General features: G+C 40.4%; 2 protein-coding genes across 2 annotated transcripts; both read left to right on the top strand.

The window, feature by feature from the left end:
- The first annotated feature begins 29,900 nt into the window (after window positions 1–29,900).
- LOC144470714 (neural cell adhesion molecule 2) lies at window positions 29,901–45,043 on the top strand. Its single transcript, XM_078182183.1, has 8 exons — window positions 29,901–30,255; window positions 34,157–34,465; window positions 35,144–35,295; window positions 35,402–35,549; window positions 36,143–36,436; window positions 36,959–37,348; window positions 39,493–39,813; window positions 44,452–45,043. The coding sequence occupies exons 1-8, from the start codon at window positions 29,901–29,903 to the stop codon at window positions 44,991–44,993; spliced, it is 2,511 nt and encodes an 836-aa protein (XP_078038309.1). The 3' UTR covers window positions 44,994–45,043.
- Window positions 45,044–57,892: 12,849 nt separating this feature from the next.
- LOC144470705 (uncharacterized) lies at window positions 57,893–62,228 on the top strand. Its single transcript, XM_078182171.1, has 2 exons — window positions 57,893–57,953; window positions 61,936–62,228. Exons 1-2 carry the CDS (start codon window positions 57,893–57,895, stop codon window positions 62,226–62,228), a joined length of 354 nt encoding a protein of 117 aa, XP_078038297.1.
- Window positions 62,229–72,089: the final 9,861 nt, after the last annotated feature.

Below are 72,089 nucleotides of genomic sequence, written 5' to 3'. Positions count from 1 at the left end.
AATACAATTTTGTGGTCCATATGTTGTTCGATGGTTCGAAGCAGAAATCGCGACGGGCAAGGCAAAGCCACGAGTTAAGGGCGAAACCACGGGTTAAGTGCAAATCCACGGGTTAAGAGCAAAGCCGAGGGTTAAGGGCGAAGCCTCGGGCTAAGGGCAAAGCTACGCTGAAGCGTTTTAGCGAAGTGGGGGCGTGAGAAAAGAAACAGCAAAGTGTTTACGTTCTCATACTATCCTTTCTCTCTCACTCGCACGCATTGCCCTTGTATAATATACTGATTTTTTGATACTCATTCCGTTTCACTTAATCTCGACGTAACCTACAGTCAATCTCCATCATCGTTTTCAACAAAGTAACGTGTCGTTACTGGTAGGGATCCCCTAAGGAAGGAACACCGTTGCCTTTGAAATTGCGGCCCTAGAGCCTTTCGATCGATGCTTGCCTTGGGCTGAATATCGCTGTCCGTACAGGCAGAATGTTGAACAGCTCTAATTAGAATATAATAGTGTGCGAGACTTGAGATCATTTTTTCTTGATGAATATTCAAAGATATGTTAAAAGAGAAAGTACTACCAAGAGCTTTAACATGGTTATGTGTGGTCAGTAATGCTTAGCATGCAGATACATATGCTCAGATTAATATAATAAATATTATATACAATATATAAACGAGAGTTTTTTAATTTGTATTATCATTGTAAAAAATATTAAAATTATAAGAAAGTAGTCATTATCTAGTATACCAGTTCTACTATCATCTAAAAATATCTAAATCCTTTGGACCAATTTTAAAAATATTATCGCGTTTTAAAAAGCATAAAAATATTAATTTGGACTCTTACTGTATATTTTATCCAACCTAAATTACTATATACAATATATAATCAGTGTATAAAATCAATTATAGACTCAGATAAAATAGTTAAAAAGCGAGATTTTAATTTCTATTGCCATTGCAAATAATAATAAAATTTTAAGAAAGTAATCATTCTATCATCTAAAAATATCCAAATATATGGGCCAGCCTTAAAAATGTTACCGCGTTAAATAAAAACGTCCACATATTAATTCAGAGCCACTGTATACCTGACCCAACTTAAATCACAGTACGTCAGACATAATAAAAAAAAGGATAAAATCTATCTTGTCAGAAAACGACCCGACAACATCTGTTAAGCTCTCGCCACAATGTTTCTAATATCCAGTGTTTATACAGTCCTGATCTTCCGCATTCGATAAGGATTTTATTCGCCGCGAAATTTCGCATAAAGATCGAATCGAGGCAAACAAACGGATCTGTAAATCATCGCCGAAACTAGGTTCGCACGGGCACGGATCTATCCCGTGGTTCCTTTAGGTCAGCTGTATTTCAAGATCTCGGTTTCCGCGGCGCGGATTTCCTTTATCTCGGACACGGTCTCCGCCTTGCTTTCGTGCTTTACTTTCAAGTTCATATCACTCTGTCATCGTGGAATCGGTGTAAACCCGTGGATACGTTCCGCGGCATAACTTCCCCCGGCGGATCGTGATTACCGCGCGGATGGAACGTGATTAGGGCGCGCGCCTAAAAAACCCGGCGCTCGTCCATGCACCGATCCCCGCCGATTGCAATCTTGTTTGGCGATATCCGAAAGTTAGTGAATCTTGGCGTAAAAACCGGCCGATAACGTTCCTCGACAGTTCTCGATAAAGCTTTTTTTTTCGGGGTGGGCGGGGGTCGGCTATGGGAACGGAAAGGTAAGAAGATTGTATCGGGATATAGCCGCTGATCGGACCGAATGATTATTCCTCCGTAGCGATTGCCCCGAGAAAGAGGGAACAGCCGATAAACTCACTTTTATTACTCGGACCCGGAGCCACTTTATCTTTGTAGAGCACGAACGGCTACCGTTCGCAATGGAATGGTATGTGTCCAATTAACTAGTGCTTTGTTTACGGTCCGCGTCATCGCTCTATTTTATTTTCAAATCTGCCGGCGTTGGTGGAACTTTGAATGGAGCTTTGTTACAGAACGTACATGCCAACTTTTGTTTCCGCTACGGTGATCCACGCGCACAAAACATTCGTAGCATAATCTTGCAGAAATATCTTCTACCAGGTTAATATTGGCTCTTTAAAATAGTCCCTTTTGAGAATACAATGAGTATGAGAATACAAGTAATATATACATAATAATATATTTTTCACATATATCGAAAAAAATTACGATATCCAACTTGTTCACTTGGTCTCGTCACTGCCTGACACTGTATATTTATTATCAAATATTTATATTATTTGACAAACAATTTTCCAAGAACAACGTTCTACTAAACGTTGTCCCACATTTCGCCTCCAATAAATTAATAGATTGTGAAATATCTAGTTCCGGCATTTAGTGGGAGGCGATTTAATTTTATCGTTCGCGCGCAGCGTGATAAATTAAACTAATAAATTCCGATGGGAAATAGGAACAAACAATGTTATTAATATATACGGTCTTGCTGGCGGCCACTCGTTCCATCGAATTAAAGCTCGCAAGGTTGCCGATGAAATCAGCGCGACGGAGTGTTACAGCTGTTTCCTGTAGCGAGTGCTTGTTAAACAACTCGTTAACTTGTACCCGCGGACGCCACAGTAGGATGTAAGTACCGATTCGGATTTACACTTCATTTGTACGCTACACACGAGCCGGTATCGCGAACCCGTTGCAGAAACTTGTTTAGCGAACACGAGAAGAGAGGCGGTGGACCGACGGACGGCATCGCTGAATTTCCTATAGTCTTACCGGTCGCTTAGTCCGGCTGCGGTCGCAAGTTGACCTATATATTGTTCGAAACAATGCCCGGTAATCAGGAATTTCAATATTAAAAACTTTTATTAGCTACGGCAAACCGTTCTTTAAAGAACCGAGATTCGATTAAATATCTAAGAAAAATCTGCAGTCGTAGTAGCCTTGAAAAGAACGGAAATGCGATTGTTAATATATATATATATATAAGGGGTTAAATAAAGTCTTTTGTAACGTTCAGCAATCCCTTGGAATGAAAGAGAATGAAATTTAATAATTGCTTTGGGGGAAACGGGAAACTCCCTTGAAAATTTTTCTATAGAAATTGTTCAGCTTTATGGAAGCCCGTGGTTGCATAATTTTCTGAACAATTTTATTCTTACTCCGTTCATTATCCTCTGACCCGGTAAAAGATTGTGCAGTTTCTCCAAGAAATAATTATATTAAATTATTACGCGCGGAGATTCTTATTTCACGTGTACTTAAGGGAAAATGTGTACGCGTGAATTTCTTGTGCACAGGCGCTTCGGTACGTGTTACATGAAGAACACGTGTATTCGAGTATTACATCGCGTTTATTTAAGTGAACGCGTAGCATTCCTCGTTTATTTAGTTACACGCAACGTATACTGTATTTACTGGAAAATAAACTCGCATCGCGAGACAATAAGTTACGCGAGAGAGTGGGGTTGGCGACGCCATGCATGTGTAGTTCCCACGCGACAAGAAGTCAGCTTTTCGTTTACATTGCACCCCCCTCTTATTAGTTACCTCGCCGCCGCAGCTGGTGAGAGGGGGAATGTAAACAGAAAGGTGTCTTCTTGCCGCGCGAGGACTATACGGGTGACGAAATAAGCGCGAATTAATACGGGTGTATTAATGCAGGTGAATTAACACAGAGGAATTAATACACGTCTATTTAAGCATATATATTATATATATGTTATAATATTTATTATTATATGTGATATAATTCACAGGCATTGTGTGCTTATTATGACATACATGGAAGTAGGAGTCTGTAAAAATATGATCTCTAATTACGAGACTTTTAACATAGATTTGCATTGTAAAATTAAATGAAATATCGATCCTATATATTTTATCAAATATGGCGAGCGAATAACTAAAATTCCGTGGTTCAATGTTTTATGTCTGAAAGAATGGTTTTTATAGTTAAAGCTATACGAAATTAGTTTTTATTAAATAATAAATTACTTTTTATAGCTATACGAAAATAGTTCGAAATAATAAAAGTGTAATGCTTAAAGAAAATAGTACTTAATACTTATTAATAACAGTTGTAATAAATCTATAGCTCTAATAAATCTAAATCGAAGTCTCATAAACTTAATAATAAAAAGATAATAAGATCTCAATTTTTCAATGGATTGAAGGCAACTCTTTCGACCGAAGATAAAAATTTGCGGAACCGACGACTTCAAAGATCTCGAATAACGGGGCAATTCACGCAACAGTAGCAATCCAGCGGCGAGATCGCACAAGTGCAATAACTTCATTCCCTATGATTTTTACAAAAAACTTTGACGGACACCGCATACCGCATCGTTTAACGAAAGCCGCGCACACCACGGCGAAGGATTCCGGCTATTCGTCACACAGTCACAATTGCTTCCACTATTCGTCAAAAATAATGGATATCGAACGGGAAGTTCTATCGCTGTTTTGATTCGCTACAAGCGTTTTTTGTGGATAAGCCCTTCGAAAAACGATGTCGAGATCAAAGTAGCACACAGTTGCCGTAGATGGCAATCAATGTATTGCGGTAAACCGTTTGTCAGGCGTACACTCGATGAGAGTCATTCATAAACGATTTACGTATCGATTGAATAAAAAGAGGGAAACAAGCGTTAATCGATCGTGCAAGAAAGTGTCGAAAAATTTCGGACACGTATAAGAGCAATTCGAAACGCGAAAATAGTAGATTTCAACCAGTTTTATACTTCACCTTTTTCAGTTGACAAAATTTACAAATTTACATCGTGAAGTTTTTCTTGAAAATATAGAATCTATGAAACGCTGCATTAGAGCTAGAAAAACTAATGATCACTTTATTTTATTTCATTAATATGTTTATTAAGTTAATAAGAGTGCATGTCACATATTTATAATAACGTCAAGCAGAAATAACAAGCAGCGAGGTCACGAGAAAAATTTAATAACATCCTATCATTATACCAAATTTAACGAAGTCACCAAAAGTAGAAATAGACTTTGATCTACTTTCGTCGCATTCGATCCAGAAAAATTGTATCTCGCACGAAGATCCGCAGTCTAACCATCGAGTTTTCCAAATGTAATATATTCCGTTCGGCTAAGACACGATCCGCAGGATTCCGGAGAAGTTCACCGTGTAGGCCATATCGAGAGCAATGCGCGGAACGTAAGCCGGAATATAACTACCTTGTATGTTAATAATCGTCGTCGCAGGACCTTAATCGAGGAGTTCTACTGGAAATTATTTATACATTCCACGCGATTCTGAACGCGATGTCTTTTGTTCTTGTTCGCGTGTCCCATTGTCGTTGGTTGTTATTACGACAAAATTCCGCGAGGTTTCTTGCGGTAATGACCATAGGACATTAGTTTGTCGAGCAACACACGCTTTCTTCTGCCGCGAACCGGCTAATAAGGGAAGGGACACCGCTGCTGCGCGCTGTTTCTTATTCGCGGTGAAAAAAACGCGACGGGGTTCAAAATTGTTTAAGTTACCCACGCACGCTTCGCGGAATTTATTGTTCACTGTCGGGCATCTTGCATTGTTAGTGAAACTTACCTAACATTTGTTTCAATTTTTTCTTCGATGTTGAGGTTATGTCAGCATTATTATTCGCGTAGTTTCAGCGGTGAAAATTTGGTCGTTTGTCATTTTAAAACTATATTTAATATTGGATTTAGACCAGATTTTAGACCAGTTGGCTCGCCTAATATTTTGACATAATTTTTTACGAAAATGTTCTGGTCAAACAGAAAATTGTAAGAATTTAACTTATTATTTTAATTTAACTTAAAATTTTAAAATATTTCATGAGTATTAGAGTTACCCTTACTATCCTTATTACTCTCACCCTACCCACATTTTCATCCAAACGATGCACCCGAGAATATAACGAGTCAATTTTGTTCGCGCACAAAGGTCCGCAGTCGACAAATGAACGCATCGTTTATACATTCGCAGAGAAATCGTAATCGTCCTTGTAATTCGCGATACGGTGTTCAGCGGGGATCGCGCCGTTAAGCGGTTTATCGCTGAACCGCGGTCTCGTTTCCATGTCCGATCGAAGGGCGGGGATTGGCAGGGGAACAGGGGGGGGGGGGGGGGGCGGCAGCCGTGACCCGATAAAGCTGATTTTAAGTCGCCGCACGGAGATAACTCCTCACTTTTCCTGGCCGACCCCTACCACCACCCCGTTTCTCTCGTTCTCTCGTTCACCTCCTCCTTATCCAGCGGCCACGATCGGGGGCTTCTGGTCTTGTTCCATTCCGCGGGCGTTAGGGGCTCCGCGGCGACCTTTGCTAGCGAGGCGTCGGCGACGCGAGACAGAGAAGGGCGGGCCCCGGGACGACGACTCAATGCGGGACTGATTGGTCCGCGCGATTGTCCGTTCCGCGCGATTGTCTCCCGGGCACGACTGCCAAAGAAATCCGGTAAAGGGGAACGTCAAAGGCCGCGGGCGGAGAAAAAAAAGGAGTCGCGGCCGATGGAGCCCGGGCCAGGGGATGCCGATGAGAGGGGCCGAGGGGGTTGATCCTTTCTTCCGGTTTTTCCTTCGGGGCTGGGACGGCTGCGATCGTCTCCGGCGAGCACGGACCTCGACGCCTGCTGGCGACTCTTCGCGCGTTCTACCGCAGTCAACCCTCGGCAAAAATGCTGTCGATATCAATCGCGTGACACGGTTCGACGACGGGTCGGCTGAATTTACCGGCTACTCGAAATAGTTACCACGGCGGTAGCAAGTTTCGATCGAAAACCACCGCAGCGAGAATTAACATGCCTGATTCGATCTTTGATGTCCGGACACTTTTGACAGGCTTTTCCGTTTTATCGGCGATGGAAATGTTTATTTCGTTTGTAAGAAGCTTGCGCGAGCGATTTATAAAATTTCTTGTTTAACCCCCATCTTGGCACCATCTTTCTAACTTGAGTTCTATCATTGATACTAGTGTTAATGTAATAATAATTATTATCACTAGCTCAACAGTTGTTATAATTCTTGTCAACAGTTGTAATCACTCCGTTCATTGCTATTTTTTATTACTATATTTTTACAGCATTTGCTATATTTTATGAACTACGTTATTTAAGAAATATCTCAAAAAAATTAACACGAAATCGTAACGTAAAAATATTCGTTACAGAATTAACGTTACACCGCGATGAATATCATAAATACTTTTTCCCGTCCGTTTTAATTAACAAATTCTACCTTTCCGCGTATCCCGCGGTACAAATGAAGCGTGTTTGTTTAATTCGAAGCGTTCGCTTAAAGTGCTTAAAATTAAATATATCGCGATACGGCGTAACTCGGAGATAAATTAAACATAAATCATGAACGAAGGATATACGAAACGTCTACGTAGCCTGTGTTAAAATATTTCTCCTGTCCCGAGCACGGAATTTGGAACAGCGTTTAAACGTCTCGAGTTACAAAATGCTAATAATTCGCGGAACTTGCGGCGGTGAAATTTGAATAATACCGACACGCTGGAAAGACGGACAACGGGCTTCACCTGTCAATGATAATTTTCGGTTCTTTGTGGCACGGCGAAGTAGGAACGAACGGAACGTAGATCTCGTTGGAATGAAATCGAAGGATGAAATAGGGCAACGATATTAACTAAAAGGGAGTTTGGATTGAAAAGGAAAAGAGAATTTCTTTCTTCGTTTTATCCTTTAGATCCGGATTCATTTTGCTGGTCACCCACGTAGTCATTGACTTCCTATAACGTTTGGACTTTTATACGTTTCTCGGCTTTCAATGTTCGGGGAAGAAGCATTGCTGGCATCAATCGTGAGGAACGAGCGTGATTTTCTTCGATAAAACGACTCCGCCGGGCCACGGAACCGTGAGATCCTCGAAACAATGATGCACCGTGCCCTTCTTTGTCGGGCCCAGTCACCATGGAGGAGATATCTCAAAGGAGATTACGTTTCAAATTTTTTGAAATTCTTTCTGTGTCACGGCATTAGGGGCAGTTTTCTTTCCGGATCCAATAGCGACTTTTACCTTCTCCCAGATTTAAATGGATAAATGTTACAGGCACCGTGGCCTCAAGACATTTTTAGTTTTAACGCGTACAGTGTTCCTTTTTTATTTATTTATTAAATCTGGTAATCACCTTACAGATTTATTAGCATTACGCACAGCAGTGTTCATGAAAACAATCTATAAGCAATATTAACAAAATATAAAAATAACGTAATTGTGTGATACATAATTATAAGTTATAAAATAAATAAAAATTATTATGTTATTATATTATGCATTTTGAGATATCTGCGATGTTTAATCAATGCTGGAATTTATTTTTTGCAGCTATGGAATTCTTAATAAAATTTCCATAGGTTCCATGTTACACATTTTTAAGATTTCTATTGCAAATGAAACTGAATAGTTTCTCTTAATGTAGTCCCCATTTCTGTTCTACTTCATTCTCTTCCCTTCAATCGTGCATACGTAATTACCTTTTACTCTTAATGCCTTTCTAAGTAACATCGTCGCTTACCACGTTCACGCATTTGATTGATTACTTTCTGCGGGGGTAGGCCTATGATTTCGAGCTTTCAGCCGGTAATGCACGTGTAACTAAAAATTTTAAAGTGCCAGGTTAAGTCTCTGTTCAAAATCTTTATATCAAACACTATTACTGATACGAACATGTCGAAGCTTTAGCAAAAATAATATTGAAAATTTTATAAACCTGTAATATATATAATATAGTGAACCTGGAAAAAACCGGTTTTATGTGTAAAAAGTGCCGAACGGCGGGAACGAAAATTTTCGTTGGAAGCTGCGCCGTTTCTGCTGGAAATTAAATCTCAAAATTTGTCACCCTCGTATAACAGGATCCGGCCAGTTTCTTCTGTTATTAATTCCTTTCATTTTTACCGCGCTTACTTTTAATTCGGTTCATTTCGATTTTACCGACGCGAATGTTATAAAACGTTGCTCGTCTGGGCAGTGTCATCTTAATTAACCTCGTTCGTTTTTAACAAAAATGCACCTTGGTATATTTGTGATAGGTGAACCGATATGGAAAAAGAGAACGGAAAATAGTAAGCTCTCATTGGTGCCACGGTGTTCAAGTTATTAATAATTTCTCGGCAACCTAATCGCGACCTTGTGTATCATTCCGGGTTCACGGTAAGCTACTCTTTCATTCTTCAGAAACCCTTTCATCTTTCCCTGTCACATTTGTTGACCTCTACGACAATGCCGCCGCTTTATTATGCTTCTCTCCGTCCTCTTTATTTGCCCTTCTCAAGAATTACTTTTGGGTTACCTCTTTCGTTCTTTTCTACCGGTGTATTGGGAGCTCCTTCATATTACATTACGTTCTTACTCTGTGCTACGTGCACACTGTTACATTCTTTTCCATTTGTCCTTTGTCTTCCGTTTCAGAACTTCCATGTTCACTGAAAAAAACTTGAATAACCCGCGAGGGTTCCTTTTTCTCCTTTCGTCGCACGCTAATATTTCCATCCAAGCGTGTAAGAGTGTTTTTTCACTGCTTCAACATCATTAAATAAATTTTTTAGTTATTGCAGCTCTTTTGCTGTTTTCGGTACATTGACGAAATTTTATTTGAGGAGAGCAGCGATCTAAATATATATTAAAATGTTTTCAAAAATGAATAATAAAGGAAGTAAAAAATATATAAAACTATATATATTAAAAACATATATTTATGTGTCTATATATAAATATATGTAAATATATAAATTATAAACCTGCTGATATTTGATGAAAGAAGCAATCTCCTATACATTGCTCAATTATCCAGAATAATTAATTGAATAGTATTCATGTGAACTTCGATTTTAATAGATGATATTATAAATCTCAAAAATATATATTAAAATATATAAAGAAATGAATAATAAACTAAGTAAAAAATATATAAAACTATACATATATTAAAAACATATGTTTACACATAAATTTATATAAATATATAAATTACAAACCTCCCTACAAATACCAAACATTTTTAGCACCAAAATTGAAGAACAATGTTCGCAGACCAAAGACAAAACCGATCTTTCGTTCTCGACTCGACGAGTCGCATTCGCGCGGTTTATTTTGTAAACGCGGGTAGCAATTACGAAGTATTAAATCTCGCCATTAGCGGCGCACGAATTAAACAGATTTCACTGGCGACACAAGGACACGCGAACGCGGTTACGCGGATGATGAGAGAGCTTCCCGGCGGAAGCTTCTTGAATGATAACTCGGGAACTTCCGAGAGCATTGGCTCGTTAGCAATAAATAATATTTCAAAGAGAAGATCCACCGTCGCGCGGAGTATGTATGCGCAGCTGTCCAAGAATCTCGGGGTTTATGTTAGCTTATTGGTCACTTCAGCGAGCCTCCGCGACTCGACGATCATTGCGACTCGTCGGGTAAACCGGCGGCCGGGATCGCAACACTCGAATTAAACTGTTCCGAACACTTCGGCCCAAGTCCGCCTGCTATTACGTCCGCTGGAGAAAGCTTTCCAGGTACTAGAATTTCCTCGAACCCCCAAGTATGTCAGCGCGGGTTCGCGCAATCCAGGTAAGTTGTAAGGTATGCGCATAAATTGATTCTAATAACGGCGAGATTGATCAGCGTGCTCGCTTCGAGGGACACGCGAAATGAAATATTTTTCTTTTCTATTGTATAGTGGTATTAATAGACTTCGATGGATGTGAAAATATTTTTTCCAGATTTGTCGTTTCGACATTAAAACTGATATAAAAATTCTCTATATCTGTTAAAAAAAAGAATTTTGAGAGCTCGAAAATAGTACAAAAAATGCATAAATGGCGCAGTCTAGTAATTTGCTTGCATAGATGTACAATCAGATGATGCACTTACAATAAAAATAAAATAAATAAAAATAAAAAATAAATACCAATCAGTGAAAGTACCAAAAAATATAACGAGTACTATTACGTTGTTACTAACATCTTAAAATTGTTAAATAAATTTATTTTGATGTACATAGGTCATAGTAAAATTCTAGCAAAAGCAGAGTAATTATCAATTGATTTATCGAGGTGTTAATTGCCAGTTGTTAATTGCCAATAAACGAGCGAGCGTTTTTCTGGCGGCAATTACGGCATTAGAGTGCTTCCACGGAGCACGAAGCAGCCACGGCGCCTAGTATTTCCCTCCCGCCCTTAGTCAGCAACCAGGGCGCTACGCCTTTGGTGTCATCTGTTATCTAGTTCTATGAACGGGCGCATATTACAGTAGTATACTCGAGTATTGGCGCTCCTTAGGTCGGAGGAAGCATATGCGCAGATAAACATGGTCTCGCGTATCGTAAGTACCATGGCTAGTGCATTAGGTAAAGGGGGGCTTAACTACGCGCAACATGTAATACCGCGAAATGAGAGGACTGCCGGGCTTAAATTGATAATTTGAGCCCTTTATATCATTTCTCATAGTCGCGGCCGGGGGAACGCGACGCTTTATTCTCGGCGCATTCGACGCAGCCGTTAACTTCTGTGTAATTTCGTCGAAACAGTGGCTGCCGGAATTCTTGGCGACGGTCGATCGTATCAGCCGAGACATGAATACGCGTTTTCGAAGAATTGAGGGAATTTGCGACTGAGAGATATAATAGAAGTTCGAGTGTACCGCCGCGGGACGCTGTGAGTTGTTTGCGCTGAACGGTGGTTTAATATCGTTCATTTTTTCTTCCAATCGACATGGTGTCTACTCGGTACAGTAGTTATAAATATAGATAATTAATAATAATTACTGTTAGTAATAATTACTAATAAAATAAATTAAAGATATAAATATATAAAAGTCTGCGTTTGCACTGTGTATTTATTAATCTAAAGGATTAAAGCATCCTTAATTTATTTCAGAAAAATTGTCGTCCTTTCTATACTTATATTTCTGCTTTTGTACTCCTAGACCTAGTTTCTCCTCAACAATTGTATCCGATTATAAAACAGAGTGAAAAATTAGTTAATAGTGAGTTAAAAAGTAGTTAAAAAGTGGTTAATTTCCTAATTTCGTATTATTAGAAGTTTTAAAATTTTTGTGAAAATTAAACACATCTTTTTCAGATTTGTCAAAAATTGACCATATAAAAGAAAGTCTTCCTATTGTATAATACTTTAAATGAAAAATTACACTTACAATAGATTGGATACACGGACACGATTTACAGTAAAATAAAGGATAAAATAAAATAATCATATATTGACAGGCAGGTGGTTTATATTAAATTCAAATAATTAAAATATAGTATAAGTAGTATAGTATAATATATATAATATAAATATATATAGTATAGTATGATAAGTAAAATAATTTTTACAAATATTTTTCCCTTTTCTCGTTTTCAAATTACTATCTTCTAAACAATACAACGTTGTAAATCGAATCATTGGTATTTAAATTTATTTGAATAGGACACATCTATATCTTCACACTTGCTGTTCAATGTATGCGCATAGTAATTTGATAAGTAAACGCAATTCTCAAGGAGTGAAAAAGCTTCCAAAGGCGAAAATATACATTCTCCCGTCTAACCTGTTAATAAAACGCAGGAACGGAAACGTAACAATCCAAGTCGACGCTTTTGTTACTAGATGTTACTAGATGCAGTCGCTACAGCTGTTTCCACGCACTGAAATAGTTGCTTCGAGCGCCGGAACAAGGAGATCGGCGCCACCGATCAGATTATTAATGCACGTCGAACAGCCCATCGGAATGAATGAGCAATGAAAATCCTTCGCGCAACTAACAGCAAGTGTTCGCGTGAAGTTTCATTACGCACCCTCTACGTATAAATTTCAAATTCACATGCTGTACAAGAGTAAATTCCCGTGCATGTTCGATGTAATGTATTCCGAACACGGTTCTACTTTTCTTTTTTTTACGAGGCGAATGTAAAATGCGTCTTTAAGATCACACGGTTTAATTTACAAGACTAGACTCTCTGTCTGTGTGTACGTGCGTGTGTGTGTCGCAAGTCTCGCGAAATCGCATTCTTAGAGGCAGTTCGTTTAGCATAACTTACGAGAAACGCGGCATTCAATTTTACGCCTTTGAATACAGCATGCAACGGTACTTCTGCGCGCGAGTTGTACGTACGAATAATGCTCGAGACTGTTGGAAAAAGTTTGTTGTCTCCGCATCGTTCAGGTTTGCTGCAATAAATTATTGAAAATCGTAACGCACACTTGCGTAATCCAATGAAGATGTTAGAATTAATTTATTGTACAATCGCGACGCTACAGAAATGCTAAGTAAAGAGCGTTAATAACAGCGACAAAAATCTCGATAATTGATCTTGGGAATTATTTTTTATCGATTTGTGATTCTGAAATCTTAAAGAATTAATTTTTGTTCGCAATAGTGCGAAAATTTTACTCAATTTAACGTTTAGCGCTTCGGCTCCTCTTCTTTATGGCAAGGGTAGTAATATTAAATTAATTCGACTACTGACAATATTTTCTCGTAATATATTTCGATGAAGCCTTTTTAGTTGTATTGTTCTCCGAACAGGCATCGCGACCATAATTAGGGCTCTCGGGTAAAGCGGGCCACTCTGTGTAAGTATCCGAATCAAATAAGGTCCACGAGTGCCGTCCAACCCTTACGCGCGCCTCTTACTCTGAAGTAGTACGTGTTACGAGCGTTCCTCGCCTTTTGGTCACGCATTGTTTACCCTGTAACTACCCCTCTCTTCGTCGGCCCTCGACGCAGCCGTGTTCGTCTCTTGTGTCGACAGCGACGGAATAGACGTGGCCGAAGATAACGCTGGAACGTTACAGACGGTGGAACAACGATCGTCTCGCAGTTACGCATCGTTCGCGCTGTCGCGTCGGAGTGACGCGTACACACGGCGAACTCTTCTTCTTTGCCGTGGACATTGTCAACTTTGCGAAAACTCGTCGACCGGCGAAAGAGTTTCAAATGTTGTTAGCGAAAAATTGTTGCTCGAATTAATTCCATTATCGAGTTTCTCGTCCAATGCAGCTCAAGATGTGTGTCATGGAGACAAATATATTTTTTTAAACTCTGCGAAGAAGAATTAGGGTAAAATTATATATTTTATTAATTTAGAATAATTATTATTCGCCTATGATTTATTGGATATTTTATGTACATAGAAAGACAGATAGATATTAATAAGTGGATTTTTCTTAAGCGGATATTACAAGTAAATTATTATTAAGTATTGTAAGTAGATTATTAATAAAGTCATTATTTTAGTTTTTTAAGAAATGAAAGAATATATACATAATTCAGTGACACGTATCAATAATATACTTTCTCGTCGTTCGAGGCGCATGGCAAGCTAATTTCACACCCAAACGCGTACATTATTTACAGATAAAGCGTTCGAATCATTTAATTGAAAATTGTTCTCCCCGTTGCCCACCGAAATTAATTAAACAGAACTTGTTAAATTTTAATGCTATAGTTGCACTATCCAGCGCAGCATTACGGCGAAATTTTACGTTGCCATCAACTAATTGGATTTTACAAAGTATTCCGAACTGTTATAACTGTAACCTTGATCCTTTGTTGCCAGCCCCGCTGGTTTTAACATGTGGTTGAAAGTGCTAGGTATGTAATTAACCCTGAAGGTACTTTAAAGCACCATTTTCATTAAAACGCCGCTATGAACCAGCGCGTTCGAATTTTCCTTGGCTCAATTTAGTAATTTCATTCATCAAATTATATATTAAATACAATAATAAACGATTAAAGTGACAGTATTGTAATACATTAAGAAAAAAAAATGATACAAGAACAATATATGCACATATATTGCTATACTAAGCTATACTAGTATAGCTTACACCAATAAAAGTACATATCAAGAAAAATGGTAATTTATTTGTGAAAAAATTCGTTCGCGAAAAATTCCACCGTACCCAAGAGATTATTTGCTATTATAAATCCGTAGGGCGCACGAATTATTTCTTACCCGAACGAAAGCGCAATCCAGCGAGGCCACCCGAGCCAAGGACCTCCGAAGCGTTCGAATAATTCGCGAACCGGGCAATATCTCGCGGCGATTGCCGCCGGCCGATCCCGCGTTTATTTCGGGGGCCTCGAAATTTTCTCCGTAACATTTTACGGAGGACGCGGCCGAGATTTTTACAAGTTGAAGCCCCGGCCCGGCGAGTAAAAAGATCGCGTTCGCTCGTCGCAGAAAATCCTAAATAGCGAAACATCAACGGTAACAACGCGACGGGCTCCCTCGTATTTTTCTCCCATCAACGTTTTATGCATGTTTATACTTTCCCAGGGGCCAGGTGGCTGGGGAGGGGACGCGAGCCGAAGGAAGGACAAGCGGAATGCGGGGGGAAAGGTCGGCTGAAATTCCCGAGTCCGTAAGAGGGTAATATGAAATTGTGTACGAGCGATACCCTATAAAGTCGCATAAGTCTTTCGATCCGAAGCTGGCTACTACCCGTAGCCGGCTACCGCCATCGGCCGGCTACGGTATGCAGGATGCGTGGCGCGCCGGGGGTGTATCGTGTAACGCGAGAAAGAACTTGCGCACTTGATGTACCGTAAAATCCAATTGCGAGTCGCAATGGGCGAAACCGGAGGAACGACACGTGGGGGGGCATTAGCCACGAAACGTGCCGGCGTCGAGCGAAATATGTCATACGGCGAGAGAGAAAGAGAGAGAGAGAGAGAGCCACCCCTCCCGACCATTTTCTCCAGTTTTTACAATCCCTTCCGCGCGCAGCCTCCTTCACTCCTTCCTCCTTTTCCCGGCGCCGAAAAATTTCTCTCGGCGAAGGGCCGCGTTCGGCGCGCCGGTTTTTCGGTATCGACTGGCCCTTCATATTTTTCCTTGGCGAGTAACTCTTAAATTTCAAGGATCGGGAACGAGAGGTCCATTCCGCTGTTATTCGATATTCCTTTTTCGTTTAAACATCGCGTTTTACGCCTCGCCCTCCCTCCCCACCACGGTTGATGGTGTGCGAGCGGTGTTATGACCGAAATTGGCGCGCGAAACTGTCCGCCTGAAATATGTAGGGTGCGCGAGAAAGCTGAGGGAACCGGATCGTTAAAATTCAGTTGTTCCGTTGTTTTCTTTTTATACTCGAGGCGTTTTCGATGCTTAAATTGAGAATAACGTCTGGAGCTTTGTCGCCGATGCGAGACGCTAGGTGTTTGTAAATTTCGCTGCGACCTAAATATTGGCGCCAGTGCGCGGCTGCTCGATTTTAATCTGTCGCCTATAATACGCTGGATGATTGCGCCGTGACCCGCGTTGATATTTAATTGCACTCGACTCGGAGGCGACATCGAAACTTGCTGTGTCACTCTTCGAAACAATTTTAATGTCATCGAATTTTTTTGTAGAAAATGGAGTGTAACTGTTGCCGGAGTTATAAAATTCAGTGTCGTTTGCATAAAATAAGTCGTTTGAAATGGAAACTACTATAGAAAGAAAGTATTTTAGATTTCAAGTTAAGATAGCTTCGAGTGTGAAGGGTTAAATATTTCAAAGAATTTGATAAGTAAAAGACAAACACTGAAAAGTGAGCTAGCTGACAAGTACAGTTGAAGCAATAAATAAATGAAACAGAAGAATAAAAGATCTGTTTTATAGTTCAACGAATAGAGTAAAAAAGGTTGCCTATAATATATGACAAAAATAGTGTAATAACAATTGAAAATATAAAAAGTAGAATAACATCGATTCTAGATCTAAGAGCTAGCTGTTAAGTATAGTTGAAGCAATAAATAATTGAAACAGACAAATAAAAGATCTGTTTTATAGTTGAACGATTGTAGTAAAAAAGGTTGCCTATAAAGTATGTCTAAAATATAGGAACAATTAAATACCAAAAAGGGAGAATAACATTTCGATAAAAGGATAATAACATTTAACGATTCTAGATCTAAGAATTATAATAAAATCAATCCTAAATTCAAAAATTAGATTAAAATCGGAATTAATACGGTACATGACAGAGTAAATGAATTGGGTCGATGATTGGTCAGACATCCGGAGTGAGGACTGCCTATGATCAGACGAGTAGAATCGATGCGCTCGCTAATCAGACAGATAGTATAGGCGCTGTTAACGGTCGGACAAGTAGTATAATGACGTTGAATGGACAGCTAAGTGGAACTGAGTCGATATCTAGCAGACATATGGAATAGGACGAGATTATGGGCACACAAGGGGAATAGTGAGGACGTGCGGTCGTGCGATGGAATAGTCCTGATCTACCGCGGACAAGTAGAACATCAATTTAACCTTCCATAATACACTCGCAACAAATGCCAGTAATGATCTTTTTTATATTTTACAATTATAATATTGAAAGAACTTTAAGAATCAAAAATCCTGAGTTACTGTCGAACATCATACGTCGCATCCGTCGCGGTCGCGTATCTCCTAGAATTGCTACTGTGTAAGACGTTTGTGAACAAAGAAACACGACAAAATATCTTCATACGAATTCAATCTTTTCCGACGCAGTCAAGACGTTTGCAAAAATCTCGAGCCAACGGCGTTCCCTTTTTCGTCAATTGATCCCGGCGAACTGAAATTTGCACAAAGGGTTCACGTCGACCGTGTTCTCGCGCGGAGCAACAAACGACCGCCGCAGACAACATCAGTTTCTCAAACAACCGCGGAGCATAATGCTATTTTCGTTTGCATGGTTTCTTCGGGGGAAACCGGGTTCGCCCTTCGAAAAAGAATACCGGTCTACTTATATTTCCGAGCGAGGAAAGCACGGCGGTGGCTCGAACCGCGCGGACCGATCAATTCCGCGAGGTCATTCCTTCGGTTTGCACAGACCTTATCGAGCACAGGTCTCGAAAGCCTCGATCGGGCTGCAGCGGCGGATGCACGAGGCAAAAATCGGATCTCGAGCGACCAGCCATCCGTTTCGCCTCTACCAAGTTGTTACGCGTCTTCGCGCGATCCAAGATATCGCCGCCCCGTGTTTGTCGAGTCCACGGTTTCGCGGCGGTTTGATCTTGTTTTTCATGGCGTCGGTGGCACAGGATCATTACCGGGCTCGCACGGATGGCGTTGTTTACACAAACAGGTTTCCGCGTAACAGGCGTCGTCGCCGATTTGGACGGACGGGTGATAACAATCGCGAAATGCGCTCTTGTTACCACCCCTCGACTCTCCACCATTCTACGTTTTCTTTTCTACGGAGACACAGCAGCGTAGATCAGGAAAAAAATTACTAGTTGTATTTATAGGCAATTATATCTAAAAATTCTGAAAATGGAATTGTTAATTTCTATTTTATTTCAGTTAATATCATCGCTAATAAAAATGAAACATAATAATATAATAATAATAGAATAATAATAATAAAGTAATAATAGTGATGATAATAATAAAGTATATTAATATAGCAATAGTAACATAATAAAATTAATTTTATATATCATTATTTGCAACGACCAACTTGATGAACGAAGTGTGGCAATCCAGAATGAACAAATAACTTTCTATTTCATTCGACATTTATAATTTTCCCATTTCTTCTTACCCTTCGACATCAAATACGTTTTCGCTCGACCAAGATTTCGGTATAAACATTTTCGCGGCGAGCGTAATTGGTTTTGCATGATGGTAATCGCGGGGCAAATTGCTACCGCTGACCGCAGCCCATTCAATTTACGAGTGATTCACGCAAGTACATCATGCCGTGATAACTGCTCGTTATCGGACCGGCGGATCCCGGTTGTTTTTGCCACGGACCACTTCGAGACCCCGTATCTTCGAACGTGATTCGATAATGCTTGTCACGATGCAGCTTCGCCTGACAGTTTTATGGAGCCGCGACAGCATGCTGCGCGCGAAGTGCTGCCTTGAATACGGATACTCATAATCCCGCGACGCTTCAATGCCGCGCGGCACCCCTTCCCTCCACCCTCCCCCGCGCATCAGAACTTAAGGGATAACGGTCCGGGGATGTTTGGAGAAATCGATTTTTTTTGTTCGCATTCTATGAAGCCCGTGTGTTAGGCACGCGGCTGATGCGAGTTACGCAGCCTCTTGTGCGATATCGTGTCCATAAAATTGAAAAGACGAGAGCGCTTCTACCGCGGGCTTAGGGAAATTTGATTCCGAGCGGAGATAACGGAGCGAAATTTCGAAAAATGAAGCATTCGCGGCTGGTGTTTATTTCTGTTTTATAGGTGACTTAACCCTTTGCACTCGAAGCTATTTTAACGGTAAAAAATAATTTTTCTGACACTGAGCATTTTTTTATATGACAAAATGTAATTTATGCATGTGAAAGTGAATCTTGTAACTCATGCAACGACGCTTTTAATAATTTTTAAAATTCAATTTTTCTTAGTGTAAAAATTATTTTGGAACGTGCTGAAAGGATTTTAGTAGGTGACTCGGAGTCACCACTCGAGTGCGAAGGGTTAATTTTCTGTGGAACATTTTTGCATGTGACTTTCGATTAACTTGATTGAATCTAAAAAAGCTGTGGAAAAGTAGAAAATGCAAGGAACGATTTTATTTTTCCAGGTGACAATTAACTAGTTTATACAAATAATCACGTTACGGTGGTATCCCTTTGAAACAGTTTTTTTTTTTTATCGAAAGGTAACTTTACTCCATTTACTCGATACACTTTTTGCGTAGGCGCAGCGAATATCGATTACGCGTTACTTAATCAATTTCCATCGTTAATGTAATATAAAATACCCGATTCCTCACCTCTGTTCGTGATAGGGTGGTCGCAATTTCCGGCGCCGTACGCATACGACAGTTTATGCACTTAGGTTCTCTAACTCCGCCAGTTGCTATACTGAAATCACTTCCGTCTTAATAAGTTCGGTGCTCTGTATTTGACGGTTCCCAGATGGAAATCATGCGATGCAAATGAAGCGCGAGATTAATGGCTTTCATTATCGCGTTTAATCGAGGGAAAAATAAAAGAACGAGACCGAGAAACACGCGCAAACTATTTCGTACCGTGATATAGATAATTTCATAGTATCATCAATTTTTTCATTAAAGATTTTTACGCTAATTTGTTACAGAAGACAATTGTTAATTCTAATTATCGTTTTCCATTTCTATTTTCCAACATAAAAATGGAAATATTAAAAATGGTTGATTAAGGAAAATTGAAAAATTTCTGAGTTAATACAAATTTCTGTAGACTCTTTTTTAATTATTTTCACAGCTTATATGCGTTTTTTAGATACTCTGCTGTTACTTTATTTACTGTTTACCTCAACCTAATTTTTCTTTAATTTTTTTAGTAGCCATTCTTTTGTATTTTCATTTTAAAAACGATATAACTTCTTTGTCTCATTATTTTAAATTTTATTATATTTCCTGTACTGTATATATGTATATATTTTTACTAATTCTTTAATTTTCAAACTAATTCTTTCTAATAATATTTTTGCATTGTATCATCATACATATATTTCTATTTCTATTGTTCAAAATCTCTTTCACACCACTTCGTTTCATAATAAAGTGTTTTCTACCCATGCACACGAACAAGTTAACTCGGGAAACGATAACAATGTATTTAACAGCCGGCAGAGTGTGAGTACGGAAAGTCCACCGTCCGGACAGAATATAGAGCGCGCGGCGATTGGTACGAAACCCTCCAAGCAGCCCCGGTTATCAAATTAATTCACGTGTCTAATAAGATCGCCGGTTTCGAAGTGTCTGCCGTACCGTGCTGTCTCGATTTCGATTCCGGCTGGTACAAGCCGGCTGTTTAAATCCGTGTGCGTGGGGCCCCCCCGTGTGTGTACAAGGAAGCGGAGTAATGCGTTGCATTACCGATCCGCGACATGAGCTTGCGTTTGCTTTGAATAATTACTCCGGGATCGGCGTGTTCTCCCAGATACGTGTTCCATCCCTGAGAACGGGGGGGGGAGGTCTACACAACTCCCTTAAGTAAACGCTGATACCCGGCCGAATACGCATGTCAAATGTGTAAACGTGCCTTAGCGTTGTTTGCGTGAGCATCTGGCACGCCAATAACTCAATGCGCGGAGTCACCAATTTGCTAGGCTTATCCCACGGATTTAATCGGGTAATAGAACTTCCGTGTCCCATTACCACTTTTGCACACGTATCGCTGTCTACTCCCCTGGATCATCGTTTATCTGCCTTCGAGTGTCTGTCGTTTGAATTATCGATTATCGATGCGTTCGGCTTACAGGGGGTATCGAAGACCGTTCATTATCCGGGCTAATTGTAAAAGGGGCGGTGTACATGTGATCGGAACCGGTTCATTCTTTCGCGAGCTTTAGCCTGGTCGCGTTGTGCAGCCCGTCCCGAAGGTCGACGGTTGATTTTTATGGCCGGTAATTAATTAAAATACAGCATCTGCAATTGTAGCATTCAATTATATTGTAAGACGTGACGTGCCAAATTTACCTCCTGTACTCTTGAAGGTCAGTCGAATATTTTTGGAAATTTATTCGATTACATTATTGGAGAACTTCTCAGAATTTTTTATATCGTTGATTTTTATTTCTACTCGTCAGAAGATCGTAGATGAATTAAACAGAATTCTAACTCGTTAGAAACCATAGAAGAATTAAATAGAATTTCTGCTCCTTAAAAGACCGTAGATGAATTAAATAGAATTCTAATTTTAATAACGCTGAAACTTAAAGATAATCATAGTCTCTAATTAAATCCTACCGCAATTTTATATTTACCGATTTTACAAAATTATTTCATACGCTTCACGAAATTATTTTACAAAATCGTAGCGATTTTCCGATGCGAGATACCGAAATTGTTATCTCTGATTAGTGGAGCAACGGGACGCAATAGACGCAACGCGCAACAGCATATAGATAGCACGATTTTCGAACCCCGAAAGCGTTAGCATAATAGATGATGTGAATAATGAATGTCGAAATAATGAAAGCTGCATCGCACTATTAGGTGTCATTGTTGGTAACAGGTGTCCGATTTGATGAACAGTTATTTCGGCTGAGGATTAGATTTGATCCAACAATTAATGGATACTATGTCTTTCACGTGTTATACGCTATTATAGTTCGCGTGCCCTCGAATCGATTTCCTAAAAGCGGCTCGTTGATGAAATATAAAATTGTTTTCCCGTCCGATGATCGTAAATAGCTTTGTAAATTAATTAACAGCTTTTCATCGCGTGCCGAATCTTTCGGTGAAGGGATGTTAGATTTCATACTTTATCCTGTTCGCGTGAACTTAGAGTGATATAATGCGTTTTAAGTGTATTTTGATTTTTAGTTATGTTTTATTTTTAGAACGTTTTGCATTGAATATAGAAACGCTGAAATTATTTTGTCACAAGACTTATTCATTAATTATATATTATGCTTCGACGTGCTTCAAGTTCGATGACTTTTTACAGGAAAAAAAGGCCGAACGGTGTCGCGCACACGTAATATTTCAATGTTGTTCGTGCCGCGTGACGTTCCGTGCTCGGTACGCAAAAACAATAAAACTCCTCGGCAAAATTTCACGGAAATGCATACGGTGAAATTCGCGAGAGTTTCCTCCCGTTTTTACTGTAACATATATAAATATTACGAGCTCCGCGTGCACAGGAGGCCGCGCGGGCGCGCGCGCGCGCGCGTCCCAAAAGTTTCGAAAGCTTTTCGCAACATGTCGAGAGAGCCGGCCAATAAATAATAAATTGATAAACGTCCCAGAACCAGGAAGATGAAGCGAATCGTAAATTGGCTCGTAAATACCGCGCCCCCCGTCGTAAATGAGTTTTTCTTTTACGGCGCATCTTTTCGATTGCACGTAATGCTTTCCGTTTAAATTCGCATCAAAGAGCGCCCGCGATACACGGGCCCTAAAAACCCTCTATCGCTTGTAAATTTGATGGGCAAGTTTCGAGGCACGTTCGCCGGCGCGGCGCTGATATTTCAGCTCGGCGGCTGCCGGGGTAATCGCGACATTCTTCGGAGGGGGTTACGATTTCGCGAGCTACTTCAACTTTCTTGATCTCGGCGCGCGGCGTTCGAATATTTTCTCGGTTCGACGTTAACTCGCGCGCGCGCGCGCACGTGAACCGTCGTTAATAAGTCGTAAGAACCACGATCGATAGAACAGACTAGTACCATGATATATAAATATGAATTGTTCGTGCTCCGATTTTGTATGTTTTGCGATTAATTGATCGAGAACGCGATCTTCAGGAATCGCTTCTGAAACAATTAGTGGAATTCTTTTTTAAACGAGTACCATATTTGAATATATATGCTTCGGGATACTTGGGACAATTTTTTGCAGCTTCTCCAGTGTCCTCGATAAACGGCGATCCAGCGGAAGATTTTAATTGGTCAGGTTTTCGACTTTATTTGCTTCGTCTTGTTACGCACTGTGTATTTTACCAAAGGGACACGATCTTGCTAAGATCAACAGATTGCGATACTATTATCTCATCGCTGGACTGCGCAATTTCACATTCTATCGTTGCTTAATTTTTAGCAAAACTATCGTTATCGTGTAGATTATTACAGAAATTAGCTGAGAAGAAAATTGGTTTTTATTTCGACCATCTAACCGGCTCGCAATTTATTGTTTCAGCGAAACGATACGCGTCCTCTTTAACGGCGACCATTTAACACATATTACGAACTTTCGACGATCTTAGAATTGATGGAACCGTTAATGTCTTTGCACTATTCGTAAGCCCCATTCGCAACAGCAATTAGCTTATCGTCAGATCTCGCGATGACTGAGATTTATGGTCTCGTTTTTTCGCTGGTTAGCGCTCGGCCGTACAAAGCAATCAAAGCGTCGGCCTCGTGTTTTATAACGCGAATTGCATTCATCGGGATCTAATACGCGCGGCTAAATTCAATTACTTTAATTAGCCTCGTTAAAAAGCATCGTGTTTGATCTTGAAAATCGCGAGGCAAAGATTGTCGGGCCGGTTACTTTGACCGACCCGACGAGTTTAACGTTAAAAGAAGGGCTCTTGTGTAATGGAGTAGCAGAAAGTGCATCAAAGATTTGTGCATCGTGTCCACAGACACCGCGCACGTTCGCGGGAAATGCCCTAATTTACAGTTAGGTTTTCCATGTCCTCATCTATTTGCGTTTCTTTCCAGGAAACGTTCCCAAAGAGAATCCAAGCTTAGGTACACCCCGGTAATTTTTCAACAGCTCAAGAAGATTTTCCGACCGGCGCATATTTTATTAGGGTAGCGGAGACGGTTACTGTGGAGCTACCAATTGCTGTACCTTCGGTTTGCTTTAAGCCGGAATTAACTTTATATTTATCGAACGAGGCGTGTTAAATATTTTCACTGCTTTACTTTGGTTATTTTCTAATAAAAAGATTCAACACGTCTTATTAACGGATATATTTACTTTAGTTTAATATGTCCTGTTAATCGTGCCCCACGGTAACCGGCTCCACCATTCAAATTTTATTTTCCATAGATACGAATTTACGTTAGATTAATTTTATTTTTAGACATTAGATTCATTTTATTCCTAGACATTATTTTTATTTTTGTTCATTGCAAATTTTATTTCATTCATTGTTTCTTTATTGAATATTAGGATATATTATAGTTACGAATTAAAGCGCCATGGGATTAAAAAATATTGTATTGACAATTAGATATCTTTATTGCTTTCTTTTTCTCACAAAACTATTTTCTTACATTTATTTTCGGATTTTACATTGTGGGTGAAATTTTAGTGCTGTGTCTTGATTTTTGCGCTGTGTATTAATTTTTTAAAATATCCGTGGCTTAGTACATTACGTGACATATCTATGGCGCCAGAGAGTTAGAAATCCGAAGAAAGATTAAGAAAGCACAGGGATCTATTTGAAGTCAAAACATGCGCAGAGACCAGCTCGGTCGCAGCCGCTGTGCTATTTTTGCGGTGTAGCCTCAAGTATTGCAGATAGTCGATTTCAGGTATGTGTGCAACGTAACGTGTAAGGTGTGTTCAATGAACTGTGACAGTGAATTTTCTGTTAGGATAGACATTCGAGTGATGTTTTCCGAAGTGTGCCGAACGGTTACGCCCCGGGGAAATTGTGTCAATAACTTGAACTTTATTTTTGCAAAATATTAACGTTACTTCGATGTTGTTGCTAAACAATAAATTTTAATGTTAACAATACAATTCCAATATTACTAGTAAACGGAGTCAATACCAAAGACTCGAAATACTTGATTTAAATTAAGCGATTATTAATATTATTAATCGACAAATTAAATATTCGAAAAGACATTAAATACTGTTCCATGTTTCCTATTACAAGTCTTAATATCGTTACAGCTGTTAGACGCATGTATTTAATTATAAAAATTATTTCTTTTAATTTTGAAGTTATTACGTAGCGGAATGAAATATTTAAATAAAATCGGTGACGAAATAAAGTTAATTCAGTACACAGCGTTCCCGCAGTTGTAACACTACCTTCTCGAACTGCGGCAACGTGTTAGTTAATTAATCGGATCAGTTAAACTGCCACCGGTCGCATCCTGTAAGTACTTAACAAACCTCCGAGCGCCCCCCCCCCCCCCCCCCCCCCCCCCCCCCCCAAACCCTTAAAACCCCCCCCCCCCCCCCCCCCCCCCCCCCGCCCCTCTTCATGAATACTGAAAAGAAGCGGGCTCGTTAATTCACCGCTCGATTGGTACGGGACACCGACACACCCGGGGCGGCCCTCTAAAAATTAATAGACCGGCATTTTTAAATGTAAACATCCGCGGATCGACTTTCATTTGTTATGGCAAATAAATGTGCCCCGGTCAGGGTTTCTGCGGCGCGTTCGCGACACACGTCCGGGCGAAATCGCATTTCCGAGTAGCGTACGTAGCGCGAACGCTAAATCGATAACGCAAAACGATGCTGTCAACGTAATTCTGTTTCGGTCGAATTTTTCGATTCTACGCCGACAGCCCGCCCTCCGAAACGGGATTACAAATTCAATTGGACCTGTTATTTGTCGTAACAGCGACGCCCCGTGCAAACCATAAAAGGTGTATTAAAATCCAATAATTCCCATCTGAAGCCTTCGCAAACCGTGTTACCGCGTCCCGCGCTCTTTCCGTTTTCCCGCGTCCCGCCCGAAAATCGTTTCTGCACCGTCGAAATCGCGACGAATCTCCGGACACTCGGATAGATCGATAGACCGGGACGGCAATCGCGATGCCGACTGGTTGCAAGCATCGCTTTCATACGATTCACCACAACGTTTAAGAACGGCTTGTGTCACGGCAATTTCACGACGAGCGAGGCGATAAAATTGCACCGCAATCGTCCTTCGGCTTGCAAACAAGAATTAACAATTTGGGTAAATTTTTATAGTTGAAGATTTTTAACAATTATGAGATAGCGGCGCAAGACTTGAAAAATCGTATCCCCTATTCCCAAATTGTCCAATTTTGTTCAACGAAGGACAATTGTGGAGAAAAATATTTTTCTTCTGACCAAAATATTTTTAGAAAATTAAATTACAATAGCAAACGATATACAATGCATATTACTTATGGTTGGAAATTTTTATGAAATACACTGTTCATTCTGAGAAGCATGATTAAATTTCATTTTCAAGATACCCAACTTTAAAACAGATCTAGTTTTATAACTCCAATCGTCTCTTAAAGATGAAAATGGTTCGTAGTCACTAATTTTCGACTATATTTAGCGCGCGAATATTTCCGAGAGTCTCAGTCCCTTTAATTTCCAATAGTTCGAGGTTCCTCCGCGTCTAAGGCCGTGGTAGGAGAAGGGTAACGAGGCTAGAGCGACGGCGTGAAGAGGGGGTGGTCAGGCGGCAGGAGGATTGATGAGGTGGCTATGAAAGCCAATAAAATCGCGACGTCGCGGTAACCTCAGGACCAAGGTCATAAATCGACAAGTAGACCGATTAATTGGCTCCGTGGTGGTGTGTACGTCTACGTTTGACCGGCGCGATCGGGTTCCGTGGAGCTCACCCCCACGGCCCGAGAGCACACGAACTTTTGTTCACGGCGCGGCGGCGGCGGCGGCGGTGGCCCGTGGCCCCGCTCGCACTCCCCCACGATTCAGTGCGGGCTGACCGGGCTCTGGCCAATTTGCAGTAACTCGGCTTTCGGTCAGTGACTGACTAAAACTGGAAATTTGTGGTCCCAGCAAGAAAATATACGTGATCCGGTAGCTGCGGTGCCCCGAACCTCAGATTCAACCAACTCCGGCGTACGTCCGGTTGCTAGTAGAATTAGGAAGGAAATCTATGTCGTCATCCCTCCCCACCTCTCTCTTTCTCCAACTCTCCCTCTCTCTCTCTCCATTTCTCTTTCTCTGTCTCCATTTCCCTCGTTCTCTCACCCCTTTCTTTGTCCCTCTACATCAATCTCTATCTCTCTTCCTCCAAATCCATCTCGCTCCCGCCGCACATCCCGGTAACCGTGGCAGAGCACCGCATGTTGCGAATACCGAAAGTGCTTCGAAGCGAGATTCTTCTGTCAATGAAATTTATTGGATTGACCCGTAACTTTGCGCGGATTTTTACGCGAGAGTGAAACGCAATTTATTTTCGACGGAAAGAAAGTTTATTTTGCAATATTACGTTGGCGCGTATGAAATTGCCGTTCGGAGGGGCAGACGAGTGTGCAGAAAAATTTATTTCGTTTTGTTTTATATAGACTGCGGACTTTTACGCGTTTCCATCAGAGATGAGTAGGTGGGGTGGAAATACGGTGACGGAGGTACGCCGTAGGAATTTGGAAATACGATTACATTTTCTTCCATTTCCTTTTTTCTTTTTTTCTTTTTTACCTGTTCGGGTTATCGACGCGTTGGTTATCCGCGATTGACGTCATTCTTTGACTGGGTATTCGGAATGGTATTTTGTGAAAAGAGTTGCTGACTGCGTTACGAAAATATTAGGTGCATCAGAACCTGTCAACGTTAGGTTTACCTTCGTGTCAAAGTTATATTATTTTAAGTTTCAGTGAGCATGCACATGTTGCAAATTATATTTATAAATTGCTATCACAGTGGCAAGAAGATACAATTAATGATTGATATCATACTGTATAATTAACCACTGCGTCGATATATTTTGAAGATAAATTTTGTTACGTGTTTTATTGATTATATTCGTTGTAGTTCTTTTGATAATTATTCCAGAATTATTCTAAAACGTGTGAAATTTATGAATATGTCACCATAAGCATTTTGACATAAATCGTAAGAGAAGTATTTTTATTGTAAGATGTAAAATCGCCATTTCGCAGCTACAGGTTAAATATAACTAAGTCCATAATAATTATATAATTTTCTTTCATTTCAACGTCGGACAAAAATTTTCATTAGACTCAATAAAATGCAACCTTGTTATAAATTGAGCCGAACTGTCTCAGTCGAAATGAAACAATAAAGGCCCACATAAAACAATAAAAATCTCCAACGTGATAGCTTCCAGGACCATGCGTAAAACTGACTTTAATAAAAAATAGCAAAAATCGTGGGACTCGCAGACAGTTTCTTAATCGGAAACATGATGACTAACCTCGTCCTAATTTCACCTGTAATAAATCATGCCCTCTTTTGAACAAAGTCCCCCAACGTCCACGACAAAAATGATCGATTCGGCATTGCGTGACCCTATCGCATTCCCATCGAGAACCAAGAAATTATTACTCCGCACAGAATGGACACTTTCATATCCGCCGACATAATTAATTCAACAGTTTGAGAACGTTACTTATCACGCGAGCCTAATTGTTTATCGATGTGTAACACTGATATCGTAACATCACATGCGAAAAGAAACGTTCACTACAGAAAGAAGAATAAATTAAACAAAACGTTCTTACAAATTATTCTTCTACCTTCTAATTAGTACTCGTCATGCAACAAATATAAAGAATAACAAGCTACGCTTCGTCAAGTGTTTCTACGTAGAGCGCAGCAAACGATGTGAAAATAATCCTTCAAGCTTCCGAAGAATTTAGTACGAGATCGGTTCGCGTGCTGCGCGTAGCACGCTCTGTGCAGAAAATATTTGAGAATACATTGCTTGCTTTTCGCGTATCGTCCGCGCGTAGAGGATCGAAATAAATGTGTTCCTCGACGCCGCGCGCGCGCTCGCAACTTGCGTTATCCGAAACACAAAGCGTTCGGCGTGTAACAATTGAACCAATTACTCGACTATTCCCTGTGTAGCGTCGGCCCAGTCATGCGTGCGGATCACGCGCAATCGACTGCGTTTAAAATCAAAATGCAGTAGAACAAAGAAATGTAACCTATTGACCGCCATGTTTCGATAGCGCACTATCGTTCACGGAAGACTGTTATGCAAACAGTCGCCGGAATATATATACATATATATATTTGGTCGGTGTAAAAGCAATTTTGCCGGGCTCGAAACATCGACTTTAAAACGGCACCGTTCGCTATCGCCGCTGTGCAAACAACAGCATACCGCCCTTCACATAAAGCAGAACCCTTCGATTCATCAATTATGTAGCCGCCGTGTTATTAGAACGCTCCGTTACTCGAACAAGTGAACACATTCGGTACACGAACGGTTGTACTAGTCTTCACCGCGTCGACTACCGGCATCAGCGTTCACGCTTATCTGCATTGTTGAATTGCTTTGTTGAACGCGACGTGTCGCTTTCATTATTAAAACAGTTCAGCAAAATAGACATTATGTTCTATGCGGTGACTTTAAATAGTAGCATGCTTCGTTTCGCTGTCTCTGTATAAAATCTACGGAGATAGCGAACGCGATGGCAACGAACCTGTTCACACAATTATATCGTGCAAATAAGGATCGCAGCTCGGCAATCGCAAACAACCGTTTCGCCGCGTTGTTTAAAAACTTTCGTTCGAATGGCGGAGGTTCGAGCATATGCCTCCTACCGTCGACAAAACGTAGACGAATAATAACAGCATTGTTTCACGATGTTTTCAGTTCCTATACTAGACGTGTCGGCAGTGGCTGGCTTCAAAGCTCAAATACCTTGCGACATTGATCTCTCAACCAGAAGCGAGGAAGTGAGCATGGTTTTTTGGTACAAAGGCGAAAGGGACGGCAAACCGATATACAGCGTGGACGCTCGCGGCAAATCGATAAAAGAGGCGAGGCTCTGGTCAGATCCACACGTATTCGGTAAAAGGGCAACTATGAGAACAAAAGTGGAGCCTGCGAAATTGGAGATCGATCCCTTGGAAACGAGCGACGCGGGGGTGTACAGGTGCAGGGTGGATTACAAAAATAGCCCGACGCGAAATCAGAAGGTTAACCTCACTGTGATAGGTGAGTATACTTCTTCTTTCTTTTTTTTCTTTTTTTTTTTTGGGGTATGATTGGGTACCATCTATTATCTGATGCCGGGCGAGCGTCGAATTTTGGAAGATTTCTCAGACGGCTGTGGTCGGGACACGGGAAAAGATAAATCGAGAACAGAATGTCTGATAGACTTTACCGTAAATATTATTCCAGATCTAACTTAAGTGGATGCACGAGTTATTCTCACCCACGACAGGTGCAATACGTGTTAAATTCCATTTCTACGTGAAAACTAACGTATTTATAATCTAACGCATTTTATAAACAATATATTTTGGAATTTTCAGAAATTATATATCTCAGAGTAATTATTATTATATAAATTAAATAAATATATAAATATTAATTATATAAATATATAAATATATCTGAGAGTAACTTTCAAAAATTCGAATATCCTAGTAAAGGGTTGAAGTATTTTTTCATTCGCTTGTTATTCGCTATAACTAATGTATTTGTTCACGACAACGAACCTGCGCGCAATATAAAATATTCACGCATCAATAAAAGTCCATACGCACGCAATGAAATGCATTAAATTCTTTAGTGCGCGATTTTCATTATTTTCAAATATTTTTCGAAATGCGGAATCGAAGGAAGTTCGGTACGAAACTTTGACTGCATTAAGCTTTGGATTATCGAGACTGCATGTAATACATAAAATCTGCCATTCGATAATTATAAATACCGAGCGTATTGCAATTATTCAAAGCCGATTATCTTAAAAAATAAAATATTTTTCAATGAGATTTCGCGCTTCGCTCTCGCTTCGTTTTTCAATGCTGGAACACCTCTCCGCCGCGTCACTGTTCAAACGAATTTATTTTATTTGGTTAAGCGTTTCGATGGCATCGCAAAATATTTTGCCGAAAATACGCGTTTATGCGCCTCTTAATAAGCATTTGGCTTGATATACAACTTAATCACAGCGAAACAGCTTAAAAACCGGGTAGAATTGTTTTAAAAAAATATATAACGAAACGATGCGGACAGGTTTTTACGAACGATACGTTGAAAAATCCTATTAGTTGATACAATTGGTTAGAAGTTGTCAGACCAGAGAAATGAACAAATAATACAGAGTGACAGCAAGCTTACTATGCAGTGGACTTACGGCATCGCACTTCATTGATAGCTTTCCCGCTGGGAAAGAAAGTACGGCATTTGCCTTGCAAATATTTTTAGCATTGTTACAAGATACGGTATTGTACACCTGTCATCTTATGCGATATTAGCATGATAGATGCTAAGCTCACTTTATTCAACGAGCGCGGACGGTATTACATGATTCGGTTCGTGAAAAATGGCTCGCTTGACAAGTAACTGCGTCCTTAATTACCAGATATCGCGACTTTATATTCTCTCCAGAGGGTAATTTCGAACGTATTGTTTGTACAATGGACAAGATGCATATCTCGCGTCAAACTGGATCCACGTATCCTTGACATTATACTAATTTATTACGTCTAAAAACCGTCTCGAAGACGTCTCTAACCGGAAGTCACTTCAACGTTTGGTATGAGAAGTCTAAAAATGTCACAAACTGAACGTTATTTCGACGTCTTAACCAAGTGTTACACGCGTCTTCCGACGTCTTAACCAAGTGTTACACACGTCTTCCGAACGTCTCATTTTGCAAATCTGGCCGTCATAAAATTTTAAAGGACGCTTCATAGCCGTCGCGAGACGTCAGGAATGTCAAAAAATTGACGTTCTCGAAACGTCTTCGTTAAATCTGTGCTGCTTCTCCAAAGTAGTACCTCTTTATAAGCCGTAATAGCTTTATAACTACTCTATCCGTTTCAAAAATAGAAAACGAGCTTCGAGTCACGAAATAGCACGTGCAAAAAGGCAAAAGTTTATTTTTAACGTACTTCCGAGGATTTTTTGGTTTCTCTCTAGAATTATCGTTCGCGTCGCCATTCGAGCGACATCTCGATATAGCGATTTCATCCTAATTTCGGCGGTGATCAACCGCTACGAGTATCTCGTAGCGACGTGTCAAATTATCGCGATATCTTTGGAGAATTCAATTGGCCCTATACGGGTGGCGTTCGCTGAGGGGCAGTCAAATATTTACTCCCTTCTCGACCATCTTTTGAAAAAGTCACGGTGTCACCAGATGCGGGACGTATTCCAGGCGAGAACCGTTGCCCTCTTGAAGATGATAAAGTTCCCGTACGCGAAATTTCCCTTAGGTCTGCCCGTTAAACGGCAAGAGAGCATTTTGATAGTCCGCCATCTCGCCTTGTCTCACGTAATTTCCTTTCCTTTATTTCCTGGCTGCATTCGAAACAAAAGCGTTATTTATACACCGAGATCAGAATTCGCTTCGGCTTAATTCGAATTTAATTGCTATTTTATTAAACAAATACGACAAGTATTTTTAATAAATCTTTCCAGAATTCGTGTTTCAAAATTCCACAGCTCCAATAATAAATCTCACATTTTCTTCTTTAAGATATTATTTAATTTAAAATCAAATCAAATACTTAATTTCGTACATTATTTTCTATTGTTTGTAACTTAATCGATACCGTCGCACTATATAACTGTTAATCAGTGCGCAGACTTGTTTCCGTAATTTACGACCGCGGGAGACGGCCTTCTCCTGAGAGAGCACTAACACGATTTTTAATTAATTGCAACTAGTGGCGATTCAACAGGTGTTGCCGGTGTCGGTGTTCCACTTCTGAAGCTAAAGAATGACGCGCTATCGTGTATTATTTAAGCAACGTGCGACTTCGTTTCACGGCGCGTCGCGTCCACGTGTTTTATAACGCAAGGACGCGGTAAGCGTTTAAACCAAAACCGTTTCCTCGTGATTTAGGATTATTCGCGGCCGTGTTCATGCTGCTTAATGGCATTCACATTGCTAATCCCGAACGTACACGTTATCCGCGTGGGTGTAATGAATTCAACGCATGGCTTTTTGCCGTCAAACGACGGTTGCATCTGAAATTGGTGGCGCTAGTTGAGAGACTAGTTTAGGTATCTTGTTAACACGAATTCTTCAATTTCTGATTGGTTAATGCGCAGCTTTTAAAACTCATTTCTCAGTGGATTTCATAATAGGTCCACAAGAGTTCTTTGAAGAGGTGCAGTTGTCTATTGCAATCTAGTTTCACGTACTGCTTTGGAGAGCTTCTATTTCAATCGTAGTCGGTACCAGAGCGAAACAGATGGATGTACCTTGTTATTAATTTACATAGAAACGGCAAAAGTATTTCAAAGGGGTCAAGAGGGCGCTGAGAATTTTGATTTTATTAATTTCGATATGTTCGAAATTACAACGCGCGTGTTACTTCGTAAAACCTTTGCATCTCAAACTATCACTTTATATATATTCTAAATATATTTATGTATTTACATATTAATTACATAATATATAATTATGTATATTCTAAAATATACGCTATAATTAAAAGCGATGTTAAGATAATATAATATTGCTATAACAAGTGTTCGAAATACGCGAGTAATAAATTATAAAAAGACATTATTAACGCAGTCTTGGTTTCCAAATTAATACCGTCGTAAAATATGAATTTTGTAAATGTGACGAGCTAAGATAAAAATACCGCGTACAGATCAAATAAACAAGCGAAGAAAATTCCATCGAAAATGTTGCCGCGAATCGGAACAACTGTAACGAATATTTATCGCGAAACCGAGCAGGTTGTCTGTGGGAAAACACGGCCCAGTTTTCTCTAGTTCGTGTGCCGGTCGCGAAAATCATAACGCAAATACGCGAGTGACGTGCCGACTAATTACACAGTTCCGTGGGTAGCGAAATCTTTCAAAAGATTTTGGCGAGGCGCGGGCGCGACGGGCGCGCACGACTCACATAAATTCAACTTCGTGACAGTGCCACCGAACAAGCCGGCGATTTACACGGGCGGCGGCAGAAGCTTGGCCGAGATACCTTTCAACGAGGGTAGCGAATTGTCTTTATTATGCGAAGTAATCGGGGGCTCGCCGCCGCCGAACGTCACGTGGCACTTCGAGGGGAAACTGTTGGATGACACGTACACGCTGGAGCACGGCAGGATCACGATAAATCGGCTCGATACCTCGAAGGTCACGAGAGAGTTCGATAGGGCGAAGCTGACCTGCCGGGCGGACAACACGCCTCTCGTGCCGCCGCAGATATCGGAGATCGTTTTGGACGTCAATTGTAAGTAGAACAGTAACCGACTGAATATTCAAATATTTGGCTGTCTTGAGATAATTGACACGTTGACTGTCGTGGTAACCATGTGTGAGCGACGGTAATATTTGTCTTGATTTAAGAACGAATTTTGACACTGACGAATCGGCGTGCTCGATGCGAGAAGCTTAAAAGAGTACTCAGTGTCATAAGTTTTCTATTTTGATCTCGTTAACAGTAACATAAGAAGTGATGCCAAGTCACATTTAGTCCAAGCTAAATTGGTGTACGTTTGACATTATGAAAAATAAAGTTCAAGGTTTCGTTGCCAGGAATGACCCAGCACTGCTGACGAATTATTAAATAAATTATTTTAATTTTATGAAATTTTTGAAGGCAGTCAATGTGTTAAGTACCTTCGCTACTTTTATATTATATTTATATAGTTTATTATTTTTCATTATTATATTATTCTATATTTGTATGTATTTGTATTCAATTCTCTAAAGTATTCTATACTTAAAAGCTTGGCCAATTCCAATGAACTTTTTAGTTAATTTCGTGTTCAATAAAATCGTTAAACAATTCCATTAACATTTATAGTTATTATAATATAATATATATCTTATAATATATTTATATTTATGTTTATTTATTTTATTTTATTTATACAGTTTATAGGTAATCATACCGCTTGATTTTCAGTGAAGCCATTGTTAGTGAACATCACGAACAAGGAGGCCCATTTGTCGGCCTTGAGAACGTACGAAATCGAATGCGTCACTTCTGGTTCGAAGCCGAAGGCACAAATTACCTGGTGGAAGGGCAATCACCCGGTGGAGCACATGGCCAGAAATGTGAGCATAATTTTAAGTTTGTTAACGAAATCTGCCAATCATCGCGGAAGATTATCGCGCTACGGCATGGAAGTGTCCACTGGCTTAGATTCTGAGTTCTTCGTAGTTTGTAGATAATTACGAGAACATTACGAGAAGTCAGTTGAGTTATGTGCCGACCATGGAGGACGACGGGAAATATTTGACGTGCCGGGCTGAGAACTTGGTCGTACCTGATAGCGTATTAGAAGACAAATGGCGTCTGCAAGTCTATTGTGAGTATCGTTAAATATCAATCCGCTATAATAATTCGCAGTGCTCGCTTCGTGTTACTATGGAATGAATTTGAGACGATTTCTTTTGGTTAAAAGCAATTATGTTATTTTTATTTCTAAATTTCCATCGAATATGCGTCAATTTTATTTTTTAACTTTTCTTCGGTTTCTTGAATAATCTGAAATTTTTTATTTCCATCATTCTAAGTTCTCAAATTTCTGTACTATTTTTAGATGAATTTGAATGGGTCGTGAATCAGAAAAATTTGCACATAATAACAATACACGGTATCTACTTATTATTTATTTATTTCTTTACTATTTATTATCTATTATTTCTTTATTTCTTTACTATTTATTATCTATTATTTCTTCATTTCTTTACTATTTATTATCTATTATTTCTTCATTTCTTTACTATTTATTATCTATTATTCCTTTATTTCTTTACTATTTATTATCTATTATTTATTGATTTATTTATTATTGATTCTAGGTAGACTGATTATTTTAATTTGGGTATGTTCGAGATTCAACTGTTACATTGCTGCCGGCTTATTGTCTACGTTGTGCGATTATATTATTGCTTGTAGATGCGCCAATAGTGACAATCAAGCTAGGTTCGAGTTTAAGAACGAACCATATAAACGAGGGCGACGACGTCTACTTCGAATGCGACGTACAAGCAAACCCAGAAGCGTATAAGCTGACTTGGTTCAAGAATGGTAAAGAATTGCACCAGAACACGACAGCTGGAATTTTTCTACCGAGCGGGAAATCTCTGGTTTTGCAACGCGTGACGAGAAATTCCGCCGGTGAATATTCCTGCATGGGAACCAATAGCGAAGGCAAATCGACGAGCGGCCCTGTGAAACTCGAGATAATGTGTGAGTTTCAATATTTGACGATATCTCTCTCTCTTTCATTGCCATAACAATGTCTAAATAGAACAGTGAAATATTAACCCATTTCGAATGAAAATAATTAGTTAATAGTACTATTATCAGGGATTACTATGAAATAATATAACGTTAAAAATACTTACTCAATTTGCATAAAATTTAGTATAAAATTAAATTAGTAGAGATTTCATGAAAACAAAATACTCAATTTCGAAACACCATAATGATATCCTGTCCTGAGAGAGTACATCCAAATGCAAAGGTATTAAAATACTCGATTCAGGTGAGACACCCTGTATTCAACTCACCTAGGTCATAAAGCAACCACTTCCGATATTTCTTCTTCCCGACCACCCCAGTTCTACAACTGTAAAATCCTCAAGTATCCGGTAACTCGTATCCACCCAGCTACTTTCCCTTATCATTCATCATTTTCCTCGAACGGCGTCGAATAGGAGCACACCACCAGGGTTGACAGTCCGAGCCCGTTCCCTGTCGCATTTTCAGACGCGCCAATCTGCAAGGACGGCTCTTCCACTCAAGTGGTCGGCGCCCTGAAGCACGAGACAATCTCGCTGGTCTGCGGCGTGCAATCGAAACCGCCGCCGTCGACTTTCCACTGGACGTTCAACAATTCCGGGGAGCTGATGAACGTGCCGGCCAATAGATTCACGCAGGTCAAGCCTCTGAGCCTGATCACGAGCCACTGGCACGGCTCCAGGCTGAATTACACGCCGGAGAACGACATGGACTACGGGACGGTCGCGTGCTGGGCCAAGAACCGTATAGGGGAGCAGAAGACGCCCTGTCTTTTTCAGATCATCGTCGCCGGGAAGCCGTATCCCCTTCAGAACTGCACGGCACTACAGTCGACCGGACCCTACGCGTATCGAATGGGTAAGCGACACTCGACTCTCTCTCTCTCTCTCTCTCTCTCTCTCTCTGCACAACCCTGAAACACCACCACCGCCACCTAACCCCTCGGTTCTGACCTAAATAGCGCTAACTACACCATTACGGTCGGCTCATCATCGAGGATGACAGTTTACGGTCGATAGCCTTGTTGTGCTCAACAGCTTGTTTCCTCTATTGTGACCCGTGAAAAGCGAAGGTGGCCGATCGTGCGTGAAAAAGGTCGTGAAATTAGGCGCGTTTCGGCCCGACGGGGCTACCCGCGAGACACCCGAGGCTCTTTCGTTACGGGAAACCGACACCACCGGTCTTGCCTGCCTGCCTGCCTGCCTGCCTGGCCTGCCAGCTCGACGTTTGAGATATCTGATACTCCAAGGGTCAGTCGCTCCCGGTGACGTGTTAAAAGTTAGATTACTGTTTCCGATTTCGTTCCCCTCGATACGGAAACCTCTGGCCAAGGTATTCAACGGGATTTTGCCAGTTGGGGAGAAATCACCGGACGTTTGATGAATTGCCCGATTTCGGGAGCGTGTACGAGGGTGCTAAACAATTTGGGGACGAGTGCGCGGACAGGTTCTTCGCGATTAACTTTTCGAGCATGTCAAGGCGACTGTACAAACGAGCGAATTTCTTCTTTGTTTAATAAAGCATTTAGCCCTTTGCAGTCGGAGCCATTTTAATCGGAAATCCAAAATATTTGTTCAGACTTGCAGTTTCTATTTTATATAATTTGGAGCATTTAATACATTATTAAAATAGAATTTTGTGACTTATGTAATGGATAATAGCCCTGTACAATTTTTGAAATATTAGTAAATTTGATAAAAATTATTTTTAACCGTGGCATGATTTTTTAACGACGCCTTAGAGTTGCCACTAGACTGCAAAGGGTTAGATATTGAATTCGCTATTTCCTATAAAAGGGTCTTTAGAATTTCGAAATCTTTAAAGTAATAAATATGGTCATCTATGTTTAAAAGATTTTATTCTAAAGAGCATACTAACCTGTCTATTTATAAAGGGTTGTGCTATTTATGCCCAACGTAATAATTACCGCTGTCGAACTAAGTTCCTCTTCTTTCTTCCTACAGAAGTAGTATAAACATTTGAAAGATCTTTATTGCCTCGTAAAAAGGCACGAAATTGATATAAATGTGCTTCCTGCTGAAAATTGTGTTTTCATGGCTCAATAAAAGAGTTGATTCCCCATTTGAATAATGTATAGAAGCAAAAGGAATACATAAGTATAATAACTCTCGTATTTTCATGGTCGAGAATACGTTTACATAAATAGGATCTATGTAGCGTAACAGAAATTTGAATATTAAAGCAGAATTTAATGTTTTATTATACATACTATACTCTGTGCATATAATATCTATTATTTATTATTAAATATATATGTATATCTATTATAATATATCTATTTATTATTTAATACGACGTTTGTTACATTTTTCTTGTAGTGATATTATACATGTTTATCAAATAACGAAATTAAAGTTCCATTTTCTAATTGTATTATACTATAATTACGTTGACGTATGACGTACCTATACTGTATTTAAAGAATATCGTAAATGAGGTTAATAATTGCACAAAATAATCCAGAGTAGCGGTAATAAAAGGTTAAATACTTAATATAATTCGTCGGAGAAGCCGTCACGTATTTACGACTGAACTGATTAAATAATAAAGACAATCGTGATTCAGCTTCCTTTATTTTTGAAAAAAGCAGAATTCTATTTCCTCAAAAAGTCTGTAATTATTAATAGTATACCAGACTAAAATGTCACGTTTCAAGCGACCGAATACTGCGCGATTCATTCCGGAAGTAGATATCGGAATCCTATTTTTCTCTTTAAATTAACAATTGTACTCCTTTCAAAAAATAGAAATTATTTAACTGTCAGAAATAGTTTTGATATTCCTTGAAACAATTTTCCAGCAATCGCTCAGGAATTGCAGGAATTAATTAATAAAACGATTTAAATAACGACGAATCTTTTAAATAAAAAATCTCAGGTGATAATAATTTTTTATATTTGTCATTGTAAGATAATAATTATAATATAGATGAATTGTTCGCGACGCGAACTAATCTTTCATTATTTCTTTGTGCGTGACAGGTCACGAGGATTTTAAGGCGACCGACTCTCGGGACGCTGATTGGTTGATTGTCCGATGCTTTGAGGGATTTGACGGCGGTTTGCCCTTAACTAATTACGAACTCGAGGTCTACAGCGAGGAGAACGTTTATCATGTCAATACCTTTTACTTGAATCACACAGAGAAGTCCAGTTCATTAGGTCCGGTGTTCGAGGTACCCGGTCTCGAACCTGGCCGCAACTACCGGCTTCATCTCTACGCTGTCAACGCTAAGGGGCGCAGCGATCCTGTTGTCCTTGAACCGGTCACACTCAAAGGAGTCGCCATGTACACTACGAACGGTGAGTGTTAAATTCTTTTTCGCAAATCAGCCTTCTTCTCGATAAATGCATTCGAACGGTCGACCAAACATTCACCATAATTGGATTGCGTCTCTTTACGTACCCTCGCTATGATTCTAAGACCAATCGCATTATTTCAATTCAAACTCCTCGCATACGACTGCATCAAATTAATTCAAGCGAGAATCTCCATAGAGATCCGCGGTATAATTACCGAAAGAATCGATTTACATTGAAAGAAACGACGCGGAAAATCAACTCGTTTTTAACGCGCGGCTCCGCCTGCCCGATAATTTATGGGCGGACGCGCATGTTTAATTAGACGGCGTACCGTGATCGGCGAAACGACACGCGGCATCGCGAAAGAAAGGCGCGTTTTCCCGCGGGCTCGTCGAGAGGCACGATTATGCGCATCCAGCGGGAGTAACTTTCAGGATCTCTTTCACCAGAACAGCCCCTTCTTTTATACGATACGTTTCTTCGTATCCTTCTTCCGCGGACCCTGAATTAAAATCCCATAAAGAGCCGGGTCCCTTTCCTCGCCGCTGTCTCATTCGAGGCGCATTTATCGCCTTTAATTTCCATCCTCATGGTTTATTCATACCGATCCGTGGACCGATCCCACCCGCTGTGTGTGGAAACGCTTGCGTACGAATGCCCGGGACCCCCCTCCTCCCTCTTCCCACCCACCCGTCTCTGTGGATGTGTCCGAGCACGTCCGCGACGTCGAGCTCATCTTGGATCTCGGTTGCACGCGTTTTCCCGGCTAGCCCGCTACCTTTCCAACCCCGCGTTACCTCTCTACCGCCGCGCAGCCCCATTCAAACTTCTCAAAATCCTTTCTCGAAATCGTTTCAACCGGATTGCACGCGCCTCCGTCATTTCCCACTGCTCGCGATTGTAACGCGCGAGCCCCGTCGGCTCGATAAGATCCCCCACTCCATTTTTTGGAAACGTTATCCAGCATGGTGTGCGCCGTTCTTCGGAATTATTCGCGGCGCGGAGGTTCGTTCGGCAAGAAAATTTTGTGGCTGCGATGGAACCGTAACGTTTCGCGGTGTTTTAACCCCTTGCAGTATAATAACGAGTCAGACGCGTGATACAGATTTCATGCAACATCTATTGAATATTAATATCATTCATTTTTTTTTCTAGATCGAAATCAAAATAAATTTCTCTGTTATCAAAGTTTAGAGACAGAAGTACATAAAGGCGATAAAATAGATAAAAATTGTCTGGTCCTGTTATTAAAAATATTAAGATGAAATAAGGGCTGATCAACACAGCGTGAAAGAAATAGTAAGGAATAGTACAACAAGGGTAGGAATAGTAAGGAGTAGTAGCGCAAGGGGTTAACTGCTTTAGTTTCACGGGAACTAATCGAGAATATTAACACGGCAAGCGTCACGATTCGTTATTGAACGTCACGATTCGTTATTGAACGTCACGATTCGTTATTGAACGTCACGATCGATATTTTTCGCCATTCGTGTTGCTTCGAGTCGTTTCGAGCCATGGATCTTATGCATACGTGACACGGGGGGAGGGGGGGGGGGGCAGATGGGATTTCATACGTTGGAGAAATGAAAAGAAATTTAACGCGAAACATTTTTATTTCACGCGGAGGATCTTCCGTCCGGTCGCCGAGCGAAAGATTTGTCGCGACGCTACGTTGAACTCCGGTTTACAATTTTTGAAAGACTCTCAGCCGCGATAATATCCGTCGCGACTACTCTACGAAATTAAAGGTTCGCGAGATTATTCGTGACCGTCGTGGTAGAAATTATTCGTGTATGGTCGTAGCGAAAAGTACACTGTTTACTCGTAGAGAAATCATGAATTTTTCAATCCGCCCCCCAGTATATTTGTCCTCGCTGCGCTACTTCGCAAAATGAAAGGATCGTTTTATCTGATTTCGTTGGATTGCACGCGTCCTTATGACGCGGACACGGCGGAGTCAGCTTTTTCAAAAGAACATTTATTCCCGCGGAAATATATTTTCTGCTTCCCGTATTATTATCGCTGGCGAATTTAGTCATGCGAGTGTTTCCCTTTTTCAAATAAAATATAGTGCATTACGTACCGTACTTTATAAAATGAAAGGATCGCCGTGCTATGACATAGTAATATGTTCGCCGCGAACGTAGTCGCCGCGGTTATTTTTAAGGGCGAATTCTCAATTTCCGTGAAGGCGACTTTTCCGTTTTATCGTTTCACCGTGCAAAAATTATTTATAAAAATATTTTTGGTAGATATTAAAATAAATATTACAATATGGTAGCTTTCACAATATTTAGTTATTTCACAGTAGAAGTAAATATTATTATATGTACGAACCTTTAAGCTTCGGTAAGTAGAAAGAGTCGGCAATGGTCAGACGCGCCAACTTGGTATTACTTGCTTACGCGTACAAGAATATTCATATTAAATTTTTCTCGAAATTGGATTGCATATAAATGCGTGTGTACGATCAATGTAGCACTTTAAAATTGAAATTGCAAAATTTTTTTAAACGAACAAATTTCTTTTCTTAAAATTTATTAAAAATTGCAATTACATGCCAAAATCTGCAGTGAAGTTATTCAAGAATTAATTAATTTTATTTTAAAATTACATTACAATTACATTTTTAAATAACAGTATCGTTAACAATTTTTTATTCAATCATCTCGTCGTTAGACATTTCCAAAACGACGGCAAACAAATTTATGAAAATACTAATCAAGCTACAGTCCTCCGTAAGCGAGGATCCGTTCGACGAAATTCCGGATTTCTTCACTAATTTCATTTAAACTTGGACTAGAGTATTAGAAACTGTTCCTCTTGATTACAAATTGCCAGTAAACGTTACTTGTACATAAATCAAATTATCCACTACATGTCGGCCTCAACGCAGACCCGTGTAACGTACAGATCGGCAGAGACACGGACGCGCGCGCGCGGGCGCGCGGAACCTAGCATGTACACGTGGAACGTTCGTCTGCTAACGAACCAAGGCGTTTTCTGAATGCCAAAAAGCCCCGGTCCGCGCTAGTCTTCGTCAGTGGTCTAGTCTCCTTTTACCTTCTTAATCTTTCCTAACGGAAGTTCTTTACGTTTCCCTCCGTGATCCAATAAATAAAGGGGAAAGAGCGAATCTCGTTTACCGGACACGTTTGAAACGCTTCCCTGCGGCCCGTAGCACCGGTGTCCTCGTCGTTTGTTCGGCAACCGCGCGTTACCCCTCGACAAAGACAAGACTTGACTCATCATTTCATTTGGAAAGGAATGCCCCCGACAGCCTCTGCCGCGCCGGTGCTCGTCGAAATTAACCTTTGCTTGGTAACGCCCGCGTTTCACCAGCGCCGGTAGGGGATGAGGAGGAGGGTGGGGGGGGGGCGGAGGGGGGAGGGGGGCAGCCTCTCTGTAATCACGTCGATTCTGACTGGTTCTGGTTGTTCTAATCAATCGTTAATTGGAAACTCGTTTCGCAGCGATAAAATTACCGTTGGTTCTTAATTATTTTTTAATTAGTCGTGCCCTCCCGTTTCCCTTTCGGGGGGAAAAAAAGGAACTTCCGCAATTTTGGCGCCACTAATTTACGGGAGAGAACTTTTAATTGGTAGCATCGAGGCGACTGTACACGAAATCTTGGGCACTTGAAATTTTTTTTTCGTTTACTCTTTTTTCACGGACTTGGTTATCTTCTGTCGCGATAAAACATTGCACGAGATGTTAGTGTTTGCGAGCGAGTTTTTTATGTAATTAATTTCTATTAGGTGCGAAGTTAGGTTCAGCAGTTAGGTGAGAGAATTACGTGCGAAGATTGTGTTAGACTTCAATTTTTGTATTTGATGGATTAAATAAGCATTTGTACGTTAGTTGTGCGAGATATGAGATTTATATTTTTATTAGGTTTTCTTGTCGAATAAAATATTTTTCTTGTAAATGTAATTTACGCATTATTCCTGTCTATGTTTTATAAATTTTATAGGACTTGTGAAGATATAATATAGAATATTAAACTATAGAACATTTTGCATACATTTTGACAATATTTATTGTTGGCTCAGGTAAAAAAGGTAAAAACGAGAATTTCTTATTCTTAACGAACCAGTTAAGAACAATCCAGTTAATTCAACAAAATTTAGTGCTAACGCAGTTATCGCGTTTTATAAAGTTTCTCAACACTTTCATTAACCACTGTAAATGTTGATACGACTTCAATCCTTCAAATACAAAATAAATCATCGATATTTAAGAAGGGATCACTAAAAATCTCCATCGCGAATCGGACTCGCTAAATTACGTCGAGATGATGCATACATTCTATTCTAAATAAACGTAATCCAATATCGATCCGCGATGCACGATCGACGGTCGAAAGTCGCCCACCTCGTACAGCCACACACAAAAGGTGAAAATCGTCGCGGTGATTTGATCGCGTCCCTCGTTAGCAGCCGCGCGAATTTAATAAAAGGATCCCCGGTTGTCGCGAGGCTGTGGGCATCGAGAAACGGCGAGGGCCGCACGCCGATCGCCCACGTAATAAGAAAGCCCTCTAACTCGCCTTCAGTGAGAGAGAGAGAGAGAGAGAGAGAGAGAGATAGCCGGGTAACAATCGCCTTTACGTGAGCCACGTCCTCCTTTTGTCCGCAGGTCGCGGAACTTCGAACGAGAGCACCGACTACAGCCTCTTGGTGGCCTGTTTCGCCGGCGGTATAACGGCCGTGTGCATTCTGATTGTCGGGATAACTTTGACCTTGTATCGTCGCAGCCATCCGATCCGGGCGACGAAGTCCCACACGGAGGTCGTCCAGTACGGGAACAAGGATGACCGCGTGGCGATAGCGCCGCTGAACAAAGATTTCCGGGAGGAGGTCAAGGGGCAAATGTTCGCCGATATACCGGACGACGATCCGGACGTGATTCCAAACAAAGTGGACAAGAGGCCGGACATTTTCGAGCCAAATTACGGGACCGCCAAGCCGGAAAGATCAAAGGACTTTAGCCACCTGGAGGAGCTCGATTATCCGTCACCGTCCACGGTGCTGCACACAAAAGACTCCTGGATCTACTCGAACGGGTACGTGGAGAAAATCGAGAAAAGCCTGAGCCCGATGCGACCGAGCACGCTTCCTGTCCACCGCACGCTCGACATTTACACGAGAAGTTCGCGAGTTCAAGAAAGTTGTATATAGATGGATGGGTTTTAGTTCGACGACTTATCAACGCCGTCGCGATCGACGACGAGCCCATTTATGTCGCGTCGCCTGATTATCGCCCGTCGACCCCGTAGTTGTCGCGCGGGGATCGTTTGTTCGATCACGCGGGTACGGTCACCGCTGTACGCTACCGTATTACACCACACTGTACTACCGAGAAGCGTCTCTCGGTGGTGGTACATTCCCTTGATTTCTTGCTTTCGACGCATCTCGAGCGAAATAACAGGTTGATCGATCAGTTTCGTCCACGTATTTGATTTCGTATCGTTCCATCTTCGGTTATCGTAGAATATTTGTGCGGTGCAGAACGAAGTCAATTACGAGACACAGAAGTTGCACATAGATTGATTTCGTCCCTCAATGATTTCAATGGACGCGAAACAACGTTTAATTGACGTTTGACTGCCACGTCGTACTTAGGCGAGCGACGAAATCATTTGCGCGTCGGTTGCGATTATTCTCAATTTTTTATATCCTAATTAATTATATTAAGATCCGTGAAACTTTATTTTTTAATTCGACCGAGCGAAGGTGTCTCGAGATTTTTTATTTTCGAGATCGTGGTGGCAGTCAACGCGTCGAAAAAGAAATGGTAGGGATGCACATCCGCTATCGCGGCACTATTGTCATATTTTCCATAGACTGGCGTAAAGTAAATGTAGATAATATGGAACTTTGATTGTTAAACTTGGAAAATTTATTTTTGGGCAAACAATTTCATAATCGCACATAGTTTTAATAAAAAAAAAAATAGAAGAAAGAAAGAAAACGAAAGAAAACAAACTCCTCTAGCGTGGTTGATTTCGTAGCACGTAGATCTTCGAACGTTCCATGTTACCGACGTTTCCTTTCCAGGCGAGAGTGTCCGACGAGTTCGTGTGGCGCCGGAGTCGGCGCGAAACGGGGAACGCAAATTGCTCAGCTCTGTGACGGTAAAAATCGGTACTTGTTAGACCCGGTTAGATACGAAATTGGTCGCGAGGAACGTGACGACCGCCGGCGGGGCCTGTTTCTATTCCGTCGGCGCGAATTCGCTGAGCCATGCCAAAAAGAAAAAAACGCGTCGCGACGAGAGACGTTTGTATATAGACAATAACTATTCTTAAGAGTCCTTCCCGAGGTGTCGAAGACTTGCTCTTATTTTTCACCTAGATTAAGCAACCGTAACTTGAATGTAAAAATGGGATTAAATTGGGGGACAACGAGAGCGATGATCTCGCCGTGGCGGACGATCGGATTTCACGGCGTTTGTACATAGACAATAAATTTTCTTCCTTTAATGTTCTTATACCCATCGGGGGCACTCATCCTGTACACTCTGTGGTTTCGTGTTGAACATTGTTTCGTGAAGCTGTTCGATGTACTGAGAAAACGGAGACGTTCCAAAAAGCTCGCTGACGTATTACCATGCTTTGTGGTCAACTTCGAGTAAGCATGTAAACCTTTGTATATACGGATAATAAACCTGGTTGTTTAATAACTCCGACTGAGAAACGTTTACTTTGAACGGGACGCTTCGAGACGACAGGTAAGTATCGATCTGAATTGCACGTTCAAAATGGCAAAATTCTACTACTGTTTCAGATAAAATTTTATCTTGTAGAAAATGATTTATTTTATTTTATAGAGAATAATTTATTTTATCTTATAAGCAATATATATTGTGTTAGCACTTTTTACGCCAGTTAGAATTATTTTCAAATTAATGGAAGACATACTTGTTAACACTTTTATCACATATATATTTTTAAATATATTTCTTTTTATTCATTCCAACAGAAAATGGACGTTACGAATGACAGCAATTAAGGAACACCAGTCGCAGTCGTTAGTAGAATAAAATTCGACGGAGCAATTATTTTGCAATAAGTCGAGGCGTGCTAATATTCTTAAATTGAAAATGATCAGGAATTAGAACAGGAATTTGCGCTCGGGCTTTCAATGAAACCTTTTTTTTTCTTATTAATTACAACACGTAATAACAGATATATCGATCTTCCGCGAATTCTTTAATACTGCGCCATGTTTGTAAGTAACGAGTTCCCGTTTATTAAAAATCCCGTTTCGTGCGTCAAGTAATTGGAACCGTGGACACGCTCGTCCGGATATTCATTATCGATATTCCAGCATGTAAAAGTTTTAATGCTTTCGAACTATAATATAAATCTCCGTGTATCGGAACTATTTAAAACGAAATCCCGCGTCGAGACTTTCTTTTTTACCGCTCGGTTCAACTTTCCTTGGCGCCAGTGATTTTTCGAATATTGTAACGCGTTCGAATGTTTGCATTAAAATTCTTTGCCACGATTCTCTAACGAAAACTGTATTTGTTAAAAAACTTAGGCTCATGGACGATTTTTGGAGCCTCGTTCAGAGCATTAGAATTTACAGGAACTTGTTTATCGGTTACCGAAAAGCAAACACGATGTCGGTCAGCGATCGTTTTACATTAAATTAAATAACACTCTGCTCGGATGAAACGGTGCAGGCTTGCAATGTACGCACTTGATTTTGCATTCAGCATACTCGAACGCGTGTCCCGCGTTTCCCATACATTAACCCCGTGACGGTTCGTGGGAGCCATCGTTGACTGATTCTGGACGCATCGCGCGCGATTTATTGGGCCAGTAGATATTATTTGTAAGCCGCTTATCCGCCGTTGCGAATCTATAGATCTCTCTCTCTCTCTCTCTCTCTCGCTCTCTCTCTGGAGGTGTCTCGTTTAACGGTTAACACCGAGTACACATTGGGTCTACAGTTCTCCCGCACACAGATCCCAATCCACCGGTGGTTTGACGTTACAACAGGGATCCAGAAGATGATGGACAACGATAAATCACATTGTTAGGGCGAATGTTTGTCCACCGAATCTGGTTTCATGCCGCGACGAAATAAACTGCCGGCAGTGATCCCTTTCTCGAGAGGCCGCCGAGTCATTTTTCAATTTTTGGTCGCGAGCGTTCGACCCCGAAAAATAACAAAAATCGAGACGACGTTTTATTCGAAAACCACGGGGAGCGTTGGATCGGTGGATTTTTTGCCAGAATGCGCAGATAAATTTTGTCTGATCGATTGAAAATTAATAAAATGGGTGAATATAATGAAATTAATAAATATAATAAATTTAATAAATATAATGAAATTATTGATTCAGAAATATTATAAAGTGCTTCGAACATTTTAGGAAATGAAGGAAAATTTACAACAAGGAAATTTTACAAAAAGGAAACTTTAAACAAGGAAAATTTAAACAATGCGTACATCTCGGTAATATATATGTATGTTGAAAATTTAATTGAAATCAGTAGATCTTGAAATAATTTAAGGTTATGTTAGCTCTATTAAGCTCTTGCTATTTGTCATTCAAACCAGCTGCAATTTTCACAAACAACTCTTTGCAGCCATTGTTTGACAAACTAATCCGTCCAACGTGCCATACAAATTTAAATTGCTCGCCTCGATCGCAAAAAAAGGGTAAAATAAAAAGAGAAATACTTTCGTGCGCCGACTGTACGTTAAAGCCAAACGAACGCGAGAGACATGCTTTTCTGTCATAAAGCAAAAATAAAAAAGATTAGTTTGGCGCGACCAACATTCGCATTCCATTCTTCCTCGTATAACGTTTACACTAATCGCTTCTATGTACTTTCCACTTACTCCGGTTGACAGAGACGGATTCTCTGGCAACGTCCTAGGGTGTGAGTTTTAGATAAACAAGCAGGTCTACAGCTCAAACGGGGCCCCTCTTGAGTAGCTGTACGTCAACGAGGACATCGTGGACATCAGAGATAATCTGATGTCACTTGTAGGTACATACATTGCGCGCGCTGGATGCTTGATGCGCTACAACTGACTATTCCCGAGAATATTAATAACGGTAAAACGTGTCAGTAGATAAGGTCGAAGTGAACTCGTGTTTCCAGTTTAAACAACGCTATCGCGGCAATAAATGGAGGGTAATATTTGTTAGGAGAATCTCAAGAGGAGAATTGTTATATTTATAATAATTTGCTCGGTGAGAAAAAAAGTTTGGTTCCATACAAAAATATTAACTTTCACGTAAAGAAACAGAAGCTGTAGGTTGATGTTTTAATAATGTTTTAATCGAACAGTTTGTAATATTTTAATTGATATCTCTTACATAATCAAAGCGAACTAAAAATGAAACACTATTTATTGAAAAATCGCCAAGGAAGTCTTCTGATCTAGAAGGTTATTTTCCTTTATATTTTATTAATAATCACTATCAGAGCATGAAAAAATTATCTTGTACTTTCATAACGCTGTCAAAAATAAAAGAAATTTTATAAAAGAAAATATTAGCTCTGAAATTATTTCTAAAATAATCGAAGCTTTTCATAAAATTTCTTAATCGATTATTTTATTATATTTACTCATTTTATTAATTTTTAAGAACATAGAAAACAAGCTTTTAGACCAATATACCCCTTCAAGGATCTTGATCTGGCGCTGTACCTAAATAAATGTTCTATTATCCATTCACCTTGCAAACCTTTGTCAAAGATTTCTTTTCCAAAATTATTCGATTCAAATAAACATTGCGAGCATTTCTGTTACACAGCAACATTACATATGACACCATACTGCTTGTCCCCTGAAGTCCCATCCGAGTTGCGACAACTTTATTCCGCGCGCAAAACTCGGCCATAAAACTCGCCAACAAGGCGTGTCTTCACAAAAGACCTGAATCAAAATCGCAGCAGCACGACAGGGAATAATTCAGAAAACTCTCGGAACTTCTTCGATTCGTCGCGTCGTTTTCCTCTCGCGGCGTACGCGACTTCAAAGAAGCCGTAGCGCCACGGCGAACGTTTAGCCAGCGATCTCGTCGAAATCGTCGAAAGGCTTCGACTATTTCGGGGCCGCCCTGACACAGCGCCTGCCGCCATCCGAGAAGAGAGAGAGAGAGAGAATTAACCGTGCGTAATTAACTGGTACGTATTACCGCGCATCGTAACCAATCAGAAGCTGGTAGGGAATCGCGATTAGGTAGGGAAGCAAACGCGACGTGTCCTTCTATCGTCGAACTTCGACAGAGGGCGGCGTCGTTCTGCGCGCCGTTCGTCTCGCCTCCGCGGCCTCTCTAAGCAGATTCCGGTGGCCCCGGTATTTAGCGACTACTAATTACAGCTCGGTAAGCACCGGCGCGGAGGGGTTTATTGTCGTTTTCAGCTGGGGAGCGCGCGAGGGATTTCGCGCGTAAAGGCAGCCAGGATTTGCGGGTTAAGGAGAAGTGCGTCGCGATTGTGCGCGCCGTTGTGAAGCAGTTATCGAATTCCACGGCGACGTGTCCCGTGAACGGGTGCCGTGTATGTACCGAGAATGTACAGGGAAGACGTAATTAGAATCTCTCGGACTGTTTGTCGAATTCGGAATTGTAAATTTGTCGGGGGACATCGGCGACGAATGCCGGACTCGAGAAGAATCGCTATGCGATATCGATCCGAGATTCAAAAACGCGTTCGTCCACTATAAATTCGTTCCAGGGGACGTTCGGTCCTGTCCTTTGTACCGGGATATTATGGTTTCCCTGGTACCGGCCATCGGATTTCCATAAGCTTTCCAAAGCGTCCATGTCGCTCGATTTTTGTATCCGATCTCTCGCTGGACAACCTGTTAGCTCTTATTTATCCGACTTGAGTCCTTCGATGATCGCACTGGCCACGAAAGGCAGCAAGTTTCGGTTTATCGACGAGTATACTATGCGATAAAAATTCGTTCGTAGTAATATTTAAATATCTTTAAAATTACGAATATGTTTCGATACATTTTTGATTAACAATGAAATATGAGTAAACTAGACGCAGAAAATAATGGAAAAGAATTTTTATATAAGAATAAATTCGTATACGAATATATACTTATAATGTTCTATTATCAAAAAGACAATGAAAATGAGCTCGCTTTTCCGTTCGTAGCAATATTTATACCTCATCTTAAAAAGTACGTTTCGATACATTTTTGAATAATAATCTCGTTAGACGCAAAAAGTAATGGAAAAGAATTTTTATATACAGAATGAATTCGTATACAAATATATACTTATAATATTGTCTTATCAACAAGGCAATGCAATTTTTTATTTTCGAATATTTCAGTATCTTGTGCAAAAGCTTTCACTGTGGACCATACGAAATTCAGGTGTCAGTATGTATATTGTTCGCGTGCTCCTGAAATAATTTAATTTAACGTTAAAAAAACGGTGAAGTCTCATTATTTTAATTAGTTTTGTAATGGATTTCTTTGTGACTCAATCGCGACGTAAATTTTATGTATAATACTGATAAACAATATTAATATTGAATAATATTAAAAATGAATAATATTAAAAATGAATAATATTATATCAATGTATAGTATTGACGGAAAATTATAGCAAGTGAAAGACAATTATGCGGCCTACCGATACAAAACGATACAGTTAATAAATAGCATGAATAATTCCGAAGATAGCGTGTCGGTCGAGTGTTCTCTTCGCGATTAACGCCAGATTCGAAGAAAAGGCGTCGAGCGCCGGCAACGGGAGGGCAATGTACGGCCCAGCCCCATTATCTGCGGCATTATCCGGTTCCCTTGAATAACCGGTAAACTATTTCCCAGAGGCTTATCACCGGCCCCCCGCGACAGTATTTTCGCCGTGAACTCCGCGCGCGCGCGCGCGCGCGAGCGCTGATATACCGCCGGTGCTCTTTCGTGTTCGTACCGAAATTTATGACGAATGCCCCAACATTTCGGAGCCCTCGTAAATTTCGCTTCCTCCGCGCGCCGAACGCGAAGCGTGTGTTTCCTTTGCGAAAGAACGAATTCTGCGATTAGTTGTGGAACTCTCCGCGACTACCCGCGGCGAACTTCCGAGCACACTTTACACGGTAATAATTATTTGCCCGTTCGAGCCGGGATTTCCACGGATCGGGGGCAACGAATCGCCGCCGCCGCCGCCGCCCAAATAATGAGCAGACCGGCAAAAATTATTCCCTGCCCGCGGGCCAAACCGGAAAGTATTTCGTGATCCTTGATTTGGAAATTTAATAACGCCGGTGCGAGCCGAAGAATAGGAGGAGGGCTGGACGAGGGGGTGAGAGCGAGTCCGGAGGGTTTTCCTCGCTTTATCTCCGTTTCCGTTCCATCGCCTAACTCCTTCTAGCCCGACTGTATCCTCCCGACTGAAGCTGCTGCGTGGCCGTGCGAAATCGGCCATCGCGCCCGGAAGACGAATATCCGAATGGAAAATTTAATTATAAGCCTCCATTGATTCGCTTTTGTCGCACAGCGATGGATGGTAGAGATAAGCGTGTGTTTCCATAAAGAGATAATACGATAACGACAATCGCTATGTTCTGTTCCCTTTTTCTAGAGTATCGATATTTTTTGTCCACCATGGAATACACATAAATATAATTTAGATTATCGATAATATACTTTTTAATGGCATAAAGTATATATTAATTATACGTATATACAATAGCATGCATAAAATTTGCATGTCGCAAGCAGCTAGTATTATAGTATAGCAAGCAGCTAGTATATAACCTCAAAAGTTTATTCGCATTCCATGTTTGAATTGTATTTATAACACGTTAATCGCAATGCATTGAACAGTAACTGTTATGTATACGTTTGATATGATATAATGTACACGTACATAGTTTTGTATAATTTAAAAACGAACAATGGCGAATTTCGAATTTTCTGGTCAGCTGGAACGGTTCCGCGTCGGGTGGATATGAATTTCGCCCCCCACCCTTCCGAGATGTTTTCACTGCCGCGCCATGGACGATTGCCGATTAAAAAAACCGTGTCAAATGTTTTTCAGTGCTCTACCTCCGCGCGAAATTTAATCAGAATCGGTGATTGTCACTTTTCTGGTCGTCCCTCGTTAATTAAATTCGTTCCAGCGATATTCGATGCACTGAATATAATTCACTGGCGGGAGACACGCGTTTGTATTTCTATCTGTGTTTGTAAAGAATGTTTGTAATATATTTTTTACGTGCAATCATAAATTTCGTGCAATTATTATTCGCTGCAAGAAATACGAAGTCTATACTATTCTGAGGAAGTATAGAATTTTTCGGTCGAATGTTAACCCTTTGCACTCGAGTGGTGACTGCGAGGCACCATAAAATTGTTCTGTCGCGTTGCAAAATAATCTTTATACTAATAAAGTTTGCATTTTGGAGATTGTTAAGGTTATGTTCTGTCGATACGAACGACGAGAAACAATTACCTATGCATAAAATATACATTGTTATATAAAATGAAAATACTATAAAGCCAGAAAAATTACTTCAGATTTCCAGTTAAAATGGCTTCGAGTGCATAGGGTTAATTTGACTCGAGGGAAGAACGATTATTGTAACAAGCATTAGAGCGAACCGAGTGAGACGTCGGGCGAATAAGATGCTGTCGCATTGGCCGAAGAAACGTCGTGAATCTGTTTAAGTTGAACAAAGAGACCGGTCCATGTTTTAATCCATTCGTAGCGGCCGCGCCGACTACGCGTTTAACCAGCGCATTCACGTCACCCAACCGAGAGGAAAAGTTCTATTAACTGCAGTCCGCGTCCATGACCATGAAGTGGAAGTAACTTCGACAAAAGCCTCGAGGGAATTTTGCATCCGCCGCGTTGCTCCCAAACTGCAAATATTGGTACACTATTCCAGACGCAGCCAGCGGATTTTTACGATCTAGTTTCAGAGAGGGAGAGAGAGAGAGAGACGCATTCGTCACTATACCGAGTTGAAAGAACAGTTCTATAAACAGAGTTCGCCCTTTCTATTGTACGCGCACGGGACGGAGGGGAAAAACTTCTAAAGGAAGCTAGCTGCGCAAACACAAGCAGGCCATTTTCGCTGGAAATGATAAAAAATGAATTCGAGGAAAACCAAAATCTAGGAGAACCAATTTACGTGTATCTATTGTTAGGAATTTTATTCGGGTAGCTTATGTGCTTCGATTAGATAAATGGTATAAAATTGGTCACCTAATGTTTAAAGCTAAAATAGCTTCTTTATTGTTTTTAACATTTAGAGAAAATGGCTAAAATTGCATTTACCAGAATTTTAGAATCTTTTTCTTTAAACCTTGACATAATCTTCTGTTCTGATATATAATATTGTTCTAATAATTTTCACTTGTAAAAATGCTATGATATATGGTCAAATTACTTGCTATCTTTACGGCAGTATAGTACATGTAATCGCATATCCGAGCTGCATCGTCGTCAATAATTTGCCTCAAAGAAAAAGGAAACTGGATTTTCTTACTTAAATAGAAAATATTCTACAAAGTGTACTATAGGAGTTCCGCATTTCAAAGTCGAATATACGATAGGTGAACTAGGAGAGAACGCGTTGTCGATCGACCGGGATGGCAGTCGCACGGCAAGTGAACTGAATTCGAGTTCGAATCCCGTTGATCCGCCGGATTGGTCGACTCATTTTCTGCTACAAATATCAGAAATGGGATCATGGACCACCAATCCGGACGCGTATAAACGATATAAAATCCAAAATTTTGAACTTGGATTTGATTATTTGGAATTTGGGGATCAGTCGAGGAACCATGACCGAGGGCGGCTATAGAGTTAGAAATAGCGAAGCTATAATTCCGTAATTCCTGAGTTGGTTTACGTTGCAAGCGCTGGGAGAGAATATGCGTCGATCGTTCGGGATAGCTTAATTATCAGAAGCAGACGCCCGGCAAATGAAAGATACGAGTCCCGGGTCCAGACCAATCGTGTATCAATCGATTCATTTTCTCCTACAGTAGCGAAACGTACGAAAATAATCGCAGAGAATGAATTTATATTTAATAATGTCTGGTTCAAAGGTTACAGAAAATTCTCTGGTTTAACGCGCTAAATGTTCGATATTAAACGCCATCTATTTTTGCAGAATCAAAGTCAGCCATTTAACAAGTTGAGCACCGTATCAATTATCGATGACTGACACTATACTTTTTATTCTATACCGCGTTACCTGTGACTGACAGGATCAAATTTAAAAAATTATGTTCTTGTATCTTAATAAATTTAAAATAATTCGGCAAAGGATTGTACTTAAATTTTATTAAAAAAAAGATTGTATCAAGTATTATTTAAAATATGTTTTTCGCAAGTTGCAGAGAATTTATAAATAAAAATATTGAAAACGAATGCAAAACACGCTTGGCGATAAACGCGCGTTAAATTAATGAAAAGTTAATGCAAGCGAAATTAGAAAGTTAAGCTTCACTCCATAACCAATGGTATTTTAACTGCTTCGAATTTTTAAAGTTCTAGTAACATTCGAATTGCTCCGATATGTCACGATTAAAATTAACTCCAAACTCTGCTGGCATTAAAAAATTAGTATTACTCGCGGCAGTGCAGTTTAAAGCAAATTGTAGTCACATCAAAAGGTTAACTGAACGCAGTTTCCGATATTTGCGTTTCCTTCTCTTTTTCGCACGCGAGTGATTCCAATGAAGATGGATGTGTGTCAGACACTCGTTGAACGTTTTTCGCAATATTATTTCGTTTGAGGGCAATCTGATGAGTTTTTTTTTGGTGAAATTGCTACCGACGTAACCTTCACACAACCGTGTAACATTTTTCACAGTCCCGCAGCTTTATTTGCAGTGGCAGGAACAATAACAAGACTGGATTTTTTATTTTTGTTATATTATATACTGTGTTAAGTTCATCGATAATATTTATATAAAAACTTTTCTATGATTTTAATAACCGTGAAAGAAATAATTGGGAATCAGTCATTTTAATAATAAGCTTCAGTAATAATTAACAACTGATATTTTTTAATTAAAATAGCTTCGAGTGCAAAGGTTTAACGTAGGAGGTTTTTTTATACTTATTTGAGACGAAAATAACTTTTCTGACATATAGCATTTCTATATTATATGATAAAAGTATATTTTATGCATATGAAATTGAATCTTGTAACTCATGCCACAACAGTTGTACTTTTAATAATTTCTGATATTTAATTTTTCATAATATAAAAATTATTTTGAAACGTGCTGTAACAATTTTAATGGTACCTTAGGGTCACCACTCTAGTGCAAGTGTATTGAAAGCGTTCTATTTTTCATAATTTCTTTTTCAATTATATTATCACCACATTTGGATAAATAATTAGAAAATCATAGTGGTCCGGCAAGACTTCTATGGTCAATTAATGAGGAAAAGAGGAAAGGGCGTGGTGATGACGAGGGATTTTGGAAATCCGGGATATCGACGTATCGGGGTCGGGAAACCGTGAAATTTTCGCGACGGCCGTGCCACCGCGTCGTCGCCCGTTCGGGGGCCGGTCTAATAATTCCCGAGAAAAATTTGCCCTCGTGACGCGGTGCCGGCCGTTCCGCGGCAACTAATTGCGTCCGGTGAATCGACGCTTTTTGCAAGCCGCCTTGACGAAGGGTAACCGGGGCTATTCTTCGTCCCCCCGTAGCCGGGTCCGTAGCGACGAGCTCCCGCAACGAGTCTACGAAATTACGTCATTTTTCTAGCGAATAACCCGGCGACGAAGTTGCGCCGCGCGGTTCAAAAGAAACCTAATGCGTGAAGAATGCCGACGTTAGTAGCGTTTCCCGCGCCGCGCTTTCTTCCGGGCCCAGGCGGGGCGAAAATGGGTCGGAGCTTTTAACCGCGAAACAGCCATCCGAGGACGATAAACAGATGCTCCGGCGAATGGGCGGCCTGCTTGTTCTGATGAGTTTGGCAAACAGTGCAGGCCGGAGGACCGGCGACGCTCTCGCTCGCGTGCGCGCGTATGGAGGGAAATTTCACTGATGTGTCATCGGGTGCTATTTAATTGGCAAACGAAGCAAATCCCCTTTGTTAGTTCAGAAGACACGGTTCGGGGAAATTACGCCAGTCCTTGGTTTGCAGATAATTTTACTTTAACGAGTTCCATGCTAACCGCATCAATAGGAAATTAACTGCTTCATCTTTGATGAAACTGCAGCCTGCCGTGTGTTTCGAGTATCCCCCACCCCTCCCGCTGCGAGCGAATACCTTTGAAAGAGCACTCGAAAATGTGTGCAATTATAACGGACGCGCGGTGATACTTTTTTTATCGTCGGCTGTTCGATGTTGCACGCGAGTATTCTAAAACCATGCGTTATTGTAAATATCGGGTCGTGTTACGTGAAACATTGGGTTATTGGAATGGACAGGAAATCCATTTTTCGGGCAGGAAAAGTGCTGTACCATGAAAATATGCACCATTTGCTTACGTGTTGCCATTTACTCTTCCTGAAAAGTTCGACGTCTTATATCGCATAACAAAATATAGACTGCGAAATAAAAATCTGTTCCAATTGCAGCAAGCAGAAATCGACTGGGAGAAAATTCACTCTTTCTTGAACCAGCGAGCTACCTTCAATGATTATATTTTTTACGATTAGCATACTCGTTAAACACAGTTAACTGATTCAAAAGGATATATATTTTAATATTGCTCATTAAATTATATACTTTATAATAATGCGAAAGGGAACCAAACATGTACAGTATAAATACAGTAATTTACTGATTTAAAAATGACAACAGCTAACTGTTTAACAGTTCGAAAGTAATATAATAACGTTCTATATTCCGAGAATGATTTGTATCGTGAAAATTAAACTGACTCACAGCTAATGTTCATTTGCAGAAAAAAGACTCGAACGATTTCATCTTCGACATGGACAATCTTCACGGACAAGGGATTGATTTACGAAACAAGCGCCCTGAACCCAGTTGTGCGCCATTTTGAGATGCACGAAAGAACCTAAAATTCCGCGAAATCGCCCAAAATTCGTTCGCGCGACATGCTGTAGAGTCGGTCGATCGCGGACATTTGAACAAAAGTATGCGAAAGAAGAATCCGACTCGGCACAAGATCAGACAGACGCGTGACAGATGCGATACAAGTAATCAATCATTTCTCCCGATTAACCTGTACACGGTGCCGCGTAACTTTTTTAGAAAAAGCGCGGAGGGTCGGCGCTAGAGTGCTCTCGTTCCGGAGTATTTGATCGCCCCGCGGCCTTTTTCTTAGCGCTCTATATATAGGGTGAACGCGCGCGTCGTTTCACGGTTTTACCGGTCAGTAATTAACAAATAAAGCGTGGGCGGCTGTCAGTCACGCGGAAACTTTGTTACGGCTATTCGGATACAGTTTCCGCAACAGTCGGCGAACTGTCGAAGTACAGTGCTTGCTCTAATTGTTTCCCCGGGACCGCGGATGCCTTTGCATATGTAATATGTTGACGCCGACTGTACGCCGTGTTATTTTTAACTTCCAGCCGTACTGCAATTAATATCTGATTAAGTGGGGGAACAAAGTCACTCATGCAATTATCAACGCGAACGCCGGCGCGCGTAGATCCGTCGCGGAGAGTTTACTAATTAGTAGACTGCGGATCTTTGTGCGACATGAAAATTGTCAAACTCTATTATAAGAAATAATAGGGCCGTAGGAACAAATTTTTCTTTTAATAAGTCTTATAAGTTGTGCACGATATAAAAATATTCTGAAATATTCTTCTCGTGTTTTTACAATTTTGTTTACGACCTGGTTTGTTTAATTAAAAATGCATCAAATCTGCAGTCTGCTAATTAGCTACGATTCTTGACACTTTTGGAACGTTCTAAATTTCGGCGCAGGCCGCTCTGCATATTTTATTGTATTCATTATAATTTATTAAAATGCTTTTGTATATAATTGAAGCAGAATTTATGTAAAACTAATGGCTTGACTGAAAACTTCAAAATAGCTCAAATATTGTTGGCATAGATAAATTTGTTACATAAAAATTACAATTTGCTTGACACAAAGTTAACAACTAATACGACGAGTATATTTACAATTAATGAAATCTCGTTATTAACGCGTTTCGCGCGATTGTCGAAAGCGTAGCTTCTGTCGGTCTGAGAATATTCTTCTAAAAAAAAGGCGGTTCAGCTTTCTTCCCATTTTCTTAATTTATTCCATTTCCCCGCGAGCTGTTTGATGAGTGTCCGCAGATGCATGCCTCTTAAAAACATGTTCCTGGACATTTTTTTTTTTCGAGGGCGGGCGGTCATCAAATTCCTGCTCTTAAAAATGAGTCGCGCAGTTCCACCGGGGAGGGGGGAGGGATGAGAAATGTGCAACGAGGTTGTTCCAAGGGCAGACAAAGAATTGCGCGACGCTAAAAATCACGGTAGAAGGAAGTGGTAGGGCGTAGACGCCGTTGGAAGGGTGGCAGGACAAAGTGGTTCCGTACTTTACGAAATGAAATACACCCACGCCTTTAAGAAGGCGGCCACACCTATGTGTACGCGACACTTTTCCACGTAGACCCCGCCGGTGATAAATTATCATCACACTTAGGATTAAAGATTGCCGAAAGGCTTTTAACCTCAAGAAAATGTAGAACTTGCCTCGCGTCGCTATTTATTTCTCCTCTTGGTTCGTGTTTTTAGAGTTTTTCGCTTTAATCATTTGGTAGATATAATTAGATAGGCTCGAGGTGCAAGGCTTGAAATTATTGCACAATTTTTATGAAATTTTGTTGACTTATTCTGGTGCGTAAATTGTTATACACCTTTTTAATTGTCGTTCAATTTTTATTCAATTTTGTTCACTCTTTCCACTGCAGAGATTATCGTACGATTTTTATATAATTGTACAATCTTTATTAAATTTGGCTTTTACCAGTATGTAAATTATTACATAATTTTTATAGAACTTTCTTGAGTGTTTCTAGTAAATTGTGATACATCTTTTTAATTGTCGTACAATTTATATTCAATTTTCTTCACTCTTTCTACTGCAGAGACTATAGTAAAATTTTTTTACAATTGTACAATCTATTCAATTTTACTCTTACTAGCTTATAAATTATTGTACAATTTTTAAATTATTGCGAAAGAGCTGAATTTTAATCTGCTCTTGCCAGTGTATAGAAACTCAAGTATTATTGAAGTGAATGCACGCTTCCAATTTTATATTCGTATGCGAATATCATTTCCTATTTCACAAAAATGCTGCAAGTTATTCACGAAAGAAAGAAAGAGAGAGAGAAGAAGAGAGAGAGAGCTGACTATCCCCAATACGAACTCGTGAGCCCGTAAGAACACTTCTCACTTCTAGAGTATGCTCTTGCGAGTACATATGTACACAACCCCGAAAGTTGAGTACACACATCATCTAGATTTTGCGGGCACGATCATGTTAGAGCTAGAAACATTTAACTGCTCCGTCGGGCGGTTTTATATGCTCCGTTAAGCACCGGCGAAGAAGTTAATCGTCTGGCACACTTATTCGTTTGCGGAACCAACAAATGTTGAGCTAGCAACGGGGAACAATTAAATCTCCTATCAATAATGCATAGCTTCCAGGATTAGAAAATTGCGAATAAAATAAACCATTTTGCTGAGTTTGCGACAAGTATTTTAATTATTCATAACGAGGTTGGAAATCTTTATAAAAATAATATTATTCTTACCTAATTTCTAGGAAAAGTAATGAAATAGAGATACACTCTTTTTGTTAATACTAATAGAGTTTCATTTTTCTTTTAATCAATAATTAAACAAGTACATAACATTCAGAGTTTGTTCATTGTGATTAATGAGGAATAAATTGCGAGACTTTACGCAAAATAAATATTGTCTGTAATTTAAAATTTTTCTTGGAATTTTTCTTTTCAAAAATGCAGCAAATTGTTTCCATCGTTAATGAAATAAAATAGAATAAAATTCGTAACCTAATCAAAAGATTGTAACATCTTTAGTAAAATTGTTTTTGTCGTTTATTGTACATGTACCATATCGTGATTTCTCCTCTTTAATACGATTAATAATGGGACGATTGATGATAGGACAATGTTGAATGTGGAATATTGGCGGCGCCGATTCCAGTTCCGTGAAAACGTTTTATATGCACCGAAGTCCGTCAGCAATTAATAACAGAATACTAAGCTGTTAATTGGCGCGCAGTACGGTGCCGCGGCGCCGGTATCTGCAGTACCTGCTTGCACAAAGGCAGTATTACTTGAATGAAGCCTGTAAATGAAATTAGCAAGTCTCAAAGTCGTTTCAATTGCATTATTTAAACATGCAGAGATTATGCAATTTGCCCACACCTGCCGGGGTGACGTAGTCTAAGGTTACCTCGTTGTTTTATAAGTATTTCGTTGCGCGAGAGAAAGGTATTCCCTGAACGTGAACAAACTGCGCAAAGAGAACAGAAGAGATCGTCAAATGTTGTGTCGAATTTTCATGTATGGCACGCTTATAAAAAATCGTTTATTTTTTTTATGTGTACACCATAATTCAAGCTTTATTTAGAAATTTAAAATGAAATTTTTTGGCTAATCTGTCGACTGTAATAATAAATTATTTGGCATTTAAAAATCTGAATAAACGGTGTATATGCTATAGAATCTATAGTCTATATTATATACTGTACAAGCTGTGCCAAAAGTCATTCACAATCGAAATTCCTGATGTCATTTCAAATAACTTTTTCCTTTACAAAAATTTTCTCCAAGGCGTCGTTACCGAGTTATTACTGAAAAACACCGACCAATAAGAGGCGAGCTCGACCGGAGCAAAGGCGGCTGAGCCTACGAGTGGACGAAGCCCAGTTCCGCTGACTAGGCCGAGCGCCTAGCGCCAGTCGAGCTCGCCCCTCATTGGTCAATGTTTTTCGTTAATAACTCGTAAACGACGCCTTGAAAAAAATTTCGGTAAAGGAAAAAGTTATAGCAAATGACCTCAGGAACCCCTCACTTCCGTATTGTAAGACATTTTTGGGTCACCCTGGGGTGTCTGACGTACACTAATTTGTCATGGTCAAACGTGACTCGACATCGCCTTACGACCGCCCCTCTGTTAAAAGAAGCGTGCTCCTCGCCGTTATAGATCATTCGTACATCATATCAAAAAAGGCGGAGGCGATTCTGTCGTCAGTGGTGGCGGACATCCTCGAGGAAACTGTGGTCGACGCAAGAAATTTGGCGGTGATCGCTGGCAAGAGTAGCGTGACCTCCGAAGAGATGGAACGGTCGCTGCGGAATCTCTGTCTGCGTTTGAGCACTGTGTCGGCCTACAACAATCACATCAGCGCCTGGGGCGGCACCGAGGAGCAGAATGATCACCGTGACGGCGACGGGTCCTCGTCTAAGGTTAGTCGAACGGAGAATGACAGTCACTAAAATCCCGCGTCCGTTTCGGACACACCCCTTGTCGATAAACAAAACAGGCTGTTTCAGAAAGCCGCGGCACCTCAGCGCGCTGCCACGGGGACGGAAATCGTAAAATAATAACAATATATCGTAACCTACGTTTCTTGAGGTAAACCTGCTATGAACAATTGTCCGTCTTTGTGACGAATAAAACGTGTTGTACAAAATACCGTCGACCTTTGTTCAATCCATTCCGCTATTAACCCTTTGTACTACGACGCTTTTCATGCTGCGTTGATTGGAACTTGTTTGTTCTTAATATTTTCTTGAATAGAAGTAGATAATTTTTGTTTATTGTATTGTCTATTTAATTTCGTTTCTAGACTTTAATAATAGAACAATTCAATTTTGTTTAGATGTTGAAGAAATTTATAATACTCAGATTTAGTAAATCTTGCATGGAATATTTATCACGAGCCTGAATCGTTATTGTAGTGCAAAGGGTTAAGGTTTGCCATTTATTGAAATATTCTTTGACCATTTTTCCTTTCAGAGTTCAGAAAGGTTACCGAGATCTGTGAAACACATTTTTCAAACTTTCGCTCTAGGTACTGACGAAAAAGTTAAAAAACGTGAGCTCTTTATTTTTCTTGTCAAACAATTGCAAAATTTACGCAGAGCATTTTAGTATAGTCTAGTACAGGGCTTGGAATTAAGAGGTCAAATGACTTCGAGTGCAAAGGGTTAAGCGTTAAACTAAGAAGTACATTACACGTTCTTTGCGTAAATAATAAAAGATTTATTTAATATTTAAAGCAAACATTATTCGAAAGATACATGGCGATCCGCGTACATTTCTTTGATCGATCGTGGCATTGTTGAAAAACAACCATAACGAAGCTGCTCGACGCCGGGCTCGCCGGTTTTTCTATGAATTATACGAGAACATTCAGATAGGGATCGCGCGGTAACGATCGTGAAACTGTCTGCGCCGACGCCGACACCGAGCGCAAAAAAAAATCGCGGGAAAGTGCCTGACATCGATAATCAATCGGAAAATAATTTCGGATGGTGAAACGGATCGGGGGCCGATAAATCTTGAAAACTCGTGATTAAGCAGATATGTCGCGGCGCAGAAACGAATGTTCACAATTTTCGGAATTCCGTCTATACGAGCCAGCGAAAAATATATTACGTTTATATATATATATATTGAAATGTCGAGTAAAATTTCGATCGCTTTATCTGATTTCGCTGCCTTGTACGCGGCCCTGTATCGCCGGAGCGCGGCGGAAACGCACAGGCGTCGGTTTTTCGAAAAAACATTTATCCATGGCGAAAATATTTACCGGTTCTCGTATTTTCGCGGCGACTTGCGCTAGATAGTCGCCGGAGTTAAATATGCCTCTAAATGCACCGTTCCGACGAAATTAAAGCATCCCTGAATTATCATTGGAATATTGACGATTATTAAATTCTTGCATCCGCATTTTTAAGCAATTGGATAAGTATTCCGTTTAGTGTCATTTTGAGGTTAAGTCTCTACTTTCACGACCTTAAACTCAATTTTTCAATTTCAATTAACTCTATAAAATAAAAGCAGAAAATTCGACGATTTTTCTACAATAATTTAATAATTGAGAATTCTCCAATTTTAATTTATTGGTCCTTCAATTTTTATAACTACTATATAATAATTAATCCTGCATTGAATTTTCAGGAATTCCAGAGCTACACTCAAACGCATTAATCTAAAAAAACAGTGGCTCTTTAACAATTTTTCTATATTTTAAATTATTTTAAAAGTATATCAGAAAGTTGAACTACAACATCGTACATTTTTTAATACTTGAAATTACAAATTGAGGAATTACAGTGGGATATCGCATGTACAGGAAGGAACGCAATTTATCACGGCATTACGTCATCAGGAACAAAGGTGGATTGCAATAAAGAACACTTATCAATCGAGGTAAAATTGTATCAATTAGCGGTACCATAATTAATAAACGTACCGTTGGGACGCTGATTTGGGCGGAGCAGACTGAATGGAAACGCGTCAGGCTAAACAATCTACGACGCAATCAAGGTGGTCCGTCTAGAGTCGAAATTAACTGAAAACAAATTAATTTCAGTCTCTCACCGGCCATGCCGGGGGAGAACCCTTTCATACCTGAGGATTATGTGAAATCCCGCAGCCACGCCCCCTCGGCTTTCTCGGAAATAATTACACTAACTTGATCAGATGGTAATTAAACAGTGAAACCGCCACACACGTATTTATCAAACGCTGGAGACGAATGACGGTTTTCTTCTTAAAGTTTCTATATAAAAAACCATGATAAACGAAGTCGGAGAATTGTTGTACCCTTTTTTATAGTCTATGGATACGTTTGGCATGGTCTGAGATTATCTATATTTTTCATTCAACCTCCAATAAAATAAACGAAAATAATATAAAGATAAATTTTATAGGGACTTTTGAGGCTTTCAAATTTGTAGAAAAAGAATCACCTTTGTTTCGTCCACTAAGTAATGAAAGTAGATCCTCGAGGAGAGAACAATGGAAGGAAGTGAAAGTAGAAACTTTATCCTTTGGGATGAGCCCAGGTAGATTGTTATCTGATCATTTCGCGAAGTTGCAACAGGTTAATCTTCGTACAATTAATAACTCGCACTTTCTTTGCAAACAATTTTGTAATATCTTGGAAAATATAGAATTTTCTTTAATAAAATTGTCTTATAAATCTTATAATTATCGAATCTAATTGATGTATTGTCTTCTGAAAAGAAAAGCATTAAATATAGCATTTTCATTTTATATGACAAAATGTATTTTATGCATATGAAATTGAATTTAGTAACTCATGCAACAACAGTTGTGCTTTTAATAATTTTTTAATCCTAGCTTTTCATAATGTAAAAATTATTTTGAAATGCACTGTAACAATTTTAGTGGTGCTCCAGAGTCATCACTCGAGTGCAAAGGGTTAAAAAATCGTTCCAAAGATTTTCGCAAGATTTTCGAAATTCCGGCTATTTTCACGCGATATGTAACAGCATCGAACGTACCAGGAAGAGCATCGGCAATGTCCAAGGGAAAAGTTCGTCGACCCCGTAATCCCGATGCTTAACATACCCTAAGCATCGCGGAGGAGCAAAAGCGAAGCCGTCAGCCAGGGAAGCGTAGCGTCGCAGCAGCGCTCGCTAGGCGTGTGCACCCATCGGCCGTCTCTATCGCGCCTTGTCCCCGGCAGAATTTCACGTTCCCGAAATTCTTCAAATTCGCCACGGCAGCGGGCGCGACGCCCGCCGTGGAGACTGAAAACAAATTAATTTCAGTTTCACGCGCGCGTCTCGTCGAAAATGAGTTTCGGCCGGGGGCCCCGCCTTCCCGAAGCTTCGTAAAATAATAATTTTATGGAGGCAGCACGCGGCGCAACGCGAAGCCCTCAATGAGACGCCCCGAGACGAAGAAAGAGCCGCGCGAAAAGGGGGCCGGCTGAAACAGAGAGAAAGAAAGAGAGAGAGAGGAGAGAGATGGAGAGAGAGAGAGAGAGAGAGAGAGAGAGAGAGAGAAGTGCGTGTCGTGAGGCGAAAGAATGGGAACTAAAATAGTCTTCTCGGCACCAAACGGAGAAAAACTCATTCCGTCTGCTCGCCCGCAGCCCGGAGTCGCTCCATTGTGAGACGGCCAACTATTGTGTAGTTCGTGGTAACCGCGGACCACTGTCGTTCTCGTTTCTACGTTCCTCTTTCTATCTTTTTCCCAGGTTCCCGCCTCCCTCTCACTTCCTCTCTCTCTTCCTCCTTCTTCTTCTCGCGTTCCGTTCCCTCCTCGGCTCCTCGCTCCTTCGGCCCGCCTCGGCGACACCCTCCCCCCGCCTTCGCGGAATTTTCACAGTTTTCCACGGCGGAGGTCGCCGCGCGGCCGTCCGTCGTCGTTTCCTTTTCATCGCGGCTACGACAATTTTCGCGAACCGTTGAAGATTCGACTGACCACCGGACTTAGAGGATCCGCGGCCCAGTAAGTGGAAATCTTCCGGCTGGGTGGTCAAAAACGAATGGGACAGGTTTTAAGGACAATCTCTCTTCCGGCTCTTAATGGGGAATTGTTTTCGATGGTGTTCCTAGACGACGGATGAACGATCCGAGCGATTCAATCCTTTCGCGGATTGGGAAGTTCACCAGTGAACTGTTTATTTTCGAAATGATGCTGGTATACATATTTGTTTCGGGCTATCGACGATTTCATGGATTTTATTAATTGAACGAATTTTGGTAGTTCCACTTTGCGTTGGACTCGTTTTTATTTATTTAAATAGATGGAGTTTCATTGCGCCAGTCATTTTTTTTATTTAGACTTTGGGTTTATATTTAATTTTATAGTGGAAGTTTAATTAGCTGTGCTTTTGTTATTTTATACGCGACCTATGATTGAAATATTTATTATTTAAAATTGGCCTTTCGTTTTTTCGGTATACCAGTTATTCTTGTGTAAATCATTGTACCAGTTTGGGGTTAAAAATTTACTAGAACAATATTTTAGGACTCTTCATTCATAATTCGTGAATCGCGGAATTCATCACACTTTATTTATTTAATGCTTATACTATATATTTTGATTTTCATTTTTTCGCGAATAAGAGCATGAAAAGCAAAATGCTGTTTTACCATTTCAATATTTATTTATTTGGTAATTTAATTTTTGCAGCAATCTTTTTGTAGCGATTTAGCATTTCGTGTTACTAATATAAATAATCGATAACGTTATTTTTATTTCAATCCTCGCCGATTTTCAATTACAAAACCACGTTCGAGTTCTATTCGAGTCTTCGTAGCTCGAATTCTTCGCCAGTCTACAGTCACGGGTTAAAATAAGATTCTGTTACCACCGCTAGGTTAATTTCGACTCTTTTTACGCAAAAATGCGAGACAGCGGCGGTCGCAAACATGTAGCGAACGTGTTAAATCGGATCGCGGTGGTCGAAACAAAAACGAGGATCGGTATCGCGCCGGGTTCACGGCGAGTTTCTTGTAACAAGATCTTCCATTCCACGGAAAGTTCACGTGGAAAACTACCTCTCCGGCGGTTCTACCGTGAAACCAGTAGAACTACGGATACACTATCCCTTCTAATTCCCGAATTAAGATCGATGCGATGTTATTTTTTTTTTCTGTTCTTTCCCCGATTAAAGTGGCGAATGGTGGCGTTAAATAATTTAGGAATTCTATCGATCCTGCCGGGGCCGTTCTTTGAAACAACCTTGCGCGAGATAAAAGTAAAGTGAAGTAACCGAACTTTGCAGATTTATCGAGAGTTTCAACTGTGAGATGAAATTGTCGTTTTTGCTAATGAAAGCGTTGTTTTATACAGTTTTTAAGGTATTTGTCTTTATAGGAATTAGCGGAGATTATTTCGTGGAGATTGGAATAAGACAAATATTTATTTCATTTATTAAATATGGCCTAAATATCGCTTTGTGTGTTTATGATATTTTAAAGTGTAATACAAGTTCAGCTTATTTTTTATTTATTCTCAAACTGTTGTTACAAAAAATAAAATTTTAATTACGTATGTACAATTGTTTAATTACCTATATATAATAGTTTAATTCCTCGTAAAAACTATACATTTACGACAAAAATGTCGTTTATTTGGTTACTCAGGATTTTTATGTCTGCACTCTGTGTTATACTTCGGTTATACTTCGTCCTTTTATGCTACGCGTTTTTAGACTACTTTACAGTTTGAATTACTGTTTAAAGTGACATGCGCGGTGCATAAAGTTAATACTTAAAAAAACGCGCATCACCTAACTGTCGTACTTTGCAGCGCCGTGAAAAGAATAATTAACTTTTAGCGATTCTCTGTGTTGTGTAATCTTCTAAATAAATTTTATGAGACTGCTTTTTAAACCCCGCAGCGTAGCTGTGAATTAAAATGCTTTTATGATTCATTTTCATTGCTACTATGGCTTCGCTGCAAGACCCATGGAACGTAGTTATTATACAGTCGGGGACAAAAAGATGCGACGCTTTGAAAAATAACTGATTTTCATTGATATAATATCGCGATCAAGGTTTTCGCTTTTATAGTTGCAAAACGTTACTATAAACAGACGCGAATGAAATGGAATTAGACTCATCCATTGCATTTTAGACGAATTGTAGAAGAGCGAACATTTTAGGTTAGAAATATCCAACGCGTGTGTTAGTCGATCAGAATTGTTTAGAAATTTGACCAGGGTAAGTGGTGAGTAGAAAAGTTGGACAGAGATCATCCGATCGCAGATCATAAATAGATTACGTTCGCGATGAATTCTATTACGATTCGTCAAATATCTCGCGTAGATCCAAAATCGAAACGAAAAATGGCGACGCAAAATCGCAACGCAAAATCGCGACACAACCGAATACCAGCGTAGCAATCAATTTATAATTAAAACAACAAAGAAATTTCGCACCTACTAACAAAGCCAACGTAACACCGTAACACGTTGTTATTTTTAAAAGGCTGCACGAAATCACGGTCGCTTTGATTGCTCCGTTGTTCCAGCGCTAAAAATAAAGTCCGAGCGCTATCGATTTCATAGGTGTTTCCCAACCGAAGAAAGTAATTTAATCCGAAAAACCTCAGGCCCGGTTTCTCAATGGGCACACCTTTACGCCGAATAACTTCCCAATTAATTACCAGCGAACAAACTCCGCGTCGTTACCCTCGCATTGTCCCCCGGCCAGGACCGCGACCCATAGAAATCCCGCGAGGTGTGAATAGGGTTGAAAAGTAACCGGCGAAGATCCAGCAAACGGGCGAAACACGGCGGCAAGAAAAAAGAAGAAGAAGAAGAAAGAAGAAACAGAAACGGGTTGGCCGAACTTATCAATTACACCGGGCTGAAGAGCAACCGATACTTCGTAGTCCGGAGTTTCGGTGGTCGTAAATAATTGATCGGCAGCAGCAAATAATTATCCGGGCCTATTTAGCCTGTCGGCCGTCAAAGAACTGGGGGAAGCCGATAACCGGGTCTCGATTCTATCGGCGTCCTACTTCGATCCCGTGCAACTCCCATTGTTAATGAAATATTCCAGTAGCTTAGCTTTACATTAACGAAGGACGGGCGGGCTCTGATGATGGAGGAGGCAGCGGAGGCGGCGGCGGCGCAGGTGGCGGCGAGAGGGTGGACGGAAGAAGGGGTGGCTGGGTTGTCATCGGCTCTGTGAGTCGTCGGACTTTTAATTTCCCGGCGGGATTCTAAAAAACTTCTTGCCGGTCTCCGGGCGGGAGCGCGCGTTGCGCGAGGATGCGCGGGGGCGTCGCGGCGCGACCAACCGTAGAATGAGCAACTACGACGACGACGACCGCCGTCGAGACAGAGAGAAAGAGGAGGAGTAGGAGGAGGAGGAGGAGGAGGAGGTGGAGGAGAGGCGAACAAGAGCAAGGGCCCCCGCGGTAAAAGCGATCCTCGATATTCCGTTGGAAAATAATCTCCGCAGGGATACCCGGTGATAGAATTTAGCCGGATAATTCGTCGCAGCGGTCGCGACGAGTGTCGGACTCGGGGAATGGATGTCCCGTAATGTGGTCCTTATGCCTGGTGCATAATGCAAGGACGCGCGCGCGCGGCCGGTTCTCGTGAGAACCGAGAACCGAGCGACGAGCGGCGGAGGGTTCCGATACTCGAGGCCCTCTTTATTTCTGGGCGATATTAAACCGTCAATTGTCGCGATCACAATGCGACAGTTTAAACTGTACACCCTCTTGCTGCGCGCGGAGTGCCGTCGGAAATTATTCTGCTCGACGAAATTACAGTTTCTTCACGGGTTTTTTAATCGTATCGCGGCGCTTCCGGTATACACCGTGATTTTTAAAAAGTAATGTTATTTAGTCAAATTTTGAAATAGTTATTGTTATAGTATTGTTAATATTGACATAGTTATTGTTATAGTATTGTTAATATTAAAATAATGATTGTTATAGTATTGTTAATATTAAAATAATTATTGTTATGGTATTGTTAATATTAAAATAATTATTCTTATAGTATTTTTAATACTGAAATAGTTATTGTTATAGTCACTGTTATAGTATTGCTATGGTTCAGTTTTGTAAAAATCATGATTATTCTAACTGTAAAGAAAATGATAATAAGTTGATAAACTATTTGCTATAGAATCCCTCAGCAATATTAAAAAACCTCATCAAATAAAATGAAATGGATTTACAAATAAAAAAGAAACAATTAAATATAATATTCCCTACTATAAAAATTCATCCCTGAAGAGGTTAAAGGATGTTCAATTTTGTCTCCTACTGTACACCTCAGCACAGTCACTTTTCGTGATTGCAGTAGAATCTCCGTATTCACGGTTTTGAATATTGATGGTGAATTATGGAACATAAGCCTCCCTCTCTCTCCCCCTAAATACGTGGTCCTAGCACTGTGCAGCGTCTGACATCAACAGCGCGAGTACTGAAACACAGCGCAGCGACTAGGAGAGTGTCAGAGGTAAAGTTGGGCGGGCCTAATGATGCGCCCCTCTTGCCCCTGTTCCTTCACGGGGCTCATCTTGTGATCTCTCCACGGTACATGTTACAGTGCCTTGGTTTGGTCGCATACTAATAGTCGCTTACTTTTTCCGAACACACTTTATACGTATCCTTCTCAAGAAGAACAGCTGGGTGGCTAATTTGCTAGTTTTATACAAAAAGTACCATAACGAAGCTCTTTTCAACAAAAAGATAAAAAACGAGCATTCTAAAAACATCGATGGTATTCAATATGTTTGTTATACCGACTACTTTTTTGTGTGCAACTATTTGAGCGGTGCGCCACCGTTGAATGAAAATGTTTAATTGTTAAACATCGTTCTCGAAAAGCAGAACGAAGAGCCCCGTTCGCCTGTGCTATCATTTTTTCCGGTTACATTTCGGAATGAAATGGAATGAAAAGCGAACTTGTACCAGCGCGCGAGAGTTTATTTTTCAGCGTGGAACGGTTTTTTTTTTGCTCTGAAAAAATATGTATATGTATGTGCGCGACACTGTCGATTTAGCATCGAATATAGAGGGCGGCGGCGTTCTTTTTTTCTTCTATTTCTATTTTCGGAAATAAAGTTCGTTTGTTCGACGCCGAAAGGAGAGGAACGAGCGGGGCGAGCGGTTAACGGCGGAGAAAAGGGGGGGGGAAGGCAAAATAAAATAAAATCAATTTTACAAGTGAATGGATCGATGGGCGGTCATCTATTTTCGATCACCGATTTAAATCGTGACACTGCAAGGATAGCACCAATAAACGAGCTTTACTTTGCGATAGCGGGACGTGCTCAGAACGGCCCACTTCGCCGAATCACGTTCCGTTCATGGCTCACGTGCGCAACTCATAGTTCCCATCGCGATCACTGAAGCACCCACGCGCGCGCGGATATCATTCCTTGGCTGAAAAGTATGACTCCCAACTTCCCCTAACGCCGCAACGTTCGCCGCATCGTCGGTAGTTTTTCGAAAAATGTTCATTGCCCGGGAATCGCCGGTTTATCGGCCGAAGAAATCCGATTGTCTTTGACGGAGTAGCGATACCAAGCGGTAAACGAAAATTATTATTTACGCAACGAATAAATTTAATAACAGAAGATATAATTACACGAAAATAATAAAATACATTAGCGACTGTTAAAATTTAAACGTAGTTTTAACAGGTGTCGATATATTTTGTATTTTTATTAAATTTAAAATAAAATTGTCCTGACGAAGATGATTGCGTATTGAAACACTTATAGCAGCGAGTTATGGCAACGATGAACGTGTCGCAAGAAGTAGTTTCCAAGAAAGTAAACCGAACGAATAGTCGATAGTAGGATCGTGGTCGCGAATGTTGACATTTCTCTTAT

The sequence above is a fragment of the Augochlora pura genome, chromosome 1 (genome assembly GCF_028453695.1).
Source record: "Augochlora pura isolate Apur16 chromosome 1, APUR_v2.2.1, whole genome shotgun sequence".
In the NCBI taxonomy this organism is placed as follows: domain Eukaryota; kingdom Metazoa; phylum Arthropoda; class Insecta; order Hymenoptera; family Halictidae; genus Augochlora; species Augochlora pura.
The sequence above is the reverse complement of the archived record's forward strand: the minus strand, read 5'-3'. Positions and strand labels throughout refer to the sequence as shown.

What these genes read in the sequence shown, in the direction of transcription:
- LOC144470714 (XM_078182183.1), top strand. Translation starts at nt 29,901, where the DNA reads ATGTTTTCAGTTCCTATACTAGACGTGTCGGCAGTGGCTGGCTTCAAA. An exon ending in TGGAGCACATGGCCAGAAAT is followed by an intron (nt 35,296 to 35,401) that starts GTGAGCATAATT and finishes AGTTCTTCGTAG; the next exon opens with TTTGTAGATAATTACGAGAA. An exon ending in TGTGAAACTCGAGATAATGT is followed by an intron (nt 36,437 to 36,958) that starts GTGAGTTTCAAT and finishes TCGCATTTTCAG; the next exon opens with ACGCGCCAATCTGCAAGGAC.
- LOC144470705 (XM_078182171.1), top strand. Translation starts at nt 57,893, where the DNA reads ATGCGAAAGAAGAATCCGACTCGGCACAAGATCAGACAGACGCGTGAC. An exon ending in GCGTGACAGATGCGATACAA is followed by an intron (nt 57,954 to 61,935) that starts GTAATCAATCAT and finishes TCGCCGTTATAG; the next exon opens with ATCATTCGTACATCATATCA.